The sequence below is a fragment of the Scyliorhinus torazame genome, chromosome 17 (assembly GCF_047496885.1).
Source record: "Scyliorhinus torazame isolate Kashiwa2021f chromosome 17, sScyTor2.1, whole genome shotgun sequence".
NCBI lineage: Eukaryota > Metazoa > Chordata > Chondrichthyes > Carcharhiniformes > Scyliorhinidae > Scyliorhinus > Scyliorhinus torazame.
The window spans coordinates 105,409,475-105,481,563 of record NC_092723.1 but is presented as its reverse complement, the minus strand read 5'-3'; the positions used below and the strand labels follow the sequence as shown (position 1 = coordinate 105,481,563).

The following is a 72,089-nucleotide window of genomic DNA, read 5'->3' as shown; positions in this document are numbered from 1 at the left end:
AAGTACATATAGGGCAAACACAAGGTATACAATGTAAATACATTAAATACATAGACACCGGCATCGGGTGAAGCATACAGGAGCGTAGTATTAATCAGGTCGGTCCATAAGAGGGTCGTTTAGGAGTCTGGTAACAGCGGGGAAGAATCTGATTTTGAATCTGTTAGTGCGTGTTCTCAGACATTTGTATCTCCTGCCGGATGGAAGAAGTTGGAAGAGTGAATAAGCCAGTTGGGAGGGGTCTTTAATTATTCTGCCCGCTTTCCCCAGGCAGGGGGAGGTGTAGATAGAGTCAATGGATGGGAGGCAGGTTTGTGTGATGGACTGAACAGTGTTCACAACTCTCTGAAGTTCAGGGTCTTGGGCCGAGCAGTTGCCATACCAGGCTGAGATGCAACCAGATAGGATGCTCTCTATGTGCATCTGTAAAGGTTGGTAAGAGTCAGTGTGGACATGCCGAATTTCCTTAGTTTCCTGAGGATGTATAGAACATAAGAACATCAGAACATACGAACTAGGAGCAGGAGTAGGCCATGTGGCCCCTCGAGCCTGCTCCGCCATTCAATGAGATCATGGCTGATCGTTTGTGGACTCAGCTCCACTTAGAATCATAGAATCATAGAATTTACAGTGCAGAAGGAGGCCATTCGGCCCATAGAGTCTGCACCGGCTCTTGGAAAGAGCACCCCACCCAAGGTCAACACCGCCACCCTATCCCCATAACCCAGTAACCCCACCCAACACTAAGGGCAATTTTGGACACTAAGGGCAATTTATCATGGCCAATCCACCTAACCTGCACATCTTTGGACTGTGGGAGGAAACCGGAGCACCCGGAGGAAACCCACGCACACACGGGGAGGATGTGCAGACTCCGCACAGACAGCGACCCAAGCTGGAATCGAACCTGGGACCCTGGAGCTGTGAAGCAATTGTGCTATCCACAAGGCTACCGTGCTGCCCGGCCCGAACACCATAACCCTTTATCCCTTTATTCTTCAAAAAACTATCTATCTTTATCTTAAAAACATTTAATGAAGGAGCCTCTACTGCTTCACTGGGCAAGGAATTCCATAGATTCACAACCCTTTGGGTGAAGAAGTTCCTCCTAAACTCAGTCCTAAATCTACTTCCCCTTATTTTGAGGCTATACCCCCTAGTTCTGCTTTCACCCGCCAGTGGAAACAACCTGCCCGCATCTATCCTATCTATTCCCTTCATAATTTTACATGTTTCTATAAGATCCCCCCTCATCCTTCTAAATTCCAATGAGTACAGTCCCAGTCTACTCAACCTCTCCTCGTAATCCAACCCCTTCAGCTCTGGGATTAACCGAGTGAATCTCCTCTGCACACCCTCCAGTGCCAATACGTCCTTTCTCAAGTAAGGAGACCAAAACTGAACACAACATTTAGGTGTGGCCTCACTAACACCTTATACAAATGCAGCATAACCTCCCTAGTCTTAAACTCCATCCCTCTAGCAATGAAGGACAAAATTTCATTCGCCTTCTTAATCACCTGTTGCACCTGTAAACCAACTTTCTGCGATTCATGCACTAGCACACCCAGATCTTTCTTCACAGCAGCATGTTTTAATATTTTATCATTTAAATAATAATCCCTTTTGCTGTTATTCCTACCAAAATGGATAACCTCACATTTGGCAACATTGTATTCCATCTGCCAGACCCTAGCCCATTCACTTAGCCTATCCAAATCCCTCTGCAGACTTCCAGTAACCTCTGCACATTTTGCTTTACCACTCATCTTGAAATGAAAATTGCTTATTGTCACGAGTAGGCTTCAATGAAGTTACTGTGAAAAGCCCCTAGTCGCCACATTCCGGCGCCTGTTCGGGGAGGCTGGTATGGGAATTGAACCGTGCTGCTGGCCTGCCTTGGTCTGCTTTAAAAGCCAGCGATTTAGCCCAGTGAGCTAAACCAGCCCCTTAGTGTCGTCTGCAAACTTGGACACATTGCCCTTGGTCCCCAACTCCAAATCATCTATGTAAACTGTGAACAATTGTGGGCCCAACACTGATCCCTGAGGGACACCACTAGCTACTGATTGCCAACCAGAGAAACACCCATTAATCCCCACTCTTTGCTTTCTATTAATTAACCAATCCTCTATCCATGCTACTACTTTACCCTTAATGCCATGCATCTTTATCTTATGCAGCAACCTTTTGTGTGGCACCTTGTCAAAAGCTTTCTGGAAATCCAGATATACCACATCCATTGGCTCCCCATTATCTACCGAACTGGCAATGTCCTCAAAAAATTCCACTAAATTAGTTAGGCACGACCTGCCCTTTATGAAACAATGCTGCATTGCCCAATGGGACAATTTCCATCCAGATGCCTCGCTATTTCTTCCTTGATGATAGATTCCAGCATCCTCTCTACTACCGAAGTTAAGCTCACTGGCCTATAATTACCCACTTTCTGCCTACCTCCTTTTTTAAACAGTGGGCAATTTTGCTAATTTCCAATCCGCCGGGACCACCCCAGAGTCTAATGAAGTTTGGTAAATTATCACTAGTGCATTTGCAATTTCCCTAGCCATCTCTTTTAACACTCTGGGATGCATTCCATCAGGGCCAGGAGACTTGTCTACCTTTAGCCCCATTAGCTGGCCCATCACTACCTCCTTCATGATAACAATCCTCTCAAGGTCCTCACCTGTCATAGCCTCATTTCCATCAGTCACTGGCATGTTATTTGTGTCTTCCACTGTGAAGACCGACCCAAAAAACCTGTTCAGTTCCTCAGCCATTTCCTCATCTCCCATTATTAAATCTCCCTTCTCATCCTCTAAAGGACCAATATTTACCTTAGCCACTCTTTTTTGTTTTATATATTTGTAGAAACTTTTACTATCTGTTTTCATATTCTGAGCAAGTTTACTCTCATAATCTATCTTACTCTTCTTTATAGCTTTTTTAGTAGCTTTCTGTTTCCCCCTAAAGATTTCCCAGTCCTCTAGTCTCCCACTAATCTTTGACACTTTGTATGCTTTTTCCTTCAATTTGATACTCTCCCTTATTTCCTTAGATATCCACGGTCGATTTTCCCTCTTTCTACCCTCCTTCCTTTTTGTTGGTATAAACCTTTGCTGAGCATTGTGAAAAATCGCTTGGACGATTCTCCACTGTTCTTCAACTGTTTCACCATAAAGTCTTTGCTCCCAGTCTACCTTAGCTAGTTCTTCTCTCATCCCATTGTAATCTCCTTTGTTTAAGCACAAAACACTAGTGTTTGATTTTACCTTCTCACCCTCCATCTGTATTTTAAATTCCACCATACTGTGATCGCTCCTTCCGAGAGGATCCCTAACTATGAGATCATGAATCAATCCTGTCTCATTACACAGGACCAGATTTAGGACCGCTTGTTCCCTCGGAAGTTCCATTACATACTGTTCTAGCAAACTATCGCGGATACATTCTATAAACTCCTCCTCGAGGCTGCCTTGACCGACCTGGTTAAACCAATCGACACTGGCGCTGTTGTGCTTTCTTGGTGGTAGCGTCGACATGGGTGGACCAGAACAGATTGTTGATGAGCATACTAGGAATTTGAAGGTGTCAACCATCTCCACCTCAGCCCCGCCGATGCTGACAGAGGTGTGTACAGTACTTTGCTTCCTGAAGTCAATGACCAGCTCTTTAGTTTTGCTGGCATTAAGGGATAGATCATTGTTGCACCACTCCACTAGGCTCTCTATCGCTCTCCTGTATTCTGACTCGTCGTTAGTGAATGCATCATCAAATGTCATATGTTTACTGAGGAACCACTAACCTCACACATGGCTCCAATCACTATAACAGCATCACTCATCTAACAATATTCTCTATTAAGGATGATTCATACCTAACAATCATAGCACCCCTCACACACATCTCACAGTTAGCACACACTGCCAGCTATTTAACCATTACAGCCTCATCACTGAAGCACATAGCACCGCACTCACTGACACACTTGCCTCTCTTGGGGACAGGATGGTGCAGGCACAAGAGCCAATTGCTGAGAGACAGGCAAGGCTGCAGGTCCTCACCCCCATGGAGGAGGCCATCAGTGGAGCAGCCACAACCAAAGCTGTGGTGAGACTGAAACTAGAGAAGATGATGGTCTTTTCCAACCTAATCCACCTCTCTGTCCCATTTCCTTACCACAATCCCTGCTGTATTACAATTGGTGTGAGCACACACCTCGTTCTTGCCCCGATTCCCTTACGGAAACCCTATTTGTCGGCCATTCTCTTTACAGAAACGCAAGAACTGCCACCTGTGAGACAATGGGTGCCATACATGGCAGTGAGATACTGGGAGCTGGTCCTGACAGTGAGAGTCTGGGAGCTGGACCTGCCTGTGAGATACTGGGAGCTGGACCTGCCAGTGAGATACTGGGAGCTGGACCAGCCAGTGAAACACTGGGACCTGGACCTGCCAGTGAAACACTGGAAACTGGACCTGCCAGTGAAACACTGGGAGCTGGACCTGCCAGTGAGACACTGGGAGCTGGACCTGCCAGTGAGATATTGGGAGCTGGACCTGCCAGTGAAACACTGGGAGCTGGACCTGCCAGTGAGATACTGGGAGCTGGACCTGCCAGTGAGATACTGGGAGACGGACCTGCCAGTGAGGTACTGGGAGCCGGACCTGCCAGTGAAACACTGGGAGCTGGACCTGTCAGTGAGATAGTGGGAGCTGGACCTGTCAGGGAGATAGTGGGAGCTGGACCTGCCAATGAGATACTGGGAGCTGGACCTGCCAGTGAGATACTGGGATCTGGACCTGACAGTGAGACACTGGGAGCTGGACCAGCCAGTGAGACACTGGGAGCCGGACCTGCCAGTGAAACACTTGGAGCTGGACCTGCCAGTGAGATACTGGGAGCCGAACCTGCCAGTGAGACACTGGGAGCCAGACCTGCCAGTGAAACACTTGGAGCTGGACCTGCCAGTGAGACACTGGGAGCCAGACCTGCCAGTGCGACACTGGGAGCCAGACCTGCCAGTGAGACACTGGGAGCCGGACCTGTCAGTGAGACACTGGGAGCCAGACCTGCCAGTGAAACACTTGGAGCCAGACCTGCCAGTGAGACACTGGGAGCCAGACCTGTCAGTGAGACGCTGGAAGCCGGACCTGTCACTGAGACACTGGGAGCCAGACCTGTTAGTGAAGCACTGGGAGCCAGACCTGTCAGTGAGACACTGGGAGCCAGACCTGCCAGTGAAACACTGTGAGCCAGACCTGCCAGCGAGACACTGGGAGCCAGACCTGTCAGTGAGACACTGGGAGCTAGACCTGTCAGTGAGACACTGGGAGCCAGACTGCCAGTGAGACACTGGGAGCTGGACCTGCCAGTGAGATACTGGGAGCTGGACCTGCCAGTGAGATACTGGGAGCTGGACCTGCCAGTGAGATACTGGGAGCTGGACCTGCCAGTGAAACACTGGGAGCTGGAACTGCCAGTGAGATACTGGGAGCTGGACCTGCCAGTGAGATATTGGGAGCTGGACCTGCCAGTGAAACACTGGGAGCTGGACCTGCCAGTGAGATACTGGGAGCTGGACCTGCCAGTGTGATACTGGGAGCCGGACCTGCCAGTGAGGTACTGGGAGCTGGACCTGCCAGTGTGATATTGGGAGCCGGACCTGCCAGTGAGGTACTGGGAGCCGGACCTGCCAGTGAGACACTGGGAGCTGGACCTGCCAGTGAAACACTTGGAGCTGGACCTGCCAGTGAGACACTGGGAGCCAGACCTGCCAGTGAGACACTGGGAGCCAGACCTGCCAGTGAGACACTGGGAGCCAGACCTGCCAGTGAGACACTGGGAGCCAGACCTGCCAGTGAGACACTGGAGCCGGACCTGTCAGTGAGACACTGAGAGCCAGACCAGTCAGTGAGACACTGGGAGCCAGACCTGCCAGTGAGACACTGGGAGCCAGACCTGCCAGTGAGACACTGGGAGCCGGACCTGTCAGTGAGACACTGGGAGCCAGACCTGCCAGTGAGACACTGGGAGCCAGACCTGCCAGTGAGACACTGGGAGCCGGACCTGTCAGTGAGACACTGGGAGCCGGACCTGTCAGTGAGACACTGGGAGCCGGACCTCTCAGTGAGACACTGGGAGCCAGACCTGCCAGTGAGACACTGGGAGCCGGGCCTGTCAGTGAGACACTGGGAGCCGGACCTGTCAGTGAGACACTGGGAGCCTCACCTGTCAGTGAGACACTGGGAGCCGGACCTGTCAGTGAGACACTGGAAGCCAGACTGCCAGTGAGATACTGGGAGCCGGACCTGCCAGTGACACACTGGGAGCCGGACCTGCCAGAAAAACACTGGGAGCCAGACCTGCCAGTGAGATACTGGGAGCTTGACCTGCCAGTGAAACCCTGGGAGCCAGACTGCCAGTGAGATACTGGGAGCTTGACCTGCCAGTGAGATTTTGGGGGAGCCGGACCTGTCAGTGAGCCACTGGGAGCCAGACTGCCAGTGAAACACTGGGAGCCAGACCTGCCAGTGAGACACTGGGAGCCAGACTTGCCAGTGAGACACTGGGAGCTGGACCGGCCAGTGAGATACTGGGAGCTGGACCTGCCAGTGAGATACTGGGAGCTGGTACTGCCAGTGAGATACTGGGAGCTGGACCTGCCAGTGGGACACTAGGAGCTGGACCTGCCAGTGAGATACTGGGAGCCAGACCTGCCAGTGAGACACTGGGAGCCGGACCTGCCAGTGAGACACTGGGAGCCGGACCTGCCAGTGAGACACTGGGAGGCAGACCTACTTGTGAGACACTGGGAGCCAGACCTGCCAGTAAGATACTGGGAGCCAGACCTGCCAGTGAGACACTGGGAGCCAGACCTGCCAGTGAGACACTGGGAGCCAGACCTGTCAGTGAGACACTGGGAGCCAGACCTGCCAGTGAGACACTGGGAGCCAGACCTGCCAATGAGACACTGGGAGCCAGACCTACTTGTGAGACACTGGGAGCGCGACCTGCCAGTGTAACACTGGAAGTTGGACCTGCCAGGGAAACACTGAGAGTTGGACCTGCCAGTGAGACACTGAGAGCCAGACTTGCCAGTGAGACATTGGGAGCCCGGCCTGCCAGTAAGACACTGGGAGCCAGACCTGTCAGTGAGACACTGGGAGCCAGACCTGCCGGTGAGATATTGGGAGCCGGACCTGTCAGTGAGACACTGGGAGCTGGACCTGTCAGTGAGACACTGGGAGCCAGACTGCCAGTGAGACACTGGGAGCCAGACTGCCAGTGAGACACTGAGAGCCAGACTGCCAGTGAGATAGTGGGAGCCAGACTGCCAGTGAGATAGTGGGAGCCAGATCTGCCAATGAGATACTGGGAGCTTGACCTGCCAGTGAAACCCTGGGAGCCAAACTGCCAGTGAGATACTGGGAGCTTGACCTGCCAGTGAAACACTGGGAGCCAGACCTGCCAGTGAGATACTGGGAGCCAGACCTGCCAGTGAAACATTGGGAACTGAACCTGCCAGTGAAACATTGGGAGCCAAACCTGCCAGTGAAACACTGGGAGCAGGAACTGCCAGTGAAACACAGGGAGCCGGACCTGCCAGTGAAACACTGGGAGCCGGACCTGCCAGTGAAACACTGGGAGCCGGACCTGCCAGTGAAATACTGGGAGCCGGACCTGCCAGTGAAACACTGGGAGCCGGACCTGCCAGTGAAACACTGGGAGCCGGACCTGCCAGTGAAACACTGGGAGCCGGACCTGCCAGTGAAACACTGGGAGCCGGACCTGCCAATGAAACACTGGGAGCCGGACCTGCCAGTGAAACACTGGGAGCCGGACCTGCCAGTGAAACACTCTGAGCCGGACCTGCCAGTGAAACATTGGGAGCCGGACCTGCCAGTGAAACGCTGGGAGCCGGACCTGCCAGTGAAACACTGGGAGCCAGACCTGCCAGTGAGACACTGGGAGCCGGACCTGTCAGTGAAACACTGGGAGCCGGACCTGTCAGTGAAACACTGGATACCGGACCCGTCAGTGAGACACTGGAAACCGGACCCGTCAGTGAGACACTGGGAGCCGGACCCATCAGTGAAGCACTGGGAGCCGGACCTGCCAGTGAAGTACTGGGAGCCAGACTTGCCAGTGAGACACTGGGAGCCAGACCTGTCAGTGAAGCACTGGGAGCCGGACCTGTCAGTGAGATACTGGGAACCAGACTTGCCAGTGAGACACTGGGAGCCGGACCTGTCAGTGAGACGCTGGAAGCCGGACCTGTCAGTGAGACGCTGGGAGCCAGACCTGTTAGTGAAGCACTGGGAGCCAGACCTGTCAGTGAGACACTGGGAGCCAGACCTGCCAGTGAAACACTGGGAGCCGGACCTGCCAGTGAAACACTCTGAGCCGGACCTGCCAGCGAGACACTGGGAGCCAGACCTGTCAGTGAGACACTGGGAGCCAGACTGCCAGTGAGTCACTGGGAGCTGGACCTGCCAGTGAGATACTGGGAGCTGGACCTGCCAGTGAAACACTGGGAGCTGGAACTGCCAGTGAGATACTGGGAGCTGGACCTGCCAGTGAGATATTGGGAGCTGGACCTGCCAGGGAAACACTGGGAGCTGGACCTGCCAATGAGATACTGGGAGCTGGACCTGCCAGTGTGATACTGGGAGCCGGACCTGCCAGTGAGGTACTGGGAGCCGGAACTGCCAGTGAGACACTGGGAGCTGGACCTGCGAGTGAGACACTGGGAGCCAGACCTGCCAGTGAGACACTGGGAGCCGGACCTGCCAGTGAGACACTGGGAGCCGGACCTGTCAGTGAGACACTGGGAGCCAGACCTGCCAGTGAGACACTGGGAGCCAGACCTGTCAGTGAGACACTGGGAGCCAGACCTGCCAGTGAGACACTGGGAGCCAGACCTGCCAGTGAGACACTGGGAGCCGGACCTGTCAGTGAGACACTGGGAGCCAGACCTGCCAGTGAGACACTGGGAGCCAGACCTGCCAGTGAGACACTGGGAGCCAGACCTGCCAGTGAGACACTGGGAGCCGGACCTATCAGTGAGACACTGGGAGCCGGACCTGTCAGTGAGACACTGGGAGCCAGACCTGTCAGTGAGACACTGGGAGCCAGACCTGTCAGTGAGACACTGGGAGCCGGACTGCGAGTGAGATACTGGGAGCCGGACCTGCCAGTGACACACTGGGAGCCGGACCTGCCAGTGAAACACTGGGAGCCGGACCTGCCTGTGAGATACTGGGAGCTGGACCTGCCAGTGAGATTCTGGGAGCTGGACCTGCCAGTGAGATACTGGGAGCTGGACCTGCCAGTGGGACACTGGGAGCTGGACCTGCCAGTGAGATACTGGGAGCCGGACCTGCCAGTGAGACACTGGAAGCCAGACCTGCCAGTGAGACACTGGGAGCCAGACCTGCCAGTGAGACACGGAGCCAGACCTGTCAGTGAGACACTGGGAGCCGGACCTGTCAGCGAGACACTGGGAGCCGGACCTGTCAGTGAGACACTGGAAGCCAGACTGCCAGTGAGATACTGGGAGCCGGACCTGCCAGTGACACACTGGGAGCCGGACCTGCCAGAAAAACACTGAGAGCCAGACCTGCCAGTGAGATACTGGGAGCTTGACCTGCCAGTGAAACACAGAGTTGGAGCTGCCAGTGAAACACCGGGAGCCGGACCTGTCAGTGAAACACTGGGAGCCGGACCTGCCAGTGAAACACTGGGAGCCAGACCTGCCAGTGAAACACTGGGAGCTGGACCTGCCAGTGAAACACTAGGAGCCGGACCTGCCAGTGAAACACTGGGAGCCAGACCTGCCAGTGAAACACTGAGAGCCGGACCTGCCAGTGAAACACTCTGAGCCGGACCTGCCAGTGAAACACTGGGAGCCGGACCTGCCAGTGAAACACTGGGAGCCGGACCTGCCAGTGAAACACTAGGAGCCGGACCTGCCAGTGAAACACTAGGAGCCGGACCTGCCAGTGAAACACTGAGAGCCGGACCTGCCAGTGAAACACTCTGAGCCGGACCTGCCAGTGAAACATTGGGAGCCGGACCTGCCAGTGAAATGCTGGGAGCCGGACCTGTCAGTGAGACACTGGGAGCCGGACCCATCAGTGAAGCACTGGGAGCCGGACCTGCCAGTGAAGCACTGGGAGCCGGACCTGTCAGTGAGATACTGGGAATCAGACCTGCCAGTGAGACACTGGGAGCCGGACCTGTCAGTGAGACACTGGGAGCCGGACCTGTCAGTGAGACACTGGGAGCCGGACCTGTCAGTGAGACACTGGGAGCCGGACCTGTCAGTGAGACACTGGGAGCCGGACCTGTCAGTGAGACACTGGGAGCCGGACAGGTCAGTGAGACACTGGGAGCCGGACAGGTCAGTGAGACACTGGGAGCCGGACCTGTCAGTGAGACACTGGGAGCCGGACCTGTCAGTGAGACACTGGGAGCCGGACCTGTCAGTGAGACACTGGGAGCCGAATGTCAGTGAGACACTGGGAGCCAGACTGCCAGTGAGACACTGGGAGCCAGACTGCCAGTGAGATACTGGGAGCTGGACCTGTCAGTGAGACACTGGGAGCCGGACATGTCAGTGAGACACTGGGAGCCAGACCTGCCAGTGAGACACTGGGAGCCAGACCTGCCAGTGAGACACTGGGAGCCGGACCTGTCAGTGAGACACTGGGAGCCAGACTGCCAGTGAGACACTGGGAGCCAGACCTGTCAGTGAAACACTGAGAGCCAGTCCTGCCAGAGAGATACTGGGAGCTTGACCTGCCAGTGAAACACTGGGAGCCAGACCTGTCAGTGAGACACTGGGAGCCAGACCTGCCAGTGAAACATTGGGAGCTGGACCTGCCAGTGAAAAACTGGGAGCTGGACCGGTCAGTCAAAAACACTGGGAGCCGGACCTGCCAGTGAGACACTGGGACCCAGACCTGTCAGTGCGACACTGGGTGCCGGACCTGCCAATGAGACACTGGGTGCCGGACCTGCCAATGAGACACTGGGAGCCGGACTGCCAGTGAGATACTGGGAGCTTGACCTGCCAGTGAAGCACTGGGAGCCGGACCTGTCAGTAAGACACTGGGAGCCAGACCTGCCAGTGAAACACTGTGAGCCAGACCTGTCAGTGCGACACTGGGAGCCGGACCTGCCAATGAGACACTGGGAGCCGGACTGCCAGTGAGATACTGGGAGCTTGACCTTCCAGTGAGACACTGGGAGCCGGACCTGTCAGTGAGACACTGGGAGCCAGACCTGCCAGTGAGACACTGGGAGCCGGACCTGTCAGTGAGTCACTGGGAGCCAGACCTGCCAGTGAGACACTGGGAGCTAGACCTGCCAGTGAGACACTGGGAGCCGGACCTGTCAGTGAGACACTGGGAGCCAGACTGCCAGTGAGACACTGGGAGCCAGACCTGTCAGTGAAACACTGAGAGCCAGTCCTGCCAGTGAGATACTGGGAGCTTGACCTGCCAGTGAAACACTGGGAGCCAGACCTGTCAGTGAGACACTGGGAGCCAGACCTGCCAGTGAAACATTGGGAGCTGGACCTGCCAGTGAAAAACTGGGAGCTGGACCGGTCAGTCAAAAACACTGGGAGCCGGACCTGCCAGTGAGACACTGGGAGCCAGAACTGCCAGTGAGACTTTGGGAGACGGACCTGCCAGTGAGACACTGGGAGCCAGACCTGTCAGTGAGACACTGGGAGCCGGACCTGCCTGTGAGACACTGGGAGCCAGACCTGCCAGTGAGACACTGGGAGCCAGATCTGGCAGTGAGACACTGGGAGCCGGACCTGCCAGTGAGACACTGGGAGCCAGACCTACTTATGAGACACTGGGAGCCAGACCTGTCAGTGAGACACTGGGAGCCCGACCTGCCAGTGTAACACAGAGTTGGACCTGCCAGTGAGACACTGGGAGCCAGACTTGCCAGTGAGACATTGGGAGCCCGACCTGCCAGTGAGACACTGGGAGCCAGACCTGTCAGTGAGACACTGGGAGCCAGACCTGCCAGTGAGACACTGGGAGCCAGACCTGCCAGTGAGACACTGGGAGCCGGACCTATCAGTGAGACACTGGGAGCCAGACTGCCAGTGAGACACTGGGAGCCAGACTGCCAGTGAGACACTGGGAGCCAGACTGCCAGTGAGATAGTGGGAGCCAGACCTCCCAGTGAGATACTGGGAGCTTGACCTGCCAGTGAAACCCTGGGAGCCAGACTGCCAGTGAGATACTGGGAGCTTGACCTGCCAGTGAAACACTGGGAGCCAGACCTGCCAGTGAGATACTGGGAGCCAGACCTGCCAGTGAAACACAGAGTTGGAGCTGCCAGTGAAACACAGAGTTGGAGCTGCCAGTGAAACATTGGGAACTGGACCTGCCAGTGAAACATTGGGAGCCAAACCTGCCCGTGAAACACTGGGAGCCGGAAATGCCAGTGAAACACTGGGAGCCGGACCTGCCAGTGAAACACTGGGAGCCGGACCTGCCAGTGAAACACTGGGAGCCGGACCTGTCAGTGAAACACTGGGAGCCGGACCTGTCAGTGAAACACTGGGAGCCGGACCTGCCAGTGAAGCACTGGGAGCCGGACCTGTCAGTGAGATACTGGGAATCAGACCTGCCAGTGAGACACTGGGAGCCGGACCTGTCAGTGAGACACTGGGAGCCGGACCTGTCAGTGAGACACTGGGAGCCGGACCTGTCAGTGAGACACTGGGAGCCAGACTGCCAGTGAGACACTGGGAGCCAGACCTGTCAGTGAAACACTGAGAGCCAGTCCTGCCAGAGAGATACTGGGAGCTGGACCTGCCAGTGAAACACTGGGAGCCAGACCTGCCAGTGAGACACTGGGAGCCAGACCTGCCAGTGAGACACTGGGAGCCAGACCTGTCAGTGAGACACTGGGAGCCAGACCTGTCAGTGAGACACTGGGAGCCAGACCTGCCAGTGAAACATTGGGAGCTGGACCTGCCAGTGAAAAACTGGGAGCTGAACCGGTCAGTCAAAAACACTGGGAGCCGGACCTGCCAGTGAGACACTGGGAGCCAGACCTGTCAGTGAGACACTGGGAGCCAGACTGCCAGTGAGACACTGGGAGCCAGACCTGTCAGTGCGACACTGGGTGCCGGACCTGCCAATGAGACACTGGGTGCCGGACCTGCCAATGAGACACTGGGAGCCGGACTGCCAGTGAGATACTGGGAGCTTGACCTGCCAGTGAAGCACTGGGAGCCGGACCTTTCAGTAAGACACTGGGAGCCAGACCTGCCAGTGAAACACTGTGAGCCAGACCTGTCAGTGCGACACTGGGAGCCGGACCTGCCAATGAGACACTGGGAGCCGGACTGCCAGTGAGATACTGGGAGCTTGACCTTCCAGTGAGACATTGGGAGCCGGACCTGTCAGTGAGACACTGGGAGCCAGACCTGCCAGTGAGACACTGGGAGCCGGACCTGTCAGTGAGTCACTGGGAGCCAGACCTGCCAGTGAGACACTGGGAGCCAGACCTGTCAGTGAGACACTGGGAGCCAGACCTGCCAGTGAAACATTGGGAGCTGGACCTGCCAGTGAAAAACTGGGAGCTGGACCGGTCAGTCAAAAACACTGGGAGCCGGACCTGCCAGTGAGACACTGGGAGCCAGAACTGCCAGTGAGACTTTGGGAGACGGACCTGCCAGTGAGACACTGGGAGCCAGACCTGTCAGTGAGACACTGGGAGCCGGACCTGCCAGTGAGACACTGGGAGCCAGAACTGCCAGTGAGACTTTGGGAGACGGACCTGCCAGTGAGACACTGGGAGACCGACCTGTCAGTGCGGCACTGGGAGCCGGACTAGTCACTGAGACACTGGGTGCCGGACCTGCCAATGAGACACTGGGAGCCGGACTGCCAGTGAGATACTGGGAGCTTGACCTGCCAGTGAAGCACTGGGAGCCGGACCTGCCAGCGAGACACTGGGAGCCAGATCTGTCAGTGCGACACTGGGAGCCGGACCTGCCAATGAGACACTGGGAGCCGGACTGCCAGTGAGATACTGGGAGCTTGACCTGCCAGTGAAGCACTGGGAGCCGGACCTGCCAGCGAGACACTGGGAGCCGGACCTGCCAGTGAGACACCGTGAGCGACAAGTGGACCAGTTTAATTCAAATATTTAATTTGGTGATTAAACAAGCAAGTCGGCAATTCACAAACTGAAAAGGAAAATAAACTGACCCAAGGTTATGGTTAAAGAGTCTGCATTGCTGCAGGTTCTAAGGTTGCACAGCACCAGACTTTAACATACGGTAACTGCAAGTATGTCCACACCAATGATTTGTGGGAGTGGAATTCCACTCCCTGTTTCGATTGCAGTATGGCAATGGGATTAGTTGATGCAGGCTGCTGTCTTTTCCTGAGGTTTGAATCCAGTTCAAACTGACGGGAAGAAATTTTCCTCTTTCTCCCCTGTTTGCTCTAAAGGTCAAAAGTGAAATAGAGTGTGGATTCATAGCACAGAATAGTCAGCAATTAACAGTTCATTGGCAGTTTCACAAGATGCCTAACCTGTGAAAAGTGTTATGTTGGCACTGCAGGAGAGGCCTGTCCAAAATATTCGGGCAACCATCAAACTGTTCCCTCGACTGTCAGTACGTCCCTTAGCCTGAATAACAAAGAACACATTGTTCGACGAGATTTCAGTGTGAAATGAAGGTACAGGCCATACAAAATTGGAATTAGCACAACAAAGTTAGATAAAATGATAATTCCACTGACGTCCTCGCCTTCAATGTACAATATGTGATATGCAATGAAGCATAAAACACATGACAGTGCAGAAAGTAGAGAAGGTCTCTCAGGAGCTTATGTTGTCAGCCTGCTTTTGTCTTTTATTTAATAAAATCCCAGCCATGTACAAAACCCATAGCTGTTAAACCTTCAAATATCAGCTGGGGACATTCTCTTGAAGTCACAGAATATGGTGCCAATATGTCTCGCTATAATCACTAAAGATGAAATAAGCAGTAAAGAGAAAAAGATGAAAAGAATATTGAAAAGGAGGGGGAAACAGATTTAGGAAAAAAGACTACAAAGGGGGTCATAGATAGGAAGGGTAGCAGGCCATTTAGCCCTGCGGGTCTATTCTGACATTCAGTTGAATCATGACTGATCTGTATCTTAACCACTTACCTTGGTTCCATGTCCTTTACTATAGGATACAGTAACACTATGGAAACATAGAAAATAGGAGCATAAGGAGGCCATTCGGCCCTATGAGCCCACTCCGCCATTCATTCTAATCGTGGCTGATCATCCAGCTCAGTAACTTCTTCCTGCTTTTGGTCTCCTTTGATCCATTTTACCCCCATAGCTATATCTAACCCCAATGTATTGGCCTGAACAATGATCTGTGGTATCAAATTCCATAGGCTCACCACCCTCTGGGTGAAGAAATTTCTCCTCATCTCAGTCCTAAATGGTCTACCCCTTATCTGTGACCCCTGGTTCTGGACTCCCCCACCATCGGGAACATCCTGCCTGCATCTATCCTGTCTCGCCCTGTTAGAATTTCATAGGTTTCTATGAGATCCCCCACCACAACCTTCTGAACTCCATGCGAATATAATCCTAATCAACTCAATCTTTCCAAATGGGTCAGTCGCGCCATCCCAGGAATCAGTCTGGTAAAACTTTGCTGCACTCCCTCAATAGCAGGAACATACTTCCTCAGATAAGGAGACCAAAACTGCACACAATATTGCAGGTGTGACCGCACCAAGGCCCTGTCTAATTGCAGCAAGACATCCCTGCTCCTGTACTCGAATCCTTTTGCTGTGAAGGCCAAAATATAATTTGCCTTCTTTACCGCCTGCTACAACTGCATGCTTACCTTCAGTGACTTGTGTATGAGGACACCCAGGTCTTATTGCACATTCCCCTCTCTCAATTTATAGCCATTCAGATAACAATCTGCCTTCCTGTTTTTGCTACCAAAGCAATTTTATACACATTATACTGCATCTGCCATGCATTTGCCCACTCTCTCAGCTTGTCCAAGTCACACTGAAGCAACTCTACATCCTCCTCACAGCTCACACTCACATCCAACTTTGTGCCATCTGCTTCTTTGACCAGGAGTGAGGCAAAGGGAGGTTTAGGCTGGCCTTTTACCGGACTTAAGAACGGGGAGGGGTGCTTTCTCAATGAAAGGTTACTTCTGCTTCTTTGACCTGGAGTGTGTCTGCTTGCGGCTGCCCCTTCTGCTTATTTGATCTGGAATGAGGTGAAGGAGGTTTTGGCTGGCCTACTACTGGCCTGAAGATGGGGTTGGGGTCTCTTCTTGCAGCTTGTTGGTGCTTTTGTTGTACTTCTGACTGTTTACTGTTTTATGTTTTGAAGTGTGTGTTTGTATGCTACGGTTTCTTGCTTCTGTGGCCTGGATCAAGCACTGGGTGGCATCAGGTGACCTGATGCTAGTACTACAGGAGGGGAATGTAGTGGTCCAATTCCACTGAGGAACTTAAAGGTTGTGTCGAGCTGCTTTTGTGGATTGCTGGTAGCCTTACCATGTTGGTGACTTTACTGTTTTCATTTTGGAGGCCATGCAAATTGCTGGTGCCTTTTTCTACTGTTGTCTATTTATGTTTACTGTTTGGAAGTTGTCAGCTTGCTATTGTATTATTTCTGTTCACTGCCTACAGCCTAGAAGCTGTGTGCTTGTCTGCTGTGGCCCCTTTTGTTTCTTCACCTGGAGACTGTAACCACCAGTGCTGGAGAGGGAAAGTGGGTGTTCCTCACTTTTTTGCCACGCTCTGTGTCAGTGTGAGTTGTCCAGCATGTTGTTCTGCTTACCCCTGAGCAACTTTTCACTGATGCAGGTCGACTGCTGGAGCTCCGGGGGTTTGCGGGGGGGGGGGGGGGGGAGTTCTTGTACTGTTGACTGTTCTTGTTTGATGTCTGAAGGCCATGTGTTTGTCAGCTGCAGCGCTTTTTATCTGAGGCCTGGATAATGGAACAGGGTATACTCTCGCTCTTCCACCATGCTCTACACCAATGTGAATTTCTGGTGTATTGCTACGTCACCCCCAAGCGACTTTCCACTGATGTGAGTCTGCTGCTGGGTGCTGCGGGTGGATGGGAGAGGGGAGAGTGGTGGGTGGATTTGGATGCTGGTCTCTTCATTGTACTGCTGGCAGTTTATTGATTAATGCCTGGAGGCCGTGTGTTTGTCAGCTGCACCCCCTTTTATCTGTGGCCTGGATCCCAGAAAGGAGTGCACTCTCGCTCTTCCGCCGTGCTCTGCGGCCAAGTGCTGCGGGAAGGGGAGTGAGCAACAGGTTGATCTGGATGCTGGTACCTCAATTGTACTGTTGCCTGTTTAATGTGTAATGAGTCCTTGATTTTCTTTGTATATATACACTGTCATAGCCATGTGTTTGTATTGCTATTTCGTGTGTATGGCATGGTGTCTTTTCCTTTTCGGCTTGTGGTTAATGTGATGTTTAGTGTTTAGCTGTTTGTTTGTATCTTTTGTATAAAGGTATTGTTTACTGTTTAATGAACAAAATATTCTCCATGGGGTAACCATTGTCCCTACCCAATAAGATCTGTGCAGGCTAGAACAGGTGGATACTGAGAGGCTGTTTCCCAGTGGTGGAGACTCCAGGACTGGCGATGTTGAGCACCATTTGGAGGAAGAAGTGAGCGTAACAAGAGCACAGAATGTAATCTGGCTGGGGGGCATCAATGTCCATCCAACCATTAAGATGGACTCGGCAGCACCACTACAGATAATCCTGAATGACAGAGACAGAGGTACTCAAATCATAGACGGAGTAGATAGGGAAAAACTGCTGTTGCTTTTTTTTATTAGTTCGTGGGATGTGGGTGTCGCTGGCTGGGCCAGCATTTATTGCCCACCCCAATGGGCATTTAAGAGTCAACCACATTGCTGTGGGTCTGGAGTCACATATAGGCCAGACCAGGTAAGGATGACAGATTTCCTTCCCTCAGGGATATTAGTGAACCAGGTGGATTTTTAATGACAATCGACAAGGCTTCATAGTCATCATTAGACTTTTAATGTGAGATATTTCTTGAGTTCAAATTTCACCATCTGCCATGGCACGATTTGAACCAGGGTGCCCAGACCACAACCTTGGGTCTCTCGATTGCTCGTCCAGCGATAATATCATTACGCCACAGCATTCCCTTGTTCGTAAATGGATCTTGATCAAGAGGGCACAGATTTAAGGTGATTTGCAAAAGAAACAAATGTGATGTGAGAAAAAAGGTTTCCAAGCAGGGAATGGTTGGAGTTTGGAACGCACTGGCTGGAGGCAATCGAGGCATTCAAAAGATCATCTACTCAAATAGTGTGCAGGGGTTTGGGGGAAAAGGCAGGGGAATGGCACTAAGTCACGACTCTCGTTTGGAAAGCTGGTGCAGACACAATGGGCCAAATGGCCTCCTTCTGCACTGTAACAATTTTGTAAGTCTGTGAAGACTGAACTTGCGCAGGTGACGAGAGAACCAACACAAGGTAAAAATCTACTTAACCTCATCCTCACCAACCTACCTGTTTCAGATGCATCTGTCCATGACTGCATTGGTGGAAGTGACTACTGCACAGGACCCTGTAGAAACAATGTTCCATCTTCAGACTGAGGATCTCCTCCATCCTGTTGTGTAGCACTCCCACCATGCCAAATAGAATAGATTCAGAACAAGAGTTAGTAGCTAAAGATTGGGCATCGATCAGGTGCATCAGCAGCAGTAGATTTGTATTTCGCTGCTACATTTAAACCCATAGCCTGTCATTTTAAAATTATATAAAGGCATCAATCACTCATGAGGGATTGGAGAAACACATTGTGGGTTCATTTATTGAGACTAGGTGCATGAGAACATTTATACCGAGGTAGAAGGTTTGCAAACTTCAGCAGCAGAGCTGTGTGTGTGTGTACTCTGCTCAAGAGTAAAAGTGAAACTTGGACCGGATCACATGACACACTTCTCTTCTAGTGATGTCACGCTGCCACCACTTAAAATAATATTGTAGCATAGCCTGGCATATCTTTCACTCTGCCATTACCATTAAGCCAAGGAATCAATCCTGGTTCAATGAGAAGTGCAGGAGGGCAAGCCAGGAACAGCACTAGGCATACAGAAAAGGTGTCAACCTAGTGAAGCTACAACTCAATCCTATATGTATGCAAAACAGCATAAACAGCAGAAGTGGTGTGCTACATTGGCAGTAATAAGTCTTTGCCTAATTGAATATATTGGACATGGAGAGGGTGCAGTGTGGATTTGGGATTAAAAGGATTAAATTATGGAGACAGGTTGTATATGATTAGGCATGTATTCCTTTAAATACAGCAGATTAGATATGTTTCTATGACTCAGGAGTGATCTAATTGAGTTTAGTTGATGTGGAGAGAAAGGATTTCATTTGGTCCAGAACAAAGGAGTGAAGACCCAAAATTAGAGCTAGGCTCACACAAAGAGTCATGGAAATCGAGAAATTCTCACCAAAGAGTTGAGACTAAAAGTCAATTGAAATTGTCAAAACTGAGATTACTAGAGTTTTGAGAGGTAAGGTTATAAGCCAAAGGATGTTTCAATCCATGATTTAATTGAATGGTGGAAAATGGTTGAGAGATTAAAACTCCTTCCTGCTCCTGTTCCTATAACTCTCATGTTGGGTCTCATTTCCAGTTTATCCATCAGTGTTTACTGGAATGAACAGTGACAACTTTACTTCCGGTTAAGCATTTTCTAAATGAGTTTGCAAATGATTTTATGGCACTATTCTCCACACAAATCTCTCTGGTGCAATTAACGTTGAGGTTTTATGGCTTCATTATCCAGGCATTTCCATAGTTTAAACTAACCTTGCTTTTCAGCCATTTCCAAGCATTCTGCTCCATCAGAAAACTCAATTTTAAGTGGTCTTCTTTCAGGTTTATACCTGGTTTGCGACATGGTGGTTCAGTGATTAACACTGCTGCCTCACAGCGACAGGGACCCAGGTTCAGTTCCGACCTTGGGTGACTGTCTGTCTGTGCGGAGTTTGCACTTTCTCCCCTTCCCTGCATGAGTTTCCTCCGGGTGCTCCGGTTTCCTCCCACACTCCAAAGATGTGCAGGTTAGGTGGATTGGTCATGCTAAGAAATTGTCACTTAGTATCCAAAGGTGTGTAGGCTAGGTGGGGTTACGGAGTTTACGGGATAGGACGGGGGAGTGGGATTAGGTGGGGTGCTCTTCCAGTATAACTCACCTCCTGACTCACCAAAGCCTGTCCATCATCTACAAGGTACAAGTCAGGCGTGTGATGGAATACTCTCCTTTTCCCTGGATGAATGCAGCTCCTACAGTCAAGAAGCTCAACACCATCTGGGAAAAAGCAGCCCACTTGATGAGCATCCCATCCACAAACATTCAAACCCTCCACCCCCGATGCACAGAAACAGCCGTGTGCACCATCTACAAGAAACACTGCAGGAACTCACCAAGGCTCCTTAGACAGCACCTTCTAAACTCACTGCCACTTTCATCTAGAGGGACAAGGGCAACAGCTACATGGGAACACCACCACCTGGAAGTTCCCGTCCAAGCCTCTCACCATCCTGACTTGAAATTATGTTGCTGTTCCTTCACTGTCACTGGGCCAAAATCTGGAACTCCTTCCCTAACAGCACTGCAGGTGTACTGCACCACAGGGACTGCAGCGGTTCAAGAAGGCAGCTCACCACCACCTTCTCAAGGGGCAATTTGGGATGGGCACCAAATGCTGCCCTAGTCAGCAATGCCCACATTTGAAAAACATTTTCATCCATATGTCATTGTTTTAAGGACAATATCACTTACTTTAATAATATCAAGGTCATAAAGATCAATATTATGTGGACCTTTCTGTATCTTGTAACAGGAGGTCAATTAATAATTGAGGGCTACATGAGGGAAAGCCTTTTCAGGCAGTGATCGTTGAGGACCTGGAATTCGCTGCCTGAGAGTGGTGGAGGCAGATTCAATCACATTATCCAAAGAGAAAAGGTTTTCAGACCTACAGGGAAAAGGGCAGGGAAGTGGTGCTGGGCAGATTACTCTTGCAGAGGGCCAGCACAGACACGATAGAACGAATGGTCTCCTCCTGTGCTGCAACCATTCTGTGATTCTATCTCCTGAGGAAATGCAAAAAATATATTTTGGAATCCGATGTACTGGTGAATAATGGAAATTGAATTGTTATCTTTACATAGCTTTGAGACAATGAGAATGTAGGTCAGGGGAAGGGTGGAAGCCAAATTCACAATGGTCAGATTCCTGCCAAGGACAAAATTGCACAAACTGTGTTCAATCCCCATCAGAGCTGCATCAAGGTTTTCATTTTTGAACAAAGTCTGCAGAATCACCCCACAGAGTAGAATCATATAGTACCTAGAGAGTTCTTTGCTCACCCAAATGATTAACTCGGGATTTATTAGCAACATTCTGGACGCAATAAACTGATGGTTAGGTCAGACTGACCAAAAATAAGAGATCATTTGCAAAGAAAGAAATGACATAAAAGTATATTTAAAGGTAATGAATTGCTATTATATCATTTGGGAAATAAGTTTAGAAGGCTCTCTGAGTCAAAGTGCGTATTGAATGAACTTGCAGCATTGATGTTGAATCACAATTGGAGGGCAAGAATTTTTAATATTTCATCACTCATTTTATCTTCAAAAGATGACCCAGAACTCTGACTGTAATCTCACATATCGCTCCAAACTGAAAACTCGCCCAACACCATGCAAGCAAAGTGCATACCTGAAATTGGACAATTTGACAATGTAACATAAAAACTCCTTCCCCAGTGCCATTTTAAACTCTGGCACTCTATACATCAATTCGATAATATTCCCAGAAATCATGGGCAGAATTCTCTGATAATGGGGCTATGTCCCCACGCCCGGGAGAAAACAGGCGTGTATTACTCTGGACTTTCCTGGAGAAAGTCCAGAGTGATTCTCCATTTTGAAGGGGGCTAGCAGGGCCTGGAGTAGTCCTCGCAGCTCCGGCTGCCGATACGGGGCCCTGCACTTCCGGCTGTGGGTCTGCACATGTGCATGGCGGCCGCCTGTGGTAGCAGCCCCGCGCAACATGGCGGACCCACTCAGCGGGCCGGCCCCAACAATATAGGCCCCCCCCCCCCCCAGATTGCGCGCGCCCACCAATTGGTGGCCCCCGATCGTGAGCCTGGCCGTCCTGGAGGCTCCCCCCGATGACGGATCCCCCCGTCCCTCACCAGGGAGGCCACGGACTGAGTCCGCAGCCGCCACTCCGAGCTCCCCGGGCAGAACCATGAGTTAACCACGGCGGCAGGAACTCAGCCAGTTGTCGACGGAGAATCGCTGCTGCGTCGACCACGCGCACGCGACTGGCGGCGATTCTCCGGTCCCCGGAGAATCGCAGGAAGGCGTTGGACCCGATCACAGGTCTTATGCCCCATTCTCCGCCCCCGTGCCGAGCGCGATTGCAGTGAGGAGGCTCGGAGAATCCCGGTCCATGAGTTGAAAACTGTGTGGGAGGCTGGCAGAGCACCCTGAATCTTTGTGGGATCGCAATCTTCAGTAATATTTGAAGTATAATCAAGGTCCGATGTAAAGTAAGTAAAGTCGCCATAGTCACAGATGACCATAGACTGCTTTTCCCTTTTGAGGGGGAGAGCTGACTGGCGGTGATTTAACCTGAGGATCACCACACCTCAGGTGAGGGGCAAAGTTTAGACGGTGGTGCTTTCATGAATAACCTCAGCCGGTACAGGAATTGAACCCGCGCTGTTGGTGTCCTTCCACACCACGAACCAGCCATCCAACCGACTGAGCTAAACCGATCCACATAAAGTACCGTCAGTTTAATTTATCTCAACTTCAGTCAGAGGGAACTAGAACCAAGGAAGGGTAAGTGGGTTACGATCCCTCAACCAAAATTATTACCTTCTCCTTGATAGATTTTTTACAACTATTTTGTGAATATATTGTAATCTCCCAGATATTCTAACGGTCTGGGTGAAACTCCTCCGTAAACATTCTCTCGCGACAAGAAAAAAGGAGTGGGCATTTGAGACTCTTTGATACAGAAATCTATATGGCACAAATAAAGTTCTAATAAATGCAGTTACGGTGCTTATACAAAAAGGTATAAATTACAAGCTAGATAAATTCTGAAAAGAAAAGATAGGCTGATAATATTTCTATCAGCGATTCCTATGTTTAGAGTTTACTTGTTGCAGATAAAACATTGCAAAAGAAAGGAAAGTTATCAATGAAAGATTAAAGTAATATTACCTCAAACCCCGAGTATGTGAGATGCGCCAGGTTCAGGGGGCTTGACAGGTTAGATGCTGAGAGGTTGTTTCCCCTTGTGGGAGAGTCTAGGAACAGAGGGCATAATCTCAGAGTAAGAAGTCGCCCATTTGGGGTATTGATTTGGAGGAAATTTTTCTCTCAGAGGGTAGTGGTACTTCCCCAGAGGGCTGTATAGGCTGAGCCATTAAGTATGTTCAAGGCTGAGATTTTTAATCAGTAAGGGAATCAAATGTTATGGGGATAAATCAGGAAAGTGGAGTTGAGGATCATCATATCAGTCATGATCTCATTGAATGGCAGAGCAGACTCGAGGGGTCGAATGGCCCAATTCTGTTCCTACGTCGTATGGTCTTATATTTAGAACAGATCTGAAATCAACCAACAGCAATCTAATAAAACTGAAAATTCGAGTTTGGGTTGAGATACTTAGAATGAATTTTGAGGTTGTATAATTAATGATTACGGGAAAGATGTTCATTTTATCAATAATAGACCACCCCTAATTAATAACCTATATTTGGTGAAAAGGCCACCTATTATAATGAAGGTGCCCGTTCAATGTTAATTCCTGAAAACTGGACTTTATGTAACAGTCATGTTGGACAATTTCAACAAGATAATAAGGCTTGAGGCCGAGCATTCTTTTATCTGATTGCGGTTTTGATCATCTGGGGTAGCATTGTATGTGCTAATGACACTGGTAATCCAGAGGCCCAGGCTAACATTCTGGGGATACGTGTACAAATCCCACCACAACAAGATGGGTATAGAGGGTTATGGGCCAAGTGCGGGCAACTGGGACTAGCTTAATGGTAAAAACTGGGCGGCATGGACTGGTTGGGCCGAAGGGCCCGTTTCCATGCTGTAAACTTCTATGATTCTATGATTCTAACAGCCGGTGGAATTTAAATTCAATTAAAAATTTGGATTTGAAAAGCTCAAAATGATGACTATTGTAAAAAAAAACATCTGGTTCACTAATGTTCTTTAGGAAAGGTAATTTGCCGTCCTTTCCTGGTCTGGCCTACGTGTGTCTCCAGACCTAAAACTATGTGGTTGATTCTTAACTGCCCCTCTGAAATGGCCCAGCACACCACTCAGTTCAAGGGCAATTAGGGCTGGACAACAAATGCTGGCCTCGTCAGCGATGCTCACATCCCCATGAAAGAATAAAGGGGTAGAAAAAAGGAAAAAGATCTCCAAGGTAATAGAAATAACCCCCAAAGTGTGGGAGAATCATCCAAAAAGTAGTGAGGGCTCACTCTCAGAACAAACCTTCTGAGGAAAAACCTATTGCTTAGGTGAGGAGGCAGCTGTTAGGTCTTAGTACTTAAATCATAACTTGTCTGTCAATCGCTCAGGCCCTCCAAATTTTGCCGTCCTCTCGCAATGTATTACATTTCAATTTCCAGTAAACACATGCAAACTGGTAAATTCAGAATACAGGGTACATCCGCAAATGAGCATCACATATTTAACAAAAACAACTTATATTTGTATCGCAGCTTCAGCATAATAAAACACCCCAAAGCACTGCTCAGGAACATTCTAAAACAAAGTATGACACCAAGTCATGAAGGAGATATTGGGTTGGATTCTCCGCTGTCAGGATTCTCTGTTTCACCGGCAGCCCGGGGACTTCCCGACGGCGTGGGGCTGTCCACAGTGGGAAACCCCATTGGCCGGCTGGCGAGACGCACCAGAAATTTGGTGTGGCGGGACGGAGAATCCCGCCCATTAAGTCCAATGGCCAAAAACCTAATCAAAGAGGTAGGTTTTGGGAAGTGTCTTAAAAGGGGAAAGGGTGGTAGAGGGGCAGGGAGGGGGAATTCTAGAGCTTGGGGCTGAGGCAACTGAAGGCACGGCTGAGAATGGTGGAATAATTATGAATGTACAAGAGGGTAGAAGTAGCAGATATCTTGGAGGGCTGGCCGTCCCATGGATTTTTTTTCCATGCGCTGCAGAGCATGCTCAGGTTCAAGCCATAGCCAGTGGATTCCTGATAGAATGATAGCAGGAATGAGGAATTTTAGATTTAAGGAAAGATTTGAGAAATTAGGCTTGTTCTGCTTAGAGCAGAGAAGAAGAATCAGTGACCTTATTGAGGTGTTCAAAATGACGAACAATTTTGAGAGGGTAAAGAAGGATAAGATGGATATTCTGTTCCCGCTAGTTGGTATGTCAGCGACTAGGGGTCACAATTTCAATATGGACAGCAAGAGAGCTAAGAGTGAGATAATAATAATAATAGCTTGTCACAAGTAGGCTTCAATGAAGTTACTGTGAAAAGCCCCTAGTCGCCACATTCCGGCACCTGTTCGGGGAGGCCAGTACGGGATGTTCACAAGCGCTGCTGGCCTTGTTCTGCATTACGAGCCAGCTGTTTAGCCCACTGTGCTAAACCAGCTTCTCAGATGAGTAGAAACTTCTTTACTCAGAGAGTTGTTGGGATTTGAAATGCACTGCCTGGGAGAGTAGTAGAGGCAGATTCCATAGGGATCTTTCAAAAGAGAGCTGGATATATATTTGATGAATTTAAAGGGCTTCGGAGATGGGGCTAGGAAATGAGACTAGCTAGGTAGCACTTTCGGATCCGGTGTAGATATGATGGGCTGAATGGCCTCCTTCTGTGCTGTGAAATTCTACAGCTTGCTGACGTGCCAGGTTTCACGAAGTCAAAAACGCACCCACTCTGGCAGGTTAAAATTTCACCCTTGAGTCCTCGAGGTCTACAACACAGAAAGGTCCCTTCAGCCCATCGCACCTGCGCCTGTCAAAAACAACCACCTAACTAATCTAATCTCTTTTTCCAGCACTTGGCCCATAGTCTTGTATGCCCTAGGATTGCAAGTGCACTAAATACTTCTTAAATGTTATGAGGGTCTCTGCCTCCACCAATCGCTCTTCATTGCTAACAAGTGGAAACAATCAGGAAGGCATACTATTTCCAGAGATAGTTAAAGAAATAATTTCTTGTCCCCAGATAATTTATTGGCTTACTTAATTTGATTAGTACTGTGCTGCTGAAGCTTTTTAGGACTTTTCAGCTCCAAAAACTGGAAATACTTATCGCAGGAAGTTATTGAATGAGCCAGCAGGAGAATTTCAATCAGAGACTTCTGACAAACCTCTGTCTGGAGTCATGATGTTTGCCAACCAGAGGGGCCAAAACATAAGATCAGCTGAAGAGAAAGACTGTTGTGTTATTCACCTTGGGGTAACACGGACTGCAACTGGATGCAGTTGTACTTGAAAGTAGATTCCAAACTGTGATGTTGGTTCAATACGCTTTATTGAACTTCTTAAGCAGTGCACACAGTTCGCTGTGGGTTTGACACTCTACTAATCTAAGCGGGCTTGCTATAACTAACTAGACCAGACCAGCTCTGAGCCATGTGTAGAAGGTGCTAACTGATATATACACCCTGACTGTTGTCACCAGTGGAAAGAGGCAGAGTGTTGATGCCTTGTGTGTTTTATAGTGGAAGACCACCCTCTAGTGTTCTGCCTGGTGATTGGTTGTGTTCTGTCCTGTGTGTTGATTGGCTGTACTGGGTGTCTGTCACTGCCTGTCTGTATCTCATTATGTGCATGAGTGCATATCATGACATCTCCCCTTTTTAAAAAAATGTTGGTTGCTTGGAGCATATCCGACTGTATTTACATGTGTAACTATTTACATTAAATGGCAAGTGGATGAACATATACATAAGAAGTGTCTAGCGTGCAGATACAGAACAAAATTTACAAGATAAATGTCTATAAACCCAATCTTTGGGGCTGGTGTTGGATCCTTGTCGGCTGCCTGAGTGGTGGAGGTGGGGACGACGGCGCCTGGACAGGTGGGATTGCTGCCAGATTGGTGGCCTCGTGGTGCGAGGTGTCCGGAGGAGGCATAACAACATATGGAAAAGTAGGATCTGGTGGTGGGCAGGCAACTTTGCGCAGTGCCCTTCTGTTGTGCCTGACAACGGAGCCATCAGCCATACAAACTGCAAACAATCTGGGAGCAGCCTGTCGAACCACAACAGCTGGGGCTGACCAGCCTCCATCAGGTAGCTTGATCCGAACAGCATCTTCCGGAGATAGCACAGGCAAATCGGTAGCATGAGCATCGTACGTCAGCTTTTGCCGGTTCCGGAGTTGCTGCACCTTTTGCAGCACTGGGAGGTGATCCAGGCCTGGTCAGTGTATGGCTGGAACAGTCGTTCGCAGTTCTCTATTCATGAGGAGCTGAGCCGGAGACATACCGGTGGACAGAGGGTTTGCCCTGTCCGCCAACAGCGCAAGGTTGAAGTCAGAAGCAGAGTCCGCAGCCTTGCAGAGCAGTTGCTTCACTATATGGACCCCTTTCTTGACCTTCCCGTTGGACTGCGGGTAGTGTGGGCTTGAGGTAATGTGGTTGCATTGGTATGACTTGGCGAAATTGGACCACTCTTGGCTGTGGAAGCAGGGACCATTGTCACTCATGACAGTGAGTGGAATACCATGCCTGGCCTTGCAGACTGTCCTTGATGTGAAGTCTGACAGCTTCACAACTTCCGGGTAATTTGAGAAGTAATCTATGATGAGCACATAGTCACGCCCATTGGTGTGAAAAAGGTCGATTCCCACCTTGGACCACGGAGAGGTCATGATCTTGTGTTGCTGGAGTGTTTCTTTTGTTTGAGCAGGCTGGAAACGCTGGCAGGTCGCACAATTGAGGACCATGTTGGATATGTCCTGGTTGATTCCAGGCCAATAGACAGCCTGCCGGGCCCTGCACCTACACTTCTCGACACCTAGGTGTCCCTCGTGGATCTGTTTGAGCACTAAGCTCTGCAGACTGTAAGGAATAACAATACGATCTAGCTTGAGGAGGATCCCCTCGACGACTGTCAGGTCGTCCTTCACATTAAAGAACTGAGGGCATTGCCCTTTTTGCCAGCAAGGTGGTGCATTACAAGCTGCAGAAGAGGGTCTTTGGCAGTCTCTTCACGAATGCTGATTACTCTTTCATCTGAGGCCGGGAGGTTGCTGGCACACAGCTGCACCTGTGCCTCAATCTGGCGGATTAAATCAACCAGTTCACAGGGCGAGGTGATGGAGCAGGACAGGCCAGCCGCAATTATCAGCTCCTTGCCTGGTGTGTATACTAAATCAAAATCGTACCTTTGGAGTCGAAGGAGAATGCACTGAAGCCTGGGCGTCATGTCATTCAAGTCCTTATGAATAATGTGGACCAAGGGTCTGTGGTCAGTCTCCACTGTGAATGTTGGTAGACCGTAGATGTAGTCATGGAACTTTACAATGCCGGTTAGGAGGCCCAGGCACTCTTTTTCTATCTGGGCGTACCTCTGTTCAGTAGGAGTCATGGCCCTTGACGCATAAGCAACTGGAGCCCAGGATGAGGAGTCATCCCTCTGGAGGAGCATCGCACCAATGCCGTCCTGGCTTGCATCCGTGGAGATTTTTGTTTCCCTGTCCGGGTCAAAAAACACTAGTACCGGAGCAGTGGTGAGCTTTGCCTTTAGCTCGAGCCACTCTGCTTGATGTGTGGGTAGCCACTGGAATGCAGTGGACTTCTTCACCAGGTGCCTGAGAGCCGTGGTGTGTGAGGCCAAGTTGGGAATGAATTTTCCCAAGAAGTTCACCATTCCGAGGAAGCGTAGTACCGCCTTTTTGTCTTCCGGGATCTTCATAGCGTTAATGGCCTTGACCTTGTCCGAATCTCGTCGCACACCCTGCTGGACTATCTGGTCGCCCAAGAACTTGATGGTTGACATGCCAAAGGAGCACTTGGCCTTGTTCAGCTTGAGGCCGTTTGCATGGACACGTCGAAAGACTTGTTTGAGACTAGATAGGTGTTCCTCGGGGTCGTTGACCATCTAATTACATCATCTATGTAGACATGCACACCCTCAATGCCCTCTATCATCTGCTCCATGATCCTGTGGAAGATTTCAGAGGCTGTGACAATGCCGAATGGCATACGGTTATAACAGTACCTGCCAAATGGTGTGTTGAACGGCAGAGCTTCCTGCTGGACACGTCCAGTTGTATCTGCCAGAAACCACGCGATGCATCTAGCTTCGTGAAGAATTTGGCGTGTGCCATCTCATTGGTCAGATCCTCCCGCTTCGGGATCGGGTAGTGTTCCCGCATTATGTTCTGGTTAAGATCTTTGGGATCTATACATATCCGCAACTCTCCTGAGGGCTTCTTCACACAGACCATCGAGCTGACCCAGTCAGTCGGTTCCGTCACTTTGGAGATTATGCCCTGGTCTTGGAGCTCCTGTAGCTGTGCCTTTAAAGGTTCCTTCAGAGGAACCGGCACCCGCCGTGGTGCATGGATTACAGGCGTGGCATCAGGCCTGAGTAGGATCTTGTAGCAGTATGGCAGAGTACCCATTACATCACACATCCGGATATTGAGCAAGGATGTCATCAATGTCAGCCTGAAGATCCACATTGGAAGAAGACATGGCATGGACTCGCTTTGCGAGGTTGAGTAGCTTGCATGCATGAGAACCATGCAGGGATGTCTTATCAGGCTTGACGATTTTGAATCGCAGTGTGACATTGATGGTCTTGTTGGAGACGAATAGATGACAAGATCCTAGTGCAGTTACGGCATTGCTATTATAATCGAGGAGCTGGTAGGCTGGCGGAAGAATTTTGGGTTGCTTTTTAATACGGTCAAAATCAGCTTGAGAGAGGAGATTGGCAGAAGCACCAGTGTCCAGCTTGAACTGTATGCCGCATTGATTTACGTGTATGACAGCACGCCGTTCGTCCGCAGAATCCACATTGAGGATAGATAGGCGTCTTGCTAAATTTGAGGAGGCATACTCACATGTAGTGATGATGCCCACACGATAGGTGAACTCCAGGCAGTCGTCCTCTGGATCCGTAGTGCTACCAGGATCAGAATCCAGTAAACCTTGCTGTACACATCGAACGCGCTTGCATTGGAATTGGGATCGCTGGCCTTTTACTGGTGGTGCAGACCTGCACAAGGCTGCATAATGTCCAGGCTTCCCGCAATTTAAACATCACCTGCCTTTTGCAGGGCATTGCCGTTTTAAGTGGGCAGTGCCGCAGTTCGGGCACATCATGACGTTGACATTATTATGCTCCGTGCGTCATTGCACATGCACAGTGCGGTCAGCCGACGTTCGCACCTGCACAGTTTGGTTTTCAGACGCTTTGTTCTCCCGTTCGTGTTGCGCATGCGTGGGGCCCCGGGAAAAGCGCGCAAAATGGCCGCATTCATCGATACTGAGGTGCTGCATCCGGGCGATGGCCTGTACACTCTCTGCCTCGTGGGAGGCAAGTTTTTCGTATTCTGCCGATTTGAAATGGGAGTACCGATTTCTCGCATGCTCATGCACGATACACGTCTCGATTGCAACTGGCAGGGTCATGTGCTTAATTTTGAGGAGTTGCTCCCACAAAGAATCAGAGTGCACCCCAAACACGATCTGATCCTTGATGATGGAATCAGCGTTCTCACCATAATTTCAGGACTGCGCTAACATACGGAGATGTGTTAGAAAGGATTGGAAAGGTTTATCCTTATCCTGAAGACGTTGCTGGAAGATATAGCGCTCAAAGCTCTTGTTTGTTTCGACTTCACAGTGACTGTCGAACTTCTCCAAAACGGTCTTGAATTTGGTCTTGTCCTGGCCGTCGGTAAAATTAAGTGAGTTGAAAATCTGGATGGCTTAATCCCCCGCAGTTGATAGGAGCAGCACAATTTTTCTGGCATAGGACGCATCCTCGAGGCCTAAGGCCTCAATGTAGAGAAGGAACCTTTGCTTGAAGACCCGCCAGTTGGCGCCAAGATTGCCAGAGATCCATAGCTCTGGAGGGGCCTGGATCTTCTCCATGCCGCTGTAAGGCACTTGCTGGTCGTCACAGAATCACTCGAGGTAAACCACTTAGAAAACTTAGACTCCTGGTACCATGTCGTGTTATTAACCTTGGGGTAACACGGACTGCAACTGGATGCAGTTGTACTTGAAAGTAGACTCCAAACTGTGATGTTAGTTCAAAATGCTTTATTGAACTTCTTAAGCAGTGCACACAGTTCGCTGTGGGTTTGACACTCTACTAATCTAAGCGTGATTGCTATATCTAACTAGACAAGACTAGTTCTGAGCCAAGTGTAGAAGGTGCTCTTGATATATACACCCTGACTGTCGCTACAGTTGTCACCATTGGAAAGAGGCAGAGTGCTGATGCCTCGTGTGTTTTATAGTGGGAGACCACCCTCTAGTGTTCTGCCTGGTGATTGGTTGTGTTCTGTCCTGTGTGTTGATTGACTGTACTGGGTGTCTGTCACTGCCTGTCTGTATCTCATTATGTGCATGAGTGCATATCATGACAAAGACGTGCAGAGAAACGTGAACAGGAAAACGGTGAGAGTGACAAGGAAAAGCATGACCAAACCATCCTGCTAAAATAATGATGCATCATTCGTTGCAAATTCTCCCCACTCCTTTTCTGTTGCCAGTGGCTGCAGAGTGTCAACAGGCAGCACGATGGCACAGTGGTTAGCACTGTTGCCTCACAAGACCAGGCACCCAGGTTCAATTCTGACCTCGGGTGACTGTCTGTGTGGAGTTTGCACTTTCTCCCCGTGTCTGCGTGGATTTCCTCCGGATTCTTCCTACAGTCCAAAGATGTGCAAGTTAGGTGTATTGGCCATGCTAAATTGCCCCTTGGTGTCCAGGGATGTACAGGTTAGGTGAGGTTACAGGGATAGGGTGGGACAGTGGGCCTAGGTCGTGTGCTCTTTTGGAGGGTTGGTGCAGATTCGATGGGCTGAATGGCCTTCTTCTGCAATGTAGCGATTCTATGATTGTGGAGTTAGAAAGAGGGGGAGGAAAGATATTGGGTAGATGCAATGGCATGTTATTGCAAATGATCACTCAGTACAGCATCATTATGATGTGGAGAGATTGACAGAGATACTTAACTAAAACAGTTTGAAGGATGGTTCGAGGGCCAAGCAGCTTGTGACACTTTTTCTCCTGCCTTGTCATCTGTTATTACACCATCTCTCCCGCTGCCCAGGATATCTATAGTTGCCTCTATTGCTGACTCAAGGACCCGAAATGATTGTGTACCTACTCTTGCGTTGATTCTCTCTTTCGCGAATTATATACAAGTTTGCCCTCGGAAAGTTGTGACCATTTGCATGGCACTAGACAGCTATTTGAAATTCAAGAGATCACTGGCCACGAATAACATTTATGGCCTGGCCAAATCCATTTTGTCCAATAAGTGAATAAAGTGCGCAGTCAAATCACCCAAGCAGGTTTAAACTACCTCAAAAGGTTTTGTGCCATCTCTTGATATCATCAGGTGAGCAACAAGGAGGAATAACCTTGAGCATGATTTTTGCCAAGCCAGCATCGGATTCCCTAGTTGGCAGACATGGGCAAGAAAACCTCCTGCTGATGATCATATACTGTCCATCGGCAGCTGATAATTGAATACTGATCCACGTTGAACACCACTTGAAGGAAGCAGTGAGGGCGGCCAGTGCACAGAATATACTCTGAGTTGGGGACTTCAATGTCCATCACCAAGAGTGGCTCGGTAGCACCAGGTTGGCACCTCATTTTTTGGTATGGTGGTGCTGCTCCTGGCATGGCCCACTGAGCTGACCAAGTCCAAAAGGAGATAGTTTGCTAGACTGGGTTGGCAACAGGTGGTGAGGGAGCCAACAAGAGGGAAAAACATACTAGACCTCATCCTCACCATCCTGCCTGCCACAGATGCATCTGTCAATGACAGTATCGGTACGAGTGGCCACTACACAGTCCTGTGGAGGCAAAGCCCTGTCTTCACATTGAGGTTACCCTTCATCGTGTTGTGTGGCACTACCACCATTGCTAAATGGGTTAGACTTCAAACAGATCTAGCAATTCAAAACTGGCATCCATAATGCATTGTGGACAATCAATAGCAGCAGAATTGTATTCAAACACCATCTGTAAACTCATGGCCCAGCATATCCCCGACTCTACTATTACCACCAAGCCAGGTGATCAACTCAGCTTCAATGAAGAATGCAGAAGAGCATGCCAGGAGCAACACCATACCTAAAAAATGAGGTGTCAAATTGATGAAGCTACAACACAGGACTACTTGCATGCCAAACAACATAAGCAGCAAGTAATAAACAAAGCTAAATGATCCCTAATCAAATCTAAGCTCTGCAGTCCTGCCACATCCAGCCATGAATGATGGTGGAGAATTAAATAACTCATTGGAGGAGGAGGTTCCACAAACATCCCCATCCTTAATGATGGAGGAGCCCAACACATCAGTGCAAAAGACAAGGCTGAGGTATTCGCAAGAATCTTCAACCAGATGTGCCGAGTGGATGATCCATCTAGGTCTCCTCCAGAGGAGGTGCCAAGGAGGTGCCACATGAGGCCTTGTGTGCACCAGAAGCGCCTGTCATTCAAGGACCCACTGGAGTGGGCATGCCGTCGAAGACTCCGGCAGAGCAGAGAGACAGTGCAACATAATTCCAGATGATGGCACACCTGGCACCACGGGGGTATGGGGGAAGGACACCTGCTCCTGATAGCCATCAAGGTGACAGTCGCCCTGAACATTTACGCCATGGGGTCCTTCCAAGCGCCGAGTGGGGACCTGTTCGGGATCACACAGACCTCGGTGCACAGGTGCATCCAGGACTTCATGGAGGCCCTATGCGCCCAGGCAGCTCAATACATCTATTTCAACGTGGGCTGAACCCACCAGGCTGCCCGGGCACCGTGGTTCGCCACCATCGCCGGAATGCCCCGAGTCTAGGGGGTGATCAGTGCGGTCCATGTCCCCCGAAGAGCACCAGCAGATGACAGGCCTCTCTACACAAACCAAAAGGGGTTCCACTCAATGAACGTGCAGCTGATATGTGACCATCAGATGTGTATCATGAACGTCTGCGCCTGAAAGCCAGGCAGTGTGCATGATGCCTTCATCCTTGCACACGCGATGATTCATGACATATTTGAGATGCCCCCCCCAGCTGAGAGGTTGACTCCTGGGTGACGGGTTATACCCTGCGGTCGTGGCTGATGACACCTATCCAGAGGCCACAGGCTGACGCAGAGACCTGCTACAATGATGCCCATACAGTGACCAGGGATGTGATTGAGCGGTGCTTCGGCCTCCTGAAGATGCCTGGTGGGGTCTTCCAATATGAAGCTGGGAGGGTCGCCCGCATCGTGGCGGCCTGCTGCATTCTCCACGACATCGCGCAGCAGCCGGCCAATGTGCTGGAGGAGGAGGAATGCCAGGCCTCATTCGACGAGGAGGATGCGGCAGAGGACAAGGATGGGCAGGCCATGGATCCTAGGCAGGCACAGGAGGCCACATGACATGTATGTGATCGCCTCCAGGTTCACCAACTGATAGGGGGGGCAGGGTGAAGAGGGGTAGTGGAGGGGGAAGAGGGGGACTCGCCAGGGCACGGACACCGCATGGTGGGGACGGTCGGGTGGGTGGGGGGGGTGGAGCCCAGGCTGCCCACAGGATATCCCCCCCCCCCCCCCTCCCCCCTCACACCCATCTGACAGAGCACCGTGGCAGGTTGTAACAGTGTGAATGAACAGGTGTTTAATGTGACAACATATATAGAGATTTGTGCTCTAGCCCCTATAAGTAAACTGTGCCCTGCACCGGTGCCAACTCAACTGGTGTCTAACTTGATGGCCTTATGGGCCCTAACGCTATGTCAAGGTGGTTCACCAGATGACACAGCAGGAGTGGAAGTGGCCTGCTGTTATCGTTGGTGGGCGTCTTCTTGGGCGACCGGGCATCGATGGGCCCTGCTGTTGCTCGAGTGTCGCAGGTGACATGGTGCCACCCTGTTCTGCCCACTACCTAACAGATGCACTAGGGACAGAAGGGGGGGGGCATGGTGCTGTGGTGTTCCAGCACCTCCCCTGCGAGAGTCACCGGCATGGGACCCATCACCTCCTCCTCCCTCGGCGTGCCCGATTGCCCCACAGGCTACTCCATGAGACGGGGTTGTGGGCGGAGCTATCCCGAGGCCACCTGGTGCTGCCAGTCCTGGAGACCCGCTCTAGTCTCGACCAGGGTCTGCACGCTCGTTGCCATGGAGCACAGGGAGTGGACCATCTCCACCTGGGACTGCACCACATGACTCATTGACTGTGCCACAACCTTCTTGATCTGTGTCACATCAGCCAGTGACTGCGCCATCTCCCTCTGGGACTGGGCCACCTCCCTCTGTGTTTGCGCCACATCACCCAGCGCCTTGGCAATGCTGACGACGTTCCCAGCCATGGCCTTCTGTGACTGTGTCACGTTCAGGAGTGCTGCTGCGATGTCCACATGGTTGCCTGTGAAACGGCAACCCTGTCCAAGGCTGGTTCCTGCACAGAATGCCCCAGGCTTTGAACATGCTGATCCATAGCCACAGCTGTCGCCCCAATGCCTCCACCATGGACGCCACACGTGCAGTATTGGCCTGGGTTCTGGATGCTTGCCGACATCCCCTCATGTAGTCCCTGGCTCTGAGACTGACTCTCCACTATGGATGGGACTGTCCATTCCAGAAGCCCAAGATATGTCTGGATGGCAGCTGCCCACTCACCCTAGCCACCCTGAGGTCATGCAGTTTCTTCCGGCACTGCTAGCCGGAACGGACTACGTTGCCCATGGCGCTGACCGCTTCTACCATCTGCGCCCAGACACGATGGACATCAGCAGCTGGCAGTCTCCTTCCCGGACCGGGGTACTGAGTCACCCTCTGTAGTAAGATAATGGTTGTGTTGTAATTCACCGACTGACCACTAGGATTCTCATTAGTACATAAGTGAATGCCAGAGTCAGGTGACCTCAGACTGACTGGAGAGCTGGAAGAGAGAGGTTGCATGTGTATGATCATACTGTTATTCATCTGTTGTTTTGTGTACAGTTTACCCACAGTTAATGTTAATAAATTGTTTATAGCTTTAGCTACATATGTTCTCGTAATATAAATCAGGCCATCTGACAAGAACATCACACCCTTTCCTCCATGGCATTCAGGAAAGTCTTCAGCTCAGCTTCGGTGCTACAATGTGCTGCTGTCCTTGCTACCATCTTGTTGGCCGGAATGTTATGTGTGGGGAGTGAAGTGTGTATATGCAGCTGCAGCTTGCCAGCCACCTGAGTGTCGAATCCAAAACCGGTAAATCCGGCTTCATTTCTCATTCGACTGTATTCCACATGACTTCAGTGCTAGTCCCTAAACAGCAGCAGAATCGGTCCAGGTGCGGCGCCAGTTTTTCTGTCATGAAAGTCCACGCAGTCTGCATTGGCATCAACACTTAGTCTCAGAAACAGAGAATCCCACCACGGAACTCCAGAGGTGAGGTGCGAGTGATTGCCCTTGACATCAAGGCAGCATTTAAGTCAAGTATGGCATCAAGGACCCCTCGCAAAACTGGAGTCAATGGGAATCAGTCGGAAAACTCCCCATTGGATGGAGTCATACCTAGCACAAATAAAGATAGTGTGGTTGTTGGAGGTCAGTCATCTTTCTCCTGGGACATCACTGCAGGAGTTCTAGGACCTTCGCTCCAACATAAGGTCCGATGTGGGGATGTTCGCTGATGATTGCACAATGTTCAGCACTATTTGCGAATCCTTAGACACTGAAGCAGTCCACATGCAAATGCTGCAAGACCTGGACAATATCCAGGCTTATCAACAATCAATACGTACCGCCAAGGTCAGTGCACCATGCACAGGACCTTGGCTTAATAGCTGATCCAGAAGCCAGCACTTCTGATCAATCTCAGTACTACACTGAAGTGTCAACCTAGATTATTTCCTCTCGCTTCTGGAGTGTATCCCAACCCACAACCTTTAAGCTAGGGGCAAAAGAGTGTAACTAGAGACCCACAGCTGACACCATGATGAAGAACACAATAATAGGCCGAACCTGCTGGAAGGGGTGTTGATCATGCCAGTATTGATTCCAAAATTGAAGATAAACTTTGTGTGATTGAGAGATACGCTATTAATCGCAAATCTCCAGAGTCGGCTGGTCAATTTATGCTACTCTGTCATTTACACATGGCATCTTGTCCTTAACTTGCCCATTATTTTAAGAATTTACTAGATTTTCACTTTAGTTGTTCATTACACTCACCTTCAGTCTGAAAAACAACTATTCATCATGATTCTCTATTTCCTGTGACTTAAGCAACATCGTATCCACGCTGTGAATATTCCCTTTTATTCTATGGGCTGACATTTCGCTGAGAAGTCTATTTTATCAAACACCGTTTAGAAGTCCATATTCACCACATTAACAGGATTACCCTCATCAAACATGTCTGTGATCTCTGGCAGAATTTTATGGCCCCCTTGGGGTGGGGGGCAGGGCTGGAAAACACAGCGAGCCGTTCGAGGGGACCAGAAAATCCCATCAGCAGGAGGGACCACAAAATTCCACCTGACATCAAAAAACTCAATCAAACTAATTAAACATGATTTGCCTTTACGAGTGCCTTTCCTCATTAACCTTGTACAAGTGATTGTTGATCATCCCAGATTATTCTTTTCCACAAGCTTCCCCACCACTGATGTTGGGTGGCTTGGAGTTTCAGGACTTATCCACACACCAATTCTCCAGTCTTTTGGACCTTCCCTGTGTCTAAAGAGGATTTGGAACACTTGACCAGTGCCACTGCAATTTCCACCCCGATTCCCCCAGTATGCTGAGATGCATCCTATCCAGCCCCGGTGAATGATCAAATATTTTCAGGGGGGGAAAAGAACAAAAGGTTTTTTTTTCTGATATAAAATAAAAATTCAGTGAATATTATCTGAAGATGATCTGAATAAAGGATATATGCCTTTTCTTTACAAATATTTCGAAAGCAGTTCATCTCTTTTGCCTCCCACCCTATCAGACGTTCCATTTCTTTCTTTGCTCCCTGCCTCACACTATCACATTTCTAAGTTCCTTCAGTTATGAGGAAGGGTCACCAACCTGAAAAATGAACCTGTCCACAAATGTTGCCAGAAGATTCCCATAGAATTCCTACCGTGCAGAATGAGGCCATTCGGTCCATCCAGTCTACACTGAACCTCTGATCTTTGGACTGTCGAAGCATCTGGAGGAAACCCACGCAGGGAAGGGAGAAAGTGCAAACTCCAGAAACGAACCCGGGGTCAGAGAAACACCAGAATCATCCAGGACTGAGGCTGCGCCGATCACAGGATGTGACATAACAATGCGTCATCCTGAATACGGTCTATTCCATTCACTGTCGCCGGTAATGACGCACTGAGAGGGTGGGGTCACAGGTCAACAATCATGGCGGCGGCAGTGGCGGTAGCAGTAACGGCGGCGACGACAACAACAACAACGACGACAACAACAGCGACCGCGGATGTGAAGGCTTCCATCAAACAGGAGGACTGCTCCTTCCTGCCCATTGTCCACGACATCATCAAATGGTGAACAAGCGGCACGGAGCTGCTGCAATGTGTGGAGGGAGGGGATGGAGGGGAGGAGATGGAGGGGAGGAGATGGAGGGGAGGAGATGGAGGGGGAGGGGAGGAGATGGAGGGGGAGGAGATGGGGGGTGGGGAGGGGGAGGAGATGGGGGGTGGGGAGGGGGAGGAGATGGGGGGTGGGGAGGGGGAGGAGATGGGGGGTGGGGAGGGGGAGGAGATGGGGGGTGGGGGAGGGGGAGGAGATGGGGGTGGGGGAGGGGGAGGAGATGGGGGAGGAGATGGGGGGTGGGGGAGGGGGAGGAGATGGGGGGTGGGGGAGGGGGAGGAGATGGGGGGAGGGGGAGGAGATGGGGGGTGGGGGAGGGGGAGGAGATGGGGGGTGGGGGAGGGGGAGGAGATGGGGGGTGGGGGAGGGGGAGGAGATGGGGGGTGGGGGAGGGGGAGGAGATGGGGGGTGGGGGAGGGGGAGGAGATGGGGGGAGGGGAGGAGATGGGGGGTGGGGGAGGAGATGGGGGGAGGGGAGGAGATGGGGGGTGGGGGAGGAGATGGGGGGAGGGGAGGAGATGGGGGGAGGGGAGGAGATGGGGGGTGGGGGAGGGGAGGAGATGGGGGAGGAGATGGGGGGAGGGGAGGAGATGGGGGGAGGGGAGGAGATGGGGGGAGGGGAGGAGATGGGGGGAGGGGAGGAGATGGGGGGAGGGGAGGAGATGGGGGGAGGGGAGGAGATGGGGGGAGGGGAGGAGATGGGGGGAGGGGAGGAGATGGGGGGAGGGGAGGAGATGGGGGGTGGGGGAGGGGAGGAGATGGGGGGTGGGGGAGGGGAGGAGATGGGGGGTGGGGGAGGGGAGGAGATGGGGGTGGGGGAGGGGAGGAGATGGGGGTGGGGGAGGGGAGGAGATGAGATGGAGGGAAGGGGGAGGGAGGAGATGGGGGGAGGGAATGGAGTGAAGGGGGGAGGGAGGAGATGGAGGGAAGGGGGAGGGGGAGATGGAGGGGAGAGGGGAGGGAAGGGGGAGGGAAGAGATGGAGGGGAGGGATTGGATGGAGGGAGGGGAGGGAAGGGGGAGGGAAGAGATGGAGGGGAGGGATTGGATGGAGGGACGGGATGGAGGGGGGAGGGACGGGATGGAGGGAAGGGGGAGGGAGGAGATAGGAGGGAAGGGGGAGGGAGGAGATAGGAGGGAAGGGGGTGGGAGGAGATAGGAGGGAAGGGGGTGGGAGGAGATAGGAGGGAAGGGGGTGGGAGGAGATAGGAGGGAAGGGGGTGGGAGGAAGGAGATAGGAGGGGAGGGAGGAGATAGGAGGGAAGGGGGGAGGGAGGAGATAGGAGGGAAGGGGGGAGGGAGGAGATGGAGGGAAGGGGGAGGGAGGAGATGGAGGGAAGGGGGGAGGGAGGAGATGGAGGGGAGGGAGGAGATGGAGGAGATAGGAGGGAAGGGGGGAGGGAGGAGATGGAGGGAAGGGGGAGGGAGGAGATGGAGGGAAGGGGGGAGGGAGGAGATGGAGGGGAGGGAGGAGATGGAGGGAAGGGGGGGAGGGAGGAGATGGAGGGAAGGGGGGGAGGGAGGAGATGGAGGGAAGGGGGGGAGGGAGGAGATGGAGGGAAGGGGGAGGGAGGAGATGGAGGGGAGGGAGGAGATGGAGGGGAGGGAGGAGATGGATGGAGGAAGGGGAGGGAGGAGATGGGGAGAAGGAAGATGGGGGAGGGAAGCGGAGATGGAGGGAGGGGGTGGATGGAGTGGAGGGGTGGTGCAGGGTGGGTGGATGGTGTCGGGGGAGGAGGTGGAGGGAGAGGAGATGGAGGGGGAGGAGATGGAGTGAAGGGGGTGGATGGATGAGTGGAGGGTTGGATGGGGAATGGATGGTGTAGGGGGAGGAGCGGGATGGTCAGGGGGGATGGGTGTAAGTGGGGTCAGGGAGGAGGAAAAATGGGCAGAGGAGGGAAGGAGTGGGGAAGTGGAGGGGGAGGAGTGTGGAATGCAGGCAGGAAGAGGAAATGGATGGGGCGGGTGGAGGAGTCTGATGGAGGGAGGAGAATGGATGGGGTGGGAATGGAGGGGAAAGAGGAGTGTTAATGGAGGAAGGGATTATGAGGATAGAGGAGGACGATGGGAGGTGTGGAGAGTGGGATGTTGGAAGGGGGAGTAAGCAGGGACTGGAGAAGAGGTGATGGAGCGGCATGGGAAGGGTGGAGGAGGATGGGGTAGGGGCCTGGAGGAACGGTGGAGGTGGGGAAGCAGCGAGGGGGAAGGGGAAATGGAGGCACGGTCCACGGAATGGAGGGGACAGGCATGGGAGCTAAATGGTGACGGGGATTTTTGATGCAGGGGAAAGGAATGGCGAGCGTGTAAGTGGGGAGGGGGGGGGGGAAATGAAATGAAAATCCCTTATTGTCACAAGTAGGCTTCAAATTAAGTTACTGTGAAATCCTAGTCTCCACATTCCGGCGCCTGTTCGGGGAGGCTGTTACGGGAATGGGTTGGGGGGGGGGCAATTGGTGAGGGATGGATCGGCTCACACCTTTTGGTCTGAGACCATAATTTTAAGTGTTTTGAGGCACTAATGTGGAATACATGATGCAGTTGTATTGGGTTTTGCTTTTGTCGGAGTGAATCAAGTACACCACCAAAAGCACTTTACAGTTGCAGCATTTTGGTCTTTAATCTAAACTAGCTGCTTAACTTTATATTTATCCATTGATCAATATCGCATTAAACAGATGATTTGGTAATTGCGATCTTGCTGTTGGTCAGCGATTGCTGAGCACAAATTATTTGCCGCATTTCCTACATTACAAACCAGTCTCTGATGCTGACTGGGAATTTAATCTCAGACGTTCTGTAGCTTTGCATCATATACTTTATTCACTGAGCCATCATATTGCACTGTTTTCGATATCTCTGCCCGTTGTTGGTTATGATGCAGTCCAAAATGAATTGTTAGCAAACTTTACCGTTATGTTTTAGACATTGCTGGACTGTCACTCCTACCATCACGCCTAAACATTATTTTGAAACAAAATCTAGTAATTCAGTCCATTACGTGCTGACTAATACTGGCATCCTATAGTCCCAGTAATTTTATCTTATTTTGATGTTATTTTATAAAAACATTAGTTGTATGTAATGATTTGTCTACTGGTTTTATTGTTGTGTGCAGTATGGATAAAGACAGCCAAGATGTGCACCAAGAGCTCAATAGACTGAAGACAAAACTGCAGGAGACTCGGGAACTGATTTTGGCAATACCTGGGATTGATCTCAGTCCTGAACAGCAGCAGTTGCAACTTCAGAATTTGCGAGACCAGGTCCGCACCAAGAATGAACTCCTGCAGAAATACAAGAGCCTTTGCATGTTTGACATCCCCAAAACATAGGCAATGGCCTTGGTGAAGCATTGGGGAAGGTTTTCATTCTGGGTGTATTTTTTTTACTGCGGAAGATTTTCATTCTGGGTGTATTTTTTTTACTGCTGAGTTCATAACCTCACAAACATGGATAAAATTGTATGCTTAATAATGGTTCATTGAGTGTGCTTTCTTTGAGTTATAAACCTATTGAATTTAGTGCATGGTGTAACTCTTGTCAATGTATCAGAATATTTGTTCATTGTTTTCTGAGTAATTAGTGCATCCACGATATGCGACTGTATGGACTGAAGAATGCATGTGTTGCTGGTTAGACTATCGGGAGTTTGTGTGGAGTGAAATGTTAACCGATCTGCAATGCAGTGATATGCAGTAATATGGGTTTGGTGGATGCAAATAAGCATATCGTTTACAAGCCAAGGATCAATGCAGAAGGTCTGAAGCTGAAGCTCCTTTATCACTTTCATATCGTCTTTTAACTGCAGATTTGTGACTTGAGTTGAAGTAGTGTAGACTTCTGCATCTAGAAACAGCACAACAAACATGACGCTTTGATGCTTCTAGCCACCAGTTAGCTGAATGTTAAAGAGCTAATTAGTTCAAGAACCATGAATGGATGTTGAAGTTTGAATCTGGACCATGTATTAAGTTTATGCTAAATGCTCCGCATTATTGTCCGTTCAGTAAAAGTTGCAATTTGATCTGTCTAACAAACGGCGACAACACTGGTTTGGCCATGGTGGGGGAAATTGCCAATTCATATTCAATTATAACTAATAAAGTGAAAACATAATGCCGGGAATACATCAATTAACCGTTGAAAGTTTCTTCCAGTCTCACTCGCTGTTTGAGCAGTGTGAACTAGGGTTTCTTTTTGTGTGTGATTCTCTATATGTTATCTTTTATTGCTGCTTTTCATTTAAGAAGCTCTGTCTCCTGCTTAATGTTGTGCAATATCTCCCCACTTTGAATGGGGTGTAATCATAGCATACTAATCATTTGGAAACATCTTTGTTTTCCTTTACCAGGAGCGCATTAGACCTTTTGTTTCAGCACTTCTGCCTTGAGGGAGATTTTCTGGCCATTCATGCTGGGGGAATCTTGTCCCGCTGATGGCAAACCTCCGCTGACGGCAAACCCCCCCCGCGGGTTTCCAGGTGGCGAGAGGTACATTTCACCGGAAATTCCATTGACAATGGCGGGACCAGATGATCCCGCTGCTGACCAATGGCGGGCCGCCTATTCTGTGGCGCATTGTGTGAAAAATTCCACTCGCTGTGTTAATTGTTTTTGTCTCTTCCCCTCGATCCAAACTGATTCCTAGGATGATGGGATTGACATTAGAAGAAAGATTGAATCGGTTAGGTTGCGCAGGTCAAAGTGACACAGCCTGAGTGAGTGAGACACATCCAGAGTGGGAATTTGAAACTTGGTAATTTGGTGCAGTGAGGTAACCAGGAAAGGTAAGTGGTAAATCTAATTCTGCTGTTTTTCAGTTAAAAGTGCATTGTAGATTAGTGTCTGCTTGGCTGAAGCTGCTCCCACCCTAATTGCTGAGAGGCAGTCACCTGAGGCCTGTTTAGGGGTACAAAGGTACACATTGTATTCTTCTCTTTGAAGTTTAAGTAGTGTGAGTCATCCAGAAGTCTGTACAAAAGACAGACAGAAAGTGCACTCAGTAAGCGTTGCGCAGGTCAAAGAGACACAGCCTGAGTGAGTGAGACACATCCAGAGTGGGAATTTGAAATTTGGTGCAGTGAGGTAATTCGGTGCAGAGTGGGAGAAGGTGCTTTTTCCCTACTGTTTTGTTCTCTTTCTTTTGGCCTGTAACTTTTAATCAGCAGGGAGAGAACATGAGAGCATCTGAGACCCTCAGAAGGTAAGTAACTGGGGGGGGCGGGGGGGGGGGCGGGGGCGGGGGGGGCGGGGGCGGGGGGGGCGGGGGGGGGGCGGCGGGGGGGGGGGGGGGCGGGGGGGGGGCGGGGGGGGCGGGGGGGGGCGGGGGGGGGGGGGCGGGGGGGGGGGGCGGGGGGGGGGGGCGGGGGGGGGGGGCGGGGGGGCGGGGGGGGGGTGAGGAAACTGAAGTGACATCACAGAAAAGCTGTGAACTGATTGGCTGGTTGGGAATCTACACTAAATTTTTAAAAAATTAAGCATTGGTAAACTAATTAAACATAATTACTTAATTATAATTTAGAGGGGTATCTAAGCCAGAGATCGGAGAGTATTTAGCTTTCACATTTATAATAGAAATCTAGTGCTTGGAAACATATAGTTAACAGTAATTTTTTAAAAACTTTTAACTTGAATTTACTAATTAATTGATGCAATGTCAGTTAGAGGGGTGCAGTGCTCTGACTGTGAGATGTGGCAGGTCCGGGAGGCTTCCAGCGTCCCGGGGGGCTTCATCTGCAGAAAGTGCATCCAACTGGAGCTCCTCACAGACCGCATGGTTCGGTTGGAGCAGCAGTTGGATGCACTTAGGAGCATGCAGGTGGCGGAAAGCGTCATAGATAGCAGTTATATAAATGTGGTCACACCCAAGGTGCAGGCAGAGAAATGGGTGACCACCAGAAAGGACAGGCAGTCAGTGGAGGAATCCCCTGTGGTTGTCTCCCTCTCGAACAGGTATGCCCCTTTGGATACTATCAGGGGGGATAGCCTAACAGGGGAAAACAGCAGCAGCCAGAGCAGTGGCACCATGGCTGGCGCTGATGTCCAGAAGGGAGGGTCTAAGCACAAAAGAGCAATAGTCAGAGGGGACTCTATAGTCAGGGGCACAGATAGGCGCTTCTGTGGACGTGAAAGAGACTCCAGGATGGTATGTTGCCTCCCTGGTGCCAGGGTCCAGGATGTCTCTGAACGGGTAGAGAGCATCCTGAAAGGGGAGGGCAAACAGGCAGAGGTCGTTGTACATATTGGTACTAACGGCATAGGCAGGAAGGGGCATGAGGTCCTGCAGCAGGAGTTCAGGGAGCTAGGCAGAAAGTTAAAAGACAGGACCTCTAGGGTTGTAATCTCGGGATTACTCCCTGTGCAACGTGCCAGCGATGCTAGAAATAGGAAGATAGAGCAGCTAAACATGTGGCTACACAGCTGGTGTAGGAAGGAGGGTTTCCGTTATCTGGACCACTGGGAGCTCTTCCGGGGCAGGTGTGACCTGTATAAGAAGGACAGGTTGCACCTAAACTGGAGAGGCATAAAACCTGGCCGCGAGGTTTGCTAGTGTCACACAGGGGGTTGAAACTAGTATGGCAGGGGGATGGGCACAGGAGCAATAGGTCAGAAGGTGAGAGCATTGAGGGAGAACTAGGGAATAGGGACAGTATGGCTGTGAGGCAGAGCAGACAGGATGAAGTTGCTGAACACCGGGTCTGGTGGCCTGAAGTGCATATGTTTTAATGCAAGAAGTATTACGGGTAAGACAGATGAACTTAGAGCTTGGATTAGGACTTGGAACTATGATGTTGTTGCCATTATAGAGACTTGGTTGAGGGAAGGGCAGGATTGGCAGCTAAACGTTCCGGGATTTAGATGTTTTAGGTGGGATAGAGGGGGATGTAAAAGGGGTGGTGGAGTTGCGCTACTGTTTCGGGAGAATATCACAGCTGTACTACGGGAGGACACCTCCAGAGGGCAGTGAGGCTATATGGGTAGAGATCAGGAATAAGAAGGGTGCAGTCACAATGTTGGGGGTTTACTACAGGCCTCCCAACAGCCAGCGGGAGATAGAGGAGCAGATAGGTAGACAGATTTTGGAAAAGAGTAAAAACAACAGGGTTGTGATGGGAGACTTTAATTTCCCCAATATTGACTGGGACTCACTTAGTGAGTTTGTAAGGAGCATCCAGGAGGGCTTCTTAAAACAACATGTAGACAGTCCAACTAGGGAAGGGGCTGTACTGGACCTGGTATTGGGGAATGAGCCCGGCCAGGTGGTAGAAGTTTCAGTAGGGGAGCATTTTGGGAACTGACCACAATTCAGTAAGTTCTAAAGTGCTGGTGGACAAGGATAAGAGTGGTCCTAGGGTGAATGTGCTAAATTGGGGGAAGGCTGATTATAACAATATTAGGTGAAATCTGAAGAACCTAGATTGGGGGCGGATGTTTGAGGGCAAATCAACATCTGACATGTGGGAGGCTTTCAAGTGTCAGTTGAAAGGAATTCAGGACCGGCATGTTCCTGTGCGGAAGAAGGATAAATACGGCAATTTTCGGGAACCTTGGATAACGAGAGATATTGTAGGCCTCGTCAAAAAGAAAAAGGAGGCATTTGTCAGGGCTAATAGGCTGGGAACAGACGAAGCCTGTGTGCAATATAGGGAAAGTAGGAAGGAACTTAAGCAAGGAGTCAGGAGGGCTAGAAGGAGTCGCGAAAAGTAATTGGTTAGGGAAAATCCCAAGGCTTTTTACACGTACATAAAAAGCAAGAGGGTAGCCAGGGAAAGGGTTGGCCCACTGAAGGATAGGCAAGGGAATCTATGTGGAGCCAGAGGAAATGGGCGCGGTACTAAATGAATACTTTACATCAGTATTCACCAAAGAGAAGGAATTGGTAGATGTTGAGTCTGGAGAAGGGTGTGTAGATAGCCTGGGTCACATTGAGATCCAAAAAGACGAGGTGTTGGGCGTCTTGAAAAATATTAATGTAGATAAGTCCACAGGGCCTGATGGGATCTACCCAGGATTACTGAAGGAGGCTAGAGGAAATTGCTGAGGCCTTGACATAAATCTTTGGATCCTCACTGTCTTCAGGTGATGTCCCGGAGGACTGGAGAATAGCCAATGTTGTTCCTCTGTTTAAGAAGGGTAGCAAGGATAAGCCAGGGAACTACAGGCCGGTGAGCCTTACGTCAGTGGTAGGGAAATTACTGGAGAGAATTCTTCGAGACAGGATTTACTCCCATTTGGAAGCAAATGGACGTATTAGTGAGAGTCAGCATGGTTTTGTGAAGGGGAGGACGTGTCTCACTAACTTGATAGAGTTTTTCGAAGAGGTCACAAAGATGATTGATGCAGGTAGGGCAGTGGATGTTGTCTATATGGACTTAAGTAAGGCCTTTGACAAGGTCCCGCATGGTAGACTAGTACAAAAGGTGAAGTCACATAGGATCAGGGGTGAGCTGGCAAGGTGGATACAGAACTGGCTAGGTCATAGAAGGCAGAGAGTAGCAATGGAAGGATGTTTTTCTAATTGGAGGGCTGTGATTAGTGGTGTTCCGCAGGGATCAGTGCTGTGACCGTTGCTGTTTGTAGTATATATAAATGATTTGGAGGAAAATGTAACTGGTCTGATTAGTAAGTTTGCAGACGACACAAAGGTTGGTGAAATTGCAGATAGAGATGAGGACTGTCAAGATACAGCAGGATTTAGATCGTTTGGAGACTTGGGCGGAGAGATGGCAGATGGAATTTAATCCGGACAAATGTGAGGTAATGCATTTTTGAAGGTCTAATGCAGGTAGGGAATATACAGAGAATGGTAGAACCCTCAAGAGTATTGAAAGTCAAAGAGATCTAGGAGTACAGGTCCACAGATCATTGAAAGGGGCAACACAGGTGGAGAAGGTAGTCAAGAAGGCATACGGCATGCTTGCCTTCATTGGCCGGGGCATTGAGTATAAGAATTGGCAAGTCATGTTGCAGCTGTATAGAACCTTAGTTAGGCCACACTTGGAGTATAGTGTTCAATTCTGGTCGCCACACTACCAGAAGGATGTGGAGGCTTTAGAGAGGGTGCAGAAGAGATTTACCAGAATGTTGCCTCGTATGGAGGGCATTAGCTATGAGGAGCGGTTGAATAAACTTGGTTTGTTCTCACTGGAACGACGGAGGTTGAGGGGCGACCTGATGGAGGTCTACAGAATTATGGGGGGCATAGACAGTGGCTAGTCAGAGGCTTTTCCCCAGGGTAGAGGGGTCAATTACTAGGGGGCATAGGTTTAAGGGGCAAGGTTTAGAGTAGATGTACGAGGCAAGTTTTTTTACACAGGGTAGTGGGTGCCTGGAACCCGCTACCGGAGGAGGTGGTGGAAGCAGGGACGATAGTGACATTTAAGGGGCATTTTGACAAATACATGAATAGGATGGGAATAGAGGGATACGGACCCAGGATGTGTAGAAGATTGTAGTTTGGTCGGGCAGCATGGTCGGCACGGGCTTGGAGGGCCGAAGGGCCTGTTCCTGTCCTGTCCTCTTTGTTCTTATATTAGCTGGAGTTTAGAAGAATGAGGAGAGATCTCATAGAAACCTATAAAATTCTAAAATGTCTAGACCGTGTTGATGCAAGAAAGATGTTCCCGATGGTGGGGGTGGCCAGAACCAGGGGTCATGGTCTGAGGCTACGGGGTAGACTATTTAGGATCGGCCTGTGGAATTCATTACCACAAAAAGTAGTTGATGCAAAAACATTGTGTGTTTTTAAGGAGTTAGATTCAGCACTTGGGGTGAAGGGGATCAAAAGAATATTGGGTGGGAAAGCTGGGAGAGGTTACTGAGTTGGATGATCAGCCGTGATCATAATGAATGTTGAAACAGGCTCGAAGGGCCGAATGGCCTCCTCCCCACTCCTATTTTCTATGTTTCTCTTTCTCTGCGGAGTTGGAAATGTGAAAATCTGGAACAATTTGTTTTTTTAAACATCTCTGGAGACTTGTGAAGAAATTAAATTTCAGTCATGACTTTCTAAACCTGTATTTTTTTCAGTTCATGATTTAAGCAGAGATGTTTAGACACTTGGGGTGTGAACGTTGTCTCAATGGTAGCACTGTTGCCTCAGCACAAGCTTGAGGATTCAATCCCCACTCCAAATTACTAGAGCACGGAATCTATGCAGGCACTATTGCAGTACAGAGCAAATGCTCATTGTGGAAAATGGCTTTCAGATGAGATTGTTAGACCATAGGTCTTCCACGTGTCTTTCAAAATAGGGTTCACACCATTATGAATCGATATTTCAGGTTTATTCAACATATAATGAGAATCAATACAATCTGCAGTGCTTATGGCAAAACTTTGCAAGTTCACCAGAAAATGTTTTAAAGTTTCAAGCTCAAAGCAGGAGGTTCAATGAATCTTTATCAAATTCTGAGGTATCCAATATTGCAAAGTTTCTTTGCTACTTTTTTTTTTTTTTTGGAAAATATTTTATTGAAGCATTTATTATTTTGTTTCTTTGCTACTTAAACATCCTTCAATGTCCCTTCTGAATAACTTTAGTTTTAGAGCTCCCTACCTTTGGTATGGTTTTTATCCTGATCGATCTCATAGATTATCATAGAATTTACAGTGCAGAAGGAGGCCATTCGGCCCATCGAGTCTGCACCGGCTCCTAGAAAGAGCACCCCACCCAAGGTCAACACCTCTACCCTATCCCCATAACCCAGTAACCCCACCCAACACTAAGGGCAGTTTTGGACACTAAGGGCAATTTATCATGGCCAATCCACCTAACCTGCACATCTTTGGACTGTGGGAGGAAACCGGAGCACCCGGAGGAAACCCACGCACACACGGGGAGGATGTGCAGACTCCACACAGACAGTGACCCAAGCCGGAATCGAACCTGGGACCCTGGAGCTGTGAAGCAATTGTGCTATCCAGAATGCTACCGTGCTGTCAATTAAATCTTTAGGAAGGCCTAATGAATGAACATAGAATATAGAACATACAGTGCAGAAGGAGGCCATTTGGCCCATAGAGTCTGCACCGACCCACTTAAGCCCTCACTTCCACCTTATCCCCGTAACCCAATAATCCCTCCTAACCTTTTTGGTCACTAAGGGCAGTTTATCATGGCCAATCCACCTAACCTGCACGTCTTTGGACTGTGCGAGGAAACCGGAGCACCCGGAGGAAACCCACGCAGACACTGGGAGAACGTGCAGGCTCTGCACAGACACTGACCCAGCAGGGAATCGAACCTGGGACACTGGCGCTGTGAAGCCACCATGCTATCCACTTATGCTACCGTGCTGTGTGTGCTGATGAATTATCAAAGGCTTTCTAATGACCTGGGAGGCTGTTACTTTCCTGTCACCTGAAACCATATTCCTCGAACAAATGTCATCTTTCTTGTTTCTCTGATCAATATATTCCTTTCCTACAATCTTCATCTTTGGAGACATCATCTAGCCATCATAAAAAATGTAAAGCATCTCCTGCTCGCTGAGAAGCTGAAAGATGAATAACCTAAGCCTAAACAAAGGCTATAACCTTGCACAATCTTGTTAAAAATTAGTTACGTGACCTGTTTAAGTCATAATGGATAATTAGCGTGTATAGCTACAATTAATATGAAGAGAGATTAATAACTACAATTTACTTGCGAGCTGATGAAGGTGATGCCATGTCTGCCCCCTCAGGATGAAAGAAGTCCCTTGCTACTATTCACAGAGGATCAAGGAAGTTCTCCCGATGTCTTGGTCGATATTCATCCCTCAGTCAGCATCATTAAAAACAGATTAACGACTCTTTTATCTAATTGCTTCTTATGGAGCATTGATGTGTGTAAATTGGCTGCTGCATTTCTCTGTATTTCAAGTAATCGCACTTCAAAAGTGCTTCATTAGCTGTAAGGCTTTGAGACGTCCCTATGGTGTGAAAAGTGCTGCACAAATGCCCGTTTGTTTTTCTGTCGTATCGTGCAGAACATTTATTCAATATTTGAATATTTGCTTTAACTGAAATCAATTTGGGCGTATTGTAGGGATATTCATTTGACCAAAAGTTCAGGATTCCTTACAGGTGGTCACTACAGTTTACTCTTGATTGAAATCCCAGCAACTCTAGGATATTTTCTTTTGTAAAGTAATAAACAGGCTTCCAATCTGTTGAGCCTATGCTCACAATGCTCAGTATTCTGATCTTGAACTTCCCCTGACAATGACAACTTTTGTAGTTGGTGAAAATGATTGTCTTGAGTTTGAATGTCTTCATGAAAACATGCCCATTTTCTATTTTGTCCCAATATAATTGAGCTCGCACACTTTCTCGAATCCTTTTAGTTTGACTGAGCATAGCTCTGTGACATTGCACATATTAAGGATTGAACTTCAGTGCTCAAGTTACAATTGGAGGATGCGCTTACTATTTCTGATCTGCAAAATAAAGAAAACTAAGTATTCTGATCAGATCATGTGTAATTCTTTTGAGAATTTTGGAAACTGGTTTGGATCCTAGGTTGGAAGGAGCTCAAGTGTCTTGTTAATGTATTTACAGAATGCACTACTTATCAAAATCACTAGCTGCTAGCACTTGGATTTGTACGTGAGATACCTCACAGGCTGTACTGTTGGTTTTGGTATTTCCCCATAGGGACCCATGCTCACGTTATAGGCAGTTTATTTCAGCAAACATGGATTTTGCAAAATTCAGTGATCACTGCCATTATGGCAAACTGGATGCACTAATTAAACATGGAAATTCAGAAGTTGGTGTCTATAATCCTGCAGTTCTCCATTGGATGAGCTGTTTCAAGAAATCACTGAAGTGTTGAAAGCTTATATGTTTACACTTACCCATGCTGTAAAAACCCGTTAAGGAAGTTATACCATGCCAAGTTCGGTATAACTGAGTCTTTAACATACAACATTCACAATTGTAGGGGGTCTTGTGGCGCAGTGTGTAGCGTCCCTGCCTTTGGACCTAGCAGCTCTGGGTTCGAGTCCCACTCCAGGACTTGATGGTCAAGGGAAGTGTGTTCATAACGCAGACAAACAGGTTGAATGTCAATCTGCAAATCTTTCCAAACATGTCAATAGCTGTCTGTGAGAATGCCTCCTTGTCGGCCATTATGTGGAGTGGCAACACTCAAGCTATAAGACTAGCCACCTATTCTGTGAATTGCTAACTATGGGGACAGACTAAAGTCTGCCTTAGTGCACTACTAGGTGTGGGAAGAGAATGGAAGAAGATGTGCAGGTTAAGTGGATTGGTCATGCTAAAACTGCCCTTTAGTGTCCAAAGATGTGCAGGTTATGTGGAACAAGAGAGTCGGCCTAGCTAGGGTGGTCTTTCAGAAAGTTAGTGCAGGTCACAACCTGAAACATCATCTCTTTCTCTCTCCACAGATGCTGCCAGATCCGCTAAGTATTTCCAGCATTGTTGTCTTATTTTATCTTTGACATAATTGGTTATAGAATCATAGAATTTACAGTGCAGAAGGAGGCCATTCTGCCCATCACGTTTGCACTGGCCCTTGGATAGAGCACCCCACCCAAGCCCACACCTCCACCCCGTCCCCAAGTAACCCCATCTAACCTTTTTTTGGACACTAAGGGCAATTGATAATGGCCAATCTACCTACCCTGTACATCTTTGGACTGGGAGGAAACCGGAGGAAACTCATGCAGACGCTGGGAGAATGCAGACTCCGCACAGACAGTGACCCAAGCCAGGAATTGAACCTGAGACCCTGTGAACCTGAGACCTGAACGTGAGGAGCTGTGAAGCAACTGTGCTACCGTGTGTCCCTGTCCCCCACACCCCCGTGTTACTGTGAAGGTCTGTTGTGAACCATTAGAATTTGATAAATGCAAACTCCCAAGCATATATAATGAAATCTCAAATGCTCAGTACAAAGTTCCACTTATTTATTGCACCCTAAGGGCAGGATTCTTTGGCTGCGCCTGCCCGTCGACCAGAAATTCCTGCCCGAGGTCAACGGACCTTTACGTTGTCCCCGTCCTGTCTGTGGTGATCATGTGGTGGGCGTGGCTGAAGAATCCAGCCCTGGGTCAAGCTTTAATAGGAGACGTTAGGCTGGATTCTCCGGTCCCTCAGCCGACTTGACGGCGCACCTTTAGCTGACGCCGGGATTCTCTCTTCCCACGATGAATCAATGGGATTTCCCATTGAGGCCACCCCACACCAGGAAACCTGTGGGTGGGGGTACACTGCCAGCGGGAACACAGAATCCCAATGTGAAAACAGATTAGAACCTACAAAACGGCTTGCTGACAGCATCTTGGTTTAATGATTTAGAAATGCAAAGGCACGCTGACTCACAGCAGTGGTGAGCAAAACCAGGAGCTGCACACCCGTAGTCCCTGTTAAGTCATTCTGTGAATTCAATCTCACAAGGCTGATTGGATTCTTCCTGAGCATGACCAGGTGAACAAATCACTTTCCTCCTTGCAGAACAGAAAATGCAATTTATTCGAGCAGCAGGCCCTAACCCGAAGTGCGTCAGGGAGAGAGAGTTGCTTCGCAGGAGTCAAGTGAGAGTACCTTTAAGAAATAGGTGTTTACGGGACTTCCGGTTGCGGCCATGCCTGAATAGGTCTCGCGTTCGGCAGCTCCCGCCGGGAACGGACTTTAGGGCTCTCTAGAGGGGCCCCAACGGCACTTGTTCGACGGCTTCCAGTGTGGGAAGGTGACAGCAAGGTCCCCCCGACAGTATATGGATTGGACCAGGAGTGGAGCGGTGAAAAAAGGGATCTTGGAGCAGTAAAAAGTGAGAGGGAGGAAAAAGCAAGATGGCGGCGGGTGGAGACCAAGCAGCATGGGCGCAGTGGTCACAGGAGCAGCAGGAGTTTCTTAAACGCTGCTTTGAGGAGCTGAAGGCAGAAATGCTGGCGCCAAAGAAGGCAGCGATTGAGAAGCTAGTGGAGACCCAGGGGGCGGCGATCCGGGAGGTGCGGCAGAAAGCCTCGGAGAACGAGGATGAGATCTTGGGCCTGGCGGTGAAGGTGAGGCACACGAGGCGCTGCACAAGAGGTGGGCGGAAAGATTTGAGGACCTGGAGAATAGGTTGAGGAGGAAGAATCTTCGGATTCTGGGTCTCCCTGAAGGAGTTCAGGGGCCCGATACCGGGGCATATGTGAGCACGATGCTCAATTTGCTGATGGGCGCGAGAGCCTTCCTGAGCCCCCTGGAGCAAGATGGGGCTCATCGGGTCCTGGCAAGGAGAGCCAAGGCCAACGAGCCGCCAAGGGCTGTAGTGGTGAGGTTTCACCGCTTTATGGACAGAGAGTGTGTCTTGAGATGGGCCAAGAAAGAGCGGAGCAGCAGGTGGGAGAACACGGAGATCCGAATCTACCAGGACTGGAGTGCAGAGGTGGCCAAGAAGAGAGCTGGCTTTAATCGGGCCAAGGTGTGCTCCATCGGAAGGGGGTGAAGTTTGGTATGCTGCAGCCAGCGCGATTGTGGGTCACATTCCAAGATCGACACCACTACTTCGAAACGCCTGAGGAGGCTTGGAGCTTCATACAGACTGAAAAGTTGGACTCAAATTGAGGGTCTGTGGTTGTGGGGGAGATGTCTGCTGTATATATGGTTTTAACTACGTGTAGGGTATGTTCCATTGGTTGGGTGCTGGATGGGGATGGGTGAAGGGATTTGATGGGGAGAGTGTGGTGCCGGTGTTGGAGGGAGGGGAGGCCCGGGGATGGGGGAATTGAGATAAGGCTGCAAAAGGAGCTGCACCAGAGGGGGCAGGGCCGGCTCAGGAAAGCGCAAGCTTTTTCCCGCGCTAGGGAAGGACGGCGGTGGGGGTCGGAGGAGCGCACACTGACTGGTAGGGAGGAGGGGTGGGGGGATTCCCACACTGGGGAGGTCGATGGGAAGGCGGGAGAGGCCGGGGTCAGCAGGAGTCAGCTGACTTACGGGAGTGTTATGGGGGGAGCAAAAGAGCTAGATATGGATCTAGCGGGGGGGGGGGGGGGGTGTATAGGGTTGCTGCTGCATTGGCCAATGGGGAACTGTAAATAGGAGAGGTGGTCGGGGCGGGGGTCTGCCGTCTGGGGGACTGGAGGGTGCGGGAGGCGCGGGCACGTGACTGGCCTAGAAAAGGAGATGGCTAGTCAGCGGGGGGGGGGTGAGAAGCCCCCAATCCGGCTCATAATTTGGAATGTGAGGGGCCTGAATGGGCCGGTTAAGAGGGTCCGAGTGTTCGCGCACTTAAAGGGACTGAAGGCAGACGTGGTCATGCTTCAGGAGACACATTTGAAGGTGGCAGACCAGGTCAGGTTGAGACAGGGATGGGTAGGACAGGTATTCCATTCGGGACTGGATGCGAAGAACAGAGGGGTTGCAATACTGGTGAGGAAGCGGGTGTCGTTTGAGGCCAAGAATATTGGAGTGGATAATGGAGGTTGATACGTGATGGTGAGCGGTAGGTTGCAGGGGGTGTGGGTGGTACTGGTAAACGTATTTGCCCCGAATTGGGATGATGCCGGATTTATGAAGCGCATGCTGGGTCGGATTCCGGACCTGGAGGCAGGAAGCTTGATAATGGGGGGGGGATTTCAACACGGTGCTGGATCCAGCATTAGATCGCTCCAGATCCAAGACTGGAAGAGGCCGGCTGCGGCCAAGGTGCTAAGGGGGTTTACAGATGGGGGGAGTGGATCCATGGAGGTTTGCTAGGCCCCTGGCCAGGGAATTCTCATTCTTTTCCCATGTACATAGAGCCTAGTCCCGGATAGATTTTTTTTGTTTTGAGTAGGGCGCTAATCCCGAAAGTGGAAGGAACTGAGTATTTGGCCATAGCCATCTCAGACCATGCCCCGCATTGGGTGGAGCTGGAGTTAGGAGAGGAGAGGGACCAACGCCCGCTGTGGCGTCTTGATGTGGGATTACTGGCGGATGAGGAGGTGTGCGGGAGGGTGCGGGGGTGCATTGAGAGATACTTGGAGGCCAATGACAATGGAGAGGTGCAGGTGGGGGTAGTCTGGGAGACGTTGAACGCAGTGGTCAGGGGAGAGTTAATCGCCATTAGGGCCCACAGGGAGACGAGAGAGGGCAGAGAGCGGGAGAGGTTGGTGGGGGAGATCTTAAGGGTGGACAGGAGATATGCAGAGGCCCCCGAGGAGGGACTACTTAGGGAGCGGCGAAGCCTCCAAGCGGAGTTTGACCTGTTGACCACAGGGAAAGCAGAGGCACAGTGGAGGAAAGCACAGGGGGCGACGTACGAGTATGGGGAGAAGGCGAGCCGGATGCTGGCACACCAGCTCCGTAAGAGGGTGGCAGCAAGGGAGATAGGTGGAGTTAAGGATAGCAGGGGGAATACGGTGCGGAGTGCAGTGAGGGTAAATGAGGTATTTAAGGACTTCTATGAGGAGCTGTACAGATCTGAGCCCCCAGCGGGGGAAGAGGGGATGCAACGATTTTTGGATCATCTGAGGTTCCCGAGGGTGGAGGAGCAGGAGGTGGCTGGTTAGGCGCGCCAATTGTGTTGGAGGAGCTGGTTAAAGGATTGGGGAACATGCAGGTGGGGAAGGCCCCCGGGCCAGATGGATTCCCGGTCGAGTTTTATAGGAAATATGTGGACCTGCTAGGCCCGTTGTTAGTAAGGACTTTCAATGAGGCAAGGGAGAGGGGGACCCTGCCCCCGACAATGTCCGGGGCGCTGATCTCGCTGATTCTGAAGCGGGAGAAGGACCCACTGCAATGTGGGTCGTATAGACCGATCTCGCTCCTCGATGTGGATGCTAAGTTGCTGGCAAAAGTGCTGGCTACGAGAATTGAGGACTGTGTCGCTGGGGTGATTCATGAGGACCAGACGGGATTTGTAAAGGGCAGGCAGCTAAACATTAATGTGCGGAGGTTCCTCAACGTGATTATGATGCCATCGGTGGAGGGAGAGGCGGAGGTAGTGGCAGCTATGGACGCAGAGAAGGTCTTCGACCAGGTGGAGTGGGAGTATCTGTGGGAAGTGTTGCGGAGGTTTGGGTTCGGGGAGGGGTTTATCAGTTGGGTCAGGCTCCTATGTAGAGCCCCGGTGGCGAGTGTGCCTACGAATCGGCGGAGGACGGAGTACTTTCGGCTGTACCGAAGGACGAGGCAGGGGTGCCCCCAGTCCCCCTTGTTGTTTGCATTGGCAATTGAGCCTTTGGCCATGGCACTAAGGGAGTCCAGGAAATTGGGGGGGTTGGTCCGAGGGGGAGAGGAACATCGGGTGTCGCTGTATGCGGATAACCTGTTGCTGTATTTGGGAGATTCAGTGGAGGGGATGGTGGAGGTCATGCGGCACCTAAGGGAGTTTGGGGACTTCTCGGGCTATAAGCTCAACGTAGGGAAAAGTGAGCTCTTTGTGGTGCATCCAGGGGACCAGGGAAGGGGGATAGACGAGGGCGGACAGGAACTTTCGGTACTTGGGGATCCAGGTGGCTGGGAGCTGGGGGGCCCTGCACAAGCTCAATTTGACGCGGTTGGTGGAGCAGATGGAGGAGGATTTCAAAAGATGGGATGTGCTGCCACTCTCGCTAGCGGGCAGGGTACAGTCAGTTAAAATGATGGTCCTCCCAAGGTTTCTCTCTGTGTTCCAGTGCCTTCCCATTGTGATTCCCAAGGCCTTTTTCAAACGGGTAGGTAGGAGTATCATGGGTTTCGTGTGGGCAAATAAGACCCCGAGGGTAAAGAGGGTGTTTCTAGAGCGTGACAGGGAAGGCTGGCGCTGCCAAATCTGTGCGGCTACTATTGGGCAGCCTACGTGGCGATGATCCGTAAGTGGGTAATAGAGGGAGAGGGGGCGGCATGGAAGAAGTTGGAGATGGCGTCCTGCAGGGGCACGAGCCTGAGGGCGCTGGTGATGGCACCGCTGCTGCTCTCGCCGACGAGGTACACCAGGAGTCCGGTGGTGGCGGTAACGTTGAAGATCTGGGGGCAGTGGAGACGGCATAGAGGCGAGATGGGAGCCTCGGTTTGGTCCCCGATTCGGGAGAACCATCTGTTCGTCACGGGAGGGATGGATGGGGGGTTTCGGAGCTGGCATCGGGCAGGGATCAGAAGAATGGGGGACCTGTTATAGATGGGACATTTGCGAGCCTAGGGGCACTGGAGGAGAAGTTTGGGTTACCCCCGGGAAATGCGTTCAGGTATATGCAAGTGAGGGCGTTTGTGAGGCGGCAGGTGAGGGAATTCCCGTTGCTCCCGGTGCAGAGGATTCAGGACAGGGTGATTTCGGGTGTATGGGTCGGAGAAGGCAAGGTTTCGGCGGTCTATCAAGAGATGAAAGAAGAGGAGGTGGTTTCGGTAGAGGAGCTAAAGGGCAAGTGGGAGGAGGAGCTTGGGGAGGAGATTGGTGAGGGTCTGTGGGCTGATGCCCTGAGTAGGGTTAACTCCTCTTACTCTTGCACCAGGCTCAGCTTAATACAATTTAAGGTTACTCACAGAGCGCATATGACAGGGGCAAGGTTGAGTAGGTTCTTTGGGATAGAGGACAGGTGTGGGGGATGCTCGGGAAGCCCGGCGAATCCCGTCCACATGTTCTGGTCGTGCCCGGCACTGGATGGGTTCTGGAGGGGTTTCACGAGGACTATGTCTAAGGTGGTGAAAGTCCAGGTCAAGCCGAGTTGGGGATTGGCATTATTTGGGGTAACGGACGAACCGGGAGTGCAGGAGGCAAAAGAGGCCGGTATTCTGGCCTGTGCGTCCCTGGTAGCCCGGCGAAGGATCTTGCTATTATGGAAAGACGCGAAGCCCCCCAGTGTGGAAGCCTGGATAAATGACATGGCAGGGTTCATTAAGCTGGAGAGGATAAAGTTTGCCTTGAGAGGGTCTGTGCAGGGTTTATTCAGGCGGTGGCAACCGTTACTAGACTATCTCGCGGAGCGCTAGGAGGAGGTCAGCAGCAGCAGCAACCCGGGGGGGATGTCTCTGTCGGGGGGGTATTTGGGCAGGTGGGGGGGGGGGTTCCCCAAGGGTACTTTTGAATGTCATATGGGGCGGTTAATATATGCGGGAGAAACCCAATGTATAAGTAGTTTATTATTTTTGATTGTGGTGTTTGTGTTCTTCATTTTGTTATGGGGGGGGGGTTGTTTGTCAAAAAATTTTGTTGGAAAAATTTGAATAAACATTTTTTTAAAAAAGAAATAGGTGTTTACGAAATTGGTGTTTATCAGTGATGTCAGCGTGTGGGTGGAGCTGGGCTGGCTGTCAGCTTTTTACTTTCGTTTTAGGCTGTTTGCTGCAGTGTGTTTTAGTTTTGGAGCTGAAGCCAGACAAACCAGGTGTACTGTCATCTCTGCCATGAAAAGACTATCTTGATCATTTGGTGAACTCAGAATTCTAAATGTTCTCAGAACATACAGTGCAAAAGGAGGCCATTCGGCCCATTGAGTCTGCACTGACCCACTTAAGCCCTCACTTCCACCCTATCCCCATAACCCAGCAACCCTTCCTAACCTTTTTGGTCACTAAGGGCAATTTATCATGGCCAATCCACCTAACCTGCACGTCTTTGGACTGTGGGAGGAAACCGGAGCACCCGGAGGAAAATCACGCAGACACGGGGAGAACGTGCGGACTCCGCACAGACAGTGACCCAGCAGGGAATCGAACCTGGGACCCTGGCGCTGTGAAGCCACAGTGCTATCCATTTGTGCTACCATGATTCCGTGAATGTAATGAATGTAAACCTAATGTGCTTCTGTTAAAAGATGTTTCTTTTGTCTTCGTGATGTTGTTTGGGAAGTTATTAAGGTTTACTTAGTGTTGTATTCTTTGGGTACTGTATTTGAATTGATGATTACTAAGATGTTCACTGTATGTTTTAAAAAGTTTAACTTGAGTTCATAGAATAAACATTGTTTTGCTTTAAAAAATACTTTTCCATTTCTGCTGTACCACACCTGGAGAGTGGGCCATGTGCTCCCCATACCACAATCTATTAAAAGTTGTGGGTCAGGTGAACTCCATGATACACTTTTGGGATTTCTAAACTCTGGCCCATAACAAATTGGTGGCTCGTCCGGGATAAAAGTCTAGCTATTGGATTGGCTTAGTGAACTTAAAGACAGTGAGGGGCGAGCATATTGTGGTTGCTTTTCAGGTGTGGTATTCTAGTTCAAGTAGGGAGTGTGTTGTGGACAATGGCTCTTTCAGAGGCTCTGAAGTTTTTGGGGGTGGAGACGGTCACACACAGTACCTTATGGACAGAGACAAAAATCAGACTGTTAGATTTGGCATAAACATTGCAGTTAACATTACCTGGCAAAATGCGAAAAGATGAGGTAATTATGGCGGTGGCTAAGCATTTAAAGTTGCCTGAGATACAGTTTGACTCATTGGAAATGGCAAAAATTCAGTTACAACTTAAACAAATGGAACGTGAGAAAGAATTAAAGCAGCTTGAATATGAAAGAGAGGAAAGAGAAAGAGGAAAAAGAAAGAGAGAGAGGACAAAGAAAAGGAGCGAGAAGAAAGAAAAAGAATAGCCCAAGCAGAACAAAAAGAAAGAGAAGGGGAGATACAGATCAGGGAAAAAGATAAAGAAAGAGAGTTTGAACTTCAGAAAATGGCCATGAAACATGACAGTCAGTTAAAATTTGCAGACATAAAGGGAAACGTACAGTTGGATGATAGTGATGAGGATAGTGAGAAAGAGCATCAAAGTCAAAGGCTTGGTTGGGATCTATTTAAATATGCCCAAGCATTGCCAAGGTTTGACAAGAAGGAGGTGGAAGCATTTTTCATTTCATTTGAGAAGGTAGTTAAACAAATGAAATGGCCATAGGACATGTGGGTATTACTGATTCAAACAAAGCTAATGGGTAGGGATAGTGAAGTGTTTGCATCACTACTGGAGGAGGTATCTGGGACATATGAGGAGGTGAAAAAATCCATCTTAGGTGCATATGAACTAGTGCCTGAAGCTTACAGACAAAGGTTTAGAAATTTAAGGAAATAATTTGGTCAAACATACATGGAGTTTGAAAAGCTCAAACAGAGTAATTTTGATAGGTGGATAAGGGCTTTGAAAATAGACCAAACGTAAGAAACTTTCAGTGAAATGATACTTTTGGAGGAGTTTAAAAATTCAATTCCTGATGTAGTGAGAACTCATGTGGAAGAGCTGAGGGTTAAAACTGCGAGATTAACAGCAGAAATGGCAGATGATTATGAATTAGTTAATGAATCAAAGCTTGGTTTCCGACATCAGTTTCAGCCTGTGAGGGATAGAAACTGGGGACATGAGAAATACTCAAGTGGTAAAGGTAAAGGTGATCTGATGGGAGATAATAAGGAGAGTGTACCTCAGATTAAAAAAGAAATGCAGGAGGGTGGAAGAGAAATGAAAAGTTTCAAATGTTTTCACTGTAATAAACTAGGCCATGTAAAGTCACAGTTTTGGTGGTCAAAGAAAAGCACTGGGAAGGCTGATATGGTAAAACAGGATAAGACAGTGGGGTTTGTTAAAGTGGTAAAGGAAAGCCCAAGTGAAGCGAAACAGGTGCAAAAGATTGAACGGCCTGATCAAGAGGTGATTGATAAGAAGGTGCCAGATCTCTTTAAAGAATTTACTTGTGTGGGTAAAGTTTACTCGTGTATCAGGAGGAGCAGGTAAAGAAGTAACAATTTTAAGAGATACGGGAGCTAGTCAGTCGTTAATGGTAAGAGATGAGGAGTTACGTAGTTTGGGAAGAATGTTGCCAGAAAGGGTGGTAATATGTGGAATTCAGGGTGAGAGAAGTGTTCATTTATATAAGGTAAGGTTGGAAAGTCCAGTGAAGAGTGGTGAAGTGGTAGTAGGAGTAATAGAGAAACTATTTTGTCCAGGAATACAGTTTATCTTGGGTAATGATGTAGCTGGTCACAGATGGGAGTGATGCCTACTGTGGTTGATAAGCCAGTGGAAAATCAGACAACTGAAGTGTTGAAGGACGAATATCCTGGGATTTTTCCGGATTGTGTAGCTTAAGACAAGAGGAGAAATCAGAGAGTGAAGATGAAGTTGAAGTGCAATTATCAGAAACGATTTTTGATCAGATGGTTGATAAAGGAACAAGAACAGGTGGAGGATGAGGCGGATGTTTTTAGTTTCAGGAAAATTGGCGGAGTTACAACAGAAAGATCTAGAAATAAAACGGATGTATCCGAAAGCATACACAGAAGAGGAATCTGAATGTATACCAGAGTGTTATTACGATAAAAGTAATGTCTTGATGAGAAAATGGAGACCTTTACATATGCAGGCGGATGGAAAGTGGGCAGAAGTTCATCAAGTAGTATTGTCGGTAGGGTATAGCAAGGAGGTGTTGTGAGTTGCACATGGGGTACCAGTGGGAGTCCATTTGGGGATAAGGAAAACTCAAGCTAAAATCCAAAAACATTTTTATTGGCCTGGACTACATAAAGATGTAGTTACATTTTGTCAACCATGTCACACATGTCAAGTGATAGGGAAACCTCAAGCAGTGATAAAACCAACGCCCTTAATACCCATTTGAGGGACCTTTTACAAGGGTCCTAATTGATTGCGTAGGACCGCTTCCTAAAACGAAAAGTGGGAATCAATATCTTTTGACTATAATGGATGGGTCTTCTAGGTTTCCAGAGGCCATTCCAGTACATAATATTACAGCTAAAAAGATTGTGGAGGAGTTACTTAAATTCTTTACTAGATATGGACTACCCAGAGAAATAGAATCAGATCAAGGATCAAATTTTACCTCAAGGTTATTCAAAGAAGTTATGGATAGCTTAGGAATAAAACAATTTAAATCAACTGTGTGCCATCCAGAATCGCAGGGAGCGTTAGAAAGGTGGCATCAGACATTAAAGACAATGTTGAGGGCTTATTGTCAAGATTATCCAGAGGATTGGGATAAAGGAATTCCATTCGGACTGTTTCCAATTAGGGATGCACCTAATGAGTCAACCAAAATCGGTCCTTTTGACCTAATTTTTGGTCATGAGGTAAGAGGACCACTTAAATTGATTTTTAAAAAATTGGTGAGTGAGAAATCAGAACTTACATTATTGGATTACGTGTCAAATTTTAGGGAACGATTAAATAGAGCAGGTGAATTGGCTAGACAGCATTTAAAAGTTGCACAAAATGTGATGAAACGGTAGCGGACAAGAAATCCAAAGTTCGTAGTTTTGCCAGTGGAGATAAAGTTTTAGTGTTGTGGTAGGTGAACCTTTAAAAGCAAGGTTTTGTGGACCTTATCAGATTGAAAGGAAATTAAGTGAGGTGAATTATGTGGTAAAAACACCAGATAGAAGGAAGACTCACCGAGGGTGTCATGTGAATATGCTTAAAAGGTACTTTGAAAGGGAAGGAGAGAAAAAGGAGGTTTTAATGATTCTAACTCAAAGTGATGAACCAAATCCAGATGACTGTGAATTTGACATACCTCAAATTAAATTGGAAAACGAGGATGTTCTTAAAAATTGGGATAAATTGTTGAGTTACCTTCCAGAGGAAAAACGGAATGACCTGAAAGAGTTATTGATATCACATGGGGAAGTTTGTAGAGATACATTGGGATGTACTTAAATGGCTATACATGATGTAGATGTGGGAAATGCTGTTCCAATCAAACAACATCCAGATAGAGTTAACCCTTCAAAATTGGCACAGATTAACGAGGAGATTGAGAGTATGCTTAAAAATGGCATAATTGGAGTGGGTTGCAGCCAATGGAGCTCACCCATAGTGATGGTACCAAAACCAGACGGTGCCCAACAGTTGTGTGGAATATACAAAGGTTAATTCAGTTACAAGAACGGACTCTTATCCTATCCCACGTTTGGTGGATTGCATTGAGAAAGTGGGACAATCAGCTTTTATTTCTAAACTGGATTTACTTAAAGGTTACTGGCAGGTACATTTATCCGAATGGGCGAAGGAGATTTCAGCTTTTGTGACTCCAGATGGTATATACCAATTCAAAGTTATGCCATTTGGCATGAAAAACGCCCCAGCCACATTTCAACGGTTAACTAACAAATTTGTTTGAGGATTACCCAACTGTGCGATATACATCGACAATCTGGTAATTTTCAGCCAGACATGGACAGAACATTTAAAACATCTCATGGAGTTATTCGATGGACTTCAGGAGGGGGGTTTGGTGATAAACCTAGCCAAAAGTGAATTTGGAAAAGCCCAAGTCACTTTCCTTGGCCATACAATCGGACAGGGTCGAATGGTCGCACGGGATGTGAAAACAACAGTTATTGAGGAGTTTCCGATACCCTCAAGACGAAGGGATATAATGCGATTACTTGGGATGAGTGGATTTGATCGAACATTTGTGAAAAAGTTTTGTAGCGTGATTGCTCCACTGATGGACTTGCAGAAGACACGTCGAAAATTTCAGTTAACCGCGGACTTTCAACAGGCATTAGACTGCCTGAAAGCTGTGATAACCAATGCTCCTGTGTTGGAGAATTGCAAGGGACTCTGTGATCAGATTGAGCTAAAGTAACTGACTTTAAAGAGAAATGCCAAGGTGTAGAGGAATGGATGGATCTTGCAGAGACCTTCTTGTTCACAGAGACTGTCAATCGAGATAGATTTCAGTTGGAGGTAGAAGAATGAGAAAAAAAATGGACTATATTATTATACCTGTTTGCGTGTGTTGTTTTTTGAAATGAAAATGTAACCATCTTGAAGTTGATGGTTTATTTTTTTTCTTGGGGGAGGTGTCATGTGAGAGTACCTTTAAGAAATGGGTGTATAAGAAATGTACCTTTAAGAAATATCAGGGATGTCAGAATATGGGTGGAGCTGGGCTGTCTGTCAGCTTTTTACTTTCATTTTAGGCTGTTTGCTGCAGGGTGTGTTTTAGTTTTGTTTTCAGTGTTGGAGCTGAAGCCAGACAAAGCAGGTGTACTGTTGATCTTTCTGCCATGAAAAGACTATCTCTTGATCATTTGATGAATTCAGAATTCTAAATGTTCTCAGTCATGAATGTAAACCTAATGTGATTTTGTTAAAAGGTATTTCTTTTGTCTTCTGGATGGTGTTTGTGAAGTTATTAAGGATTACTTAGTTTTGTATTCTTTGGGGTTGTATTTGAATTGATGATTGGTAAGATGTTCACTGTATGTTTTAAAAAGGTTAAAGGTTCATAGAATAAACATTGTTTTGCTTTAAAAAATGCTTTTCCATTTCTGCTACACCACACCTGGAGAGTGGGTCATGTGCTCCCCATACCACAATCTATTAAAAGTTGTGGGTCAGGTGAACTCCATGATACACTTTGGGGTTCTCGAAACCCTGGCCCATAACAGCAGGTTATTGTGGAGCAGCAAACAAAATATGTTCATATTCTAACAACTCAACTGGTTTATTCACGCCCTTCAGAGGAGGGAACAAAGTTGTTACAGTGAAGAAGGAGGCCATTTAACCCATCCTGTCTGCCAGTCCGAATTCACAAATCATCTAAGTGCCATCTTCCCCGTAATCCTGCAAATTCTTCCTTTTCAGATAACAGTCGAATCCTTTTTTGAATTATTCAGTTGAGCCTGCCTCCATCACACTCTCAGGCAGCGCATTCTTGGCCCTAACTGCTTGCTGCGTGATAAGGTTTTTCCTCATGTCACTTTTCCCATACCTGGTCTGGCCAAAACCACTCAAATGTGGTTATCTAAACTGCTTTCTGATGTAGTCAAAAATGTATTCAGTTGTATCAAACCACCACCTCCTCAGGATAACTGGGATGGTCAATAAATGTCGACCATGTCAAAGATGCCCACAACCTGAGAATGATTAAATTAACAAAGAACAGATGAGACATGATGAAGTAAGGGTTCAACAAATCCAGAATTCTGGAAATTCTTTAAAACACTGACCACAATTAAAAGGAAGTCTTGTGGCACAGTTGGTAGCGTCCCTGCCCTGGACCCAGAAACTTTGGGTTCAAGTTCCACCCTAGGACTTGAAGGGCAAGGAAGCTATGTTCATAACATGGCCGGACAGAGTGATTATCAGACTGTAAACCCCTCCAATATTCCTGAGGTTAAGTGGTAAGAGCAGAAGAGTTTCCTGGGAGGCTGTATTGCAGAAGGGTCTGAATGACTTGCTTGGGTAGTTCGGAGGGAATTTAAGAGTCAACCACATTGCTGTGGGTCTGAAGTCACATATAAACCAGACCAGATAACCAGATAAGGATGGCAGATTTCCTTCCCCTTAGGGCATTCATATAATCCCTACTGTGCAGAAGGAGGCCATTCAGCCTACGTGCCAACTCCACACAGTCACCCAAGACTGGAACCCGGGTCCCTGGCACTGAGGCAGCTGTGATAACCACTGTGCCACTATGCCGCCACATTAGTGAACCAGATGGGTTTAACAACAATTAACAATGGCTTCATGATCATCGTTAGACTTAGAATTCCAGATTTTTATTTTTTATGTAAATGTAGAGTGCCCAATTCTTTTTTTTCCCAATTAAGGGCAATGTAGTGCGGCCAATCCACCTACCCTGCATATCCTTTTGAGTTGTGGGGGTGAGACCCACACAGACACGGGAGAATGTGCAAACTCCACACGGACAGAGAATCGGGGGTCAGGATCAAACCAGGGTCCTCGATGCCGTGAGGCAGCAGTGCTAGCCACTGCGCCACCATGCCGCCCATTTCAGATTTTTATTGAATTCATTGAATGTAGGATTTGAACCCAGGCAGAGGGTGGAATTTGGGTCTCTGGATTACTCGTCCAGTGACAATGCCACTGTGCCACTGTCCCCCCCCCCCCACCCCCCACCCATGGCTTGCATAGCCAGATTTAAAAAGGCTTTCTGTTACATTGCGAGGCGCTCAACGATGCAGTGCAAAAACACAACAGAGGTTTACTGACGTAGAAGAACTATATACACAGGACAGTACAACCACGACATAAGTCTTGTTGTCACGACTCCCAGGATCACTCTGACCAAGCCCCAACAGCAAGATCTGCGCTTAAACACCTGATTGGCTAACATTCGTGTGCTCTGTTCTCATAGGCTCATGGTCCGACACATGGCGCACAGAGTATCGCCCCTTAAAGGGGCCACGCTACCACACTTTCTTAGCACAACCGTACAGTACTGCCACACACAGGCAGGCACCTCATTAAAATCACAAGTAAGTCTTCAGGAGATCTCAGGAAGTGCCCAAGCTTGCTCCCTTTAGTATGCCATAGCTGCAGAATAATACAGTGGAAATATACAGCAGATCAGTATACAGAAGGACAAAGGGCACCATGTGCTGGGAACACACTTGCATCCATTCTTATCAAACTATGGATATCGCCAGCCGGAATTGATTGTGTTGGCCCCACTATATCACCACCTCACACACAGGGCATTCTGAAGGCCCATTGGCTTAGTGCAAACTGTTTACATCACTTTGAAACGGCAGCATGCAGAGCCTCGCTGTGGCATAGAGTGGTTGGTGTGGGCAGAGCTTTTGGAGCTTCTCGGCATTTTGATCAACACACAATTTAATGTATGTATGTCTAGTAAAACTGAAGATAGTCTTCTTTGTGTGACCTGACAACATGTCTCATGTCTAATGTACAATCATTAATTGCATTGTACTCACTGCAGACTGCACATAGAAACCTTGTAAGATACCATTGTACGCTAGTCTCAAGTATTGCTTTGGGGGGCGGGGTTACGGTGCTTGTTTCTTGCGAACCATTTGATGCAAATGCTGCAGTCTTTTCCAGCACAATGATAAGGAATGATGTGGTAAAAGCTGTGGGAAAATAACTCCTAAAAGTGAGTTAAATTGTTTGATAAACTGCATTTATAAGATGCTGACTCACCAGTTATTACAGGTTTGCTCAGAATAACAAGTGGCAGGAATGACTGTATTTACACAAATTCTGTCAGAGTGGGGTGAGAGTTTGAGATGATATATCTGAATGCAAAGCACGAACATCCCAAGTTCAGAACGTTCCTGACAGGGGCACTGCAATTTTGAAACCCAGGCGCATTCTTCATGCCTATGTGTAATAGTAAAATGAAAGAACATTCATGTTACTCAGCAGTTGGCAGTTTTCTTTATATTTTGATTTGGCTTTCACGAGGTGGCTCTAGAATTTCAATTCCAACCCAAACTACATCCAACAGATTAATGTTTAATTTTCGGGACTCGAGGTTTTTAACATCATTTGTAAGAGAATTACAGCAGCCTTTGGTGATACTCTACACGCAGACATCTCCTGGTGCCACTTTCACAATTGTACTGTACAACCCCTTTGATATAATTGTGCATTCTGGTAGACTTTGGCTTCTGCCAGTAATGTTGAATTACCCACTCAAACATTTTCTCAGCGATTTCGTTCTATTTGCAGATTGTTTGGTGAGATTGAAACTTATGATAACACTTGTGAAGAATTTTCTACTCCTTCATATACAACTGCAGCCTGTGACCATTATTAGTGGCGTTCAATGACTCTCCATTCACTGTGCAAGCTCTGTTGGTTTGTATTCTGGGGAGAAATACATATGCAGCCCTAAAAATGAAGCAAATTAAAAGGCTATACACACGCAGACACGCAAACACCCATGTGTACACGCACACACATGCTCGCACACATGCACACACACATGCGCCACACACACAATGACCTGTTTTTATGGAATGCTTTTAATGTAAGACATTTTGCAGGTGAGGGTAGAAAACAGAATGGTTGTTTAATGGGGGAATAGGTTAGGAAGGGTAGCTTAATTAAAAGCGGAAAATGCTGGATAAAATCAGCAGGTCTGGCAGCATCTGTGGAGAGAGAAACAGAGTTAATGTTTCGGATCTAGAAGATCCTTCTGCAGAACTGAAGCAAGGTAGAAACAGACAGAATTATATAGCTGGGAAGGGGGTGGGGAGAAGGGGGGGGGGGTGCAGGAAAGAGGAACGGGGATAGGTCCAGGCAAAGCAGATATAGACAAATTTGACATGGACATAAGACAAGGATACCATTAAGATATGAAAAGATGAGTTATCAGAATGTGTTATTGGGAGCAATGTAGCAGCCAAGGATAGGTGGCCCAGTGGAGTAGGGGTGGGGCTGTGTTGAGGCAGGACAAGCAGCTGAAAAACGATGGCAAGTTAAACTTGGTGAAAGGAACGGTTTTAGAATAGTGGAAAATAAAGGAAGAGGATTAGGAAGGATTTCCGGAGACCGGGGCCAAGCAGTTAAAGATGGGATACCAGTAGGATGAGTTGGTAGGCTGCACAAAAGACCAGAATCAAAGACCGAGGGACATAGGAGTTTGTACAAGTCTGTAAGATCATTGAAAGTTCTGTTGAGGCAAGTCTGTGAAGGGCTTTGAAATTGAGGATTTAGAACTTAATGTACTGTGTGAAAAGGAAATGGTGTTGGTCAGCCAGGACAGAGAGAATCATAGAATCCCTACAGTGCAGAAGGAGGCAATTCAGCCCATCAAATCTGCACCGACCCTCTGAAAGAGTACCTTACCTAGGTCCATTCCCCAACCCTATCTCTGTAACCCCATAACACCACCTATGCTGCACATCATTGGACACGAAGGGGCAATTTAGCATGGCCAATCCACCTAACCTGCACATGTTTGGACTGTGGGAGGAAATCTGAGCATCTGGAGGAAACCCACGCAGACATGGGGAGAATGTGCAAACTCCACACAGACACTCACCCAAGGCTGGAACCGAGTCCGGGTTCCTGGCGCTGTGAGGTAGCAGTGCTAACCACTGTGCCGCACATAGTCTGTGACAAGTTTTATTTTAATTTAGAGTACCCAATTATTTTTTCCAATTAAGGGGCAATTTAGCGTGGCCAATCCAACTACCCTGCACATCTTTGGGTTGTGGGGGTGAAACTCACGCAGACACAAGGAGAATGTGCAAACTCCACACGGACAGTGACCCAGGGCCGGGATCGAACCCGGGTCCTCAGCGCCGTAGGCAGCAGTGCTAACCACTGCGCCACCGTGCTGCCCATCTGTGACAAGTTACAGATGTCTCAACATTGGATAAGTTACAGGGAAATGTTTGGGAGCTCAGAAATCAAACTTAGCGGTGACAAAAACATTTATAAGAAATTAAACTTGACTGAGGCTGAGGTAGGAGTGGAAATCGGAAAGCTGTACACAGCTTTAAAGTCATTGATCCCGCTGATTTAGGATGTGGGATTTGAAGTTCAGACTGGACTGAAGAGATCAAGGAGATTAAAAAAAAAATTTTTTTTTAGAGTACCCAATTCATTTTTTCCAATTTTAGGGGCAATTTAGCGTGGCCAATCCACCTACCCGGCACATCTTTGGGTTGTGGGGGTGAAACCCACGCAAACACGGGGAGAATGTGCAAACTCCACACGGACAGTGACCCAGAGCCGGGATCGAACCTGGGACCTCGGCGCCGTGAGGCAGCAATGCTAACCACTGTGCCACCGTGCTGCCTGAGATCAAGGAGATTTTGCACAGTTCAATTTAGTCTGACCTGGTTACTGGTGAGGAGAAAATCATTGGCCAGGGAATTGATTCGTAGCAGGGCTGAAAATTACAACTTTGGTCTTTCTGATCTTCAGTTGGAGTATGTTTTGACTCATCTGTTCAGCCAGTAATCTGCCAACACAGAGGTCATCAAAGAAGGTGCTGCAGAGAGAGTTAGGTGTCAGCAGCAAACATCTGGAAACACATCCCTAATTTACCTCATTGAGATGAGGTGAGAAAGAATTTTGTGCTATGGCTAGAGCCTTACAGAACTCTGAAGACAATGATGTGGCACAGGAACATTTTTGAATCATTACTGGAGTTTCATTCCCACATGAAGGGACATCCACAAAGCACGAAACTGCGGGTCTTGCCAATCAAAATCTGTCAACGTGAAGCAGCACTGGGGGTGGGGGTGGGGGGTGAACATGTCATTTGTGATGTCAGCAAGGAAGCTGCAATGGGAGCGAGAGACAGCGTGAGACAAGGACAGCAGAGAGTTAATATATATCTAGAATATGAGACAATGACAAATCTATGTGATTTATTTTACAAATTTTAGAAACACAGTTTGGATTAATTATTAGGCAGGGTAAGGCAGTTTAATATGGAAAGCAGTGGAGGCCAAAACATTGCATGCTCTCAAGAGGCAGTTCGATATAACTCTTGGGGTGAATGGGATCAAAGGATATGGGGGGAAGACGGAAGTTGGATGATCAGCCATGATCATAATAAATGGTAGAGCAGGCTTGAATGGCCGAATTGCCTCCTCCTGCCCCTATTTGTCACGGCTGCGAAATACCGGCCGCATCCCGCCCGAACGGGTGCGCAACACAGCCGGTAGATGCCGGGAGATCAACCTTAGGGGATTTCCCCGGCTCACACGCTTCGTGAGAACTAATGGGATCTCGCGAGACGTTGCAATCTGGATCCTGCCCATTTTGGGCGGGTCAGTATTTGGCATATTTACACATTAGAGTGAGTAGCAAAATGCGCTTGCCTGATCTGCCTGAGGCTTTGGCATATAACCTTGGAGGCCTGGTGAGTGCTGTTCAGTACTGGTTGCCACAAATGGGAACCAGGTGAAACGGCACTTGTGGAGGGTTTCCCAGGGGATTGGAGGCCCCTGGTGGTTGGCCTCTGGGCAGGGTGGCACGCTGACACTGTTGGTGCCATCCTGGCATTGCCAGGATGCCCGGGTAGCACTGCCAGGGGGACTGCCAAGCTGGCATTTTGGCCGTGCTGGGGATTGGCACCAGGGGTGCCCTGGCCATGTGAGGTGGAGGACCCAAAGACCCCCTTACAGGTGAGTTGGTCAGCTGGGGGTTGTGTCGGGGGCTTGGGAGATCAGGGTGCCATTTGCAATATGGTATATCGCTTGTAGTATCACTACAATCGCTTGTAGCGGCGAGAACAACCCCTCGATTCCTGCCCAGAATGGACATTTGTTTTGGTTAGATCATGCCCTTTGTTTCTATAAGGGAAGAGGGCTACAATTATAGATGCTGAAAAATGGAAAGGGGCTTGATTAAAACATGAATGTTTGGGCCAAATGCCATTTTTTTGAGCTGTATATCCTACATAGAAAAAAGGGAGATGGGGACATAGCTGTTTCAACGAGGCAGATAGAAGTGTCAGGACATGTGAAGAAAGCTGCACATATATCAACCAATGAAAGAAACATCCCTGCCCAACATGTATCCCTTAACAAGCAGGAGCAGGACA

At 49.2% G+C, this 72,089-nt stretch overlaps 1 protein-coding gene across 1 annotated transcript; it reads left to right on the top strand.

The window, feature by feature from the left end:
• The first annotated feature begins 38,690 nt into the window (after positions 1 to 38,690).
• Positions 38,691 to 42,429, top strand: med9 (mediator complex subunit 9). Its single transcript, XM_072480826.1, has 2 exons — positions 38,691 to 38,863; positions 42,024 to 42,429. Exons 1-2 carry the CDS (start codon positions 38,721 to 38,723, stop codon positions 42,238 to 42,240), a joined length of 360 nt encoding a protein of 119 aa, XP_072336927.1. The 5' UTR covers positions 38,691 to 38,720; the 3' UTR covers positions 42,241 to 42,429.
• Positions 42,430 to 72,089: the final 29,660 nt, after the last annotated feature.

Coding starts and splice junctions, on each gene's coding strand:
- med9 (XM_072480826.1), top strand. CDS start 38,721: ATGGCGGCGGCAGTGGCGGTAGCAGTAACGGCGGCGACGACAACAACA. Junction 38,864..42,023: donor GTCCACGACATCATCAAATG/GTGAACAAGCGG, acceptor TGTTGTGTGCAG/TATGGATAAAGACAGCCAAG.